General features: G+C 40.7%; 1 long non-coding RNA gene across 1 annotated transcript; it reads left to right on the top strand.

Moving 5' to 3' along the window:
* Positions 1 to 13,448: 13,448 nt before the first annotated feature.
* Positions 13,449 to 39,405, top strand: LOC130930606 (uncharacterized). Its single transcript, XR_009067083.1, has 4 exons — positions 13,449 to 13,645; positions 22,487 to 22,627; positions 36,563 to 36,591; positions 36,667 to 39,405. It is a non-coding gene; the product is annotated as an uncharacterized LOC130930606 (long non-coding RNA).
* Positions 39,406 to 72,089: the final 32,684 nt, after the last annotated feature.

Here is a 72,089-nt window from a genome sequence, read left to right as displayed (position 1 = left end):
AAGGTAAAAGTTATGTGGCCCTCACAGGAAAAAGTTTGGGGACCCCTGCTTAACACATATTGCCAAAGGTAGAACAACGACCTATATGCCAATATATACCAATATTTTTGATTTCTATTAGAAGAATGTTTCAGTAAAATGTTACACATCCTTGTGTATTTGCCACTTATTGCCACAGTGAACTATGAGGCTTTGGGCCTCTTTTGACCTCGTTGTGAGTTTGTACGGTTGTGACTCCTGATTAAACAAACTCGATGCCAATCAAAACGTTTGTTCTTCTTTTTCCCCAAATTAGAATCGATAAGAGAATCGATAAAGAATCGAATCGTTAAGCAATATCGATAATGGAATCGGAATCGTAAAAATCCTATCAATTCCCATCCCTAGGTTTACCTGTATTACTTTGTACCTAAAGTGTATAAAGTTGTAAATATAAAACAAAGTTCTTCCTGCAAAAATTTGTGGGCACCCTTTGTATGTTTGTACAGAACCATCAGTTCTGTTAGTTTCTCATACTGTATTGCCGAGGAGACTTTGAATGTCTTTCTCCAGTGTCTTTCACTGATCCATCCCTAAGGGGCTCACTTTAGAGACACAGATGCTCACAAAAGCCACATGGATGGAGGAAAAAGGCAACCAAGACCAGGACTCATGTTCAACCTGCCAGCCTTTAATGGGGGACAAAACTGAAGCGCTGCAATGTTTACATCAACCTCTTGTGCAGAAATTGGGCTGAGTAATCTTCTGCCTATTTATGTGATGCACTCAAACATTTATTCTGCAGCCGTGTACACTTAAAACTATTATTAACCTGACGTTTTCTGCCTCTGACAATGCGCTGTTGGAGCACTCATTAGTGGTGCACGCCGAGCTGCCTTTTCATGTAAACCTTTATCTTTTTAACTCAGCCATGCTGGGATAAGGATTTGCCAATGACAAGCGATCACAATGCAACTCTGTTCAATCAGTCTTTGCCCATTAAAAAAAAAACAAAAAAAAAACATCCCAACGGAGTGAGATAGTTTCATTGGCTATTTATGCTGCCGTCCTATGGCTGGATTCACATTATATTTTTCACTCCCAAGTTGGCAATATTGATACAGTGGGGCAAATAAGTGTTTAGTCAACCATTAATTGAGCAAGTTGTCCCACTTGAAAATATTAGAGAGGCCTGTAATTATCAACATGGGTAAAACTCAACCATGAGAGACAGAATGTGGGGGAAAAAAAAAAAATCACATTGTTTGATTTTTAAAGAATTTATTTGCAAACCATGGTGGAAAATAAGTATTTGGTCTATACCAAAAGTTCATCTCAGTACTTTGTTATGTGCCCTTTGTTGGCAATAACGGAGGCCAAACGTTTTCTGTAACTCTTCACAAGCTTTTCACACACTGTTGCTGGTATTTTGGCCCATTCCTCCATGCAAATCTCCTCTAGAGCAGTGATGTTTTGGGGCTGTCGTTGGGCAACATGGACTTTCAACTCCCTCTGCAGATTTTCTATGGGTTTGAGACCTGGAGACTGGCTGGGCCACTCCAGGACCTTGAAATGCTTCTTACGAAGCCACTCCTTTGTTGCCCTAGCTGTGTGTTTGGGATCATTGTCATGATGAATCACGCCAGCCGGACCCGGCGAGATCCGGCCAGAAGGCCAAACTCCATGCGTTCGCCTTAGTCTTAACCCTTTGTACTAACTCCATTTTTAAAGGCTTAAAGAAGGCTCACTGAAAACAAGTTGACAATTTATTCAGGTCGAAAGCGATCAAAATGACAAGGCGAAACAGAAACACTGAGGTGGGGAGGCAAGCTCGTTCCAAGGTCACCATATCAGAAGATAGTTAAACGATTAGTTAAACATTCAGTTGATTGACTTTGTGGATTCAGTAGTTACTATTGTCAGTGCAACGAGGGTTGTGAATTTTGCCACCTAACCGTCAAAGGGGTTCCTGGAGTTCCTGGAGTCTTGTCAGTAATGTTATCAGTTGGATATGGGGCGTTCTCCGGTGTTCCTTGTGTTGGGACAGGGCATCCCGCCAGCTGTTCTGGACTGTCTGGATGAACTGATTGTGGGAGTTGGTGCGTGAATCTTGCTTAGTCAGTTGAATGACACACGGGCAGGATTTCTGTGATAAGAAGGCGTTGTTTATCTCTTATGCCCTATATTCTGCTTGTTTTTCTTCAACTATGGTATAAGTGCTATGTATTACTCTAAAACACCCAATATAAAATACAAACAGTCGATTGGTAAATACGAGAAAAGCTACTATTACCTTATTGATTATATTAAGTGTGTTAGAATAATGCACACAGTCAGTACCTTTTTTTTCGTAGGCACCGTCTATCTCCTTCACAGTAAACTACCGTCAGCTGTGGTTACCACTTGTTTACCGTAGATTTCACAGTGTAGATGTAAAATTCATTACGGTACTGGTAAAATACTGGCAGCAGTTTTGTTTCCCATTACCATGATGGCTTCAACCTTGCCGGTAGCGACAGTTGAAGGAGTTTTCCCGTAAATTTTACGGAATATATTTACATTATCGTAATGATTTTTACATTGTCACCGTACTTTTTATGGTGCAGATTACCAGAGCTCCTGGTATATTTTTTTGGGGTGTACCGTGATATCTTTTACATTGACACCGTATGTTTAACGGCGAACTACTGGCAACCACAGCTATTTTAACATACATTTTGGAAATTTGTTTTAGCAGTGTACATCATCGCCATCTTTGGTAGTCGTTTGGTCGTGCGCCCCCAACTCCCCTCACTAACGGCTAGGCTTCACTCCAGGCTTGCATTTTATGAAATATAATGTAGGTTTTGCTTTATTTTCTTGGTAAGATAAGTATTGCAATGTTGCTTTAGCCTTTGAAGGTCTGTGTTGATGTGTTGAGTGATCGTCAAACACTAATTGTAACTTGTAGCGTTAGCATAACTTTTGCACTCACTTCAGAATTAGCATTAGCTTCAGCGTGGTCAGCATTCTCTTAAAGTTTACTGTCCGTGACGTCCAGGTGGTTATAATAAATTGAAATAATGGACTATTTTGCTGCTCAATATGTCCAATGCAGATTCTTGACTCTTGAAAAGGTGATGATGCTGGAACTTTTGTTAGGTGCTGTTCCAGTGAGATTTACAAAGATGACTGCCTGAAGAAAATACCAAAATGCCCTCAGTCCTTGATGATATGTCAGGCAAAGGGACTGGGGAGATGGCTGTGGTTAAATCTTCAATAAATGCACAAGTTTACATTGAAATTTTAAACATATTTTCAGTTGAAGGGATGTCATTTTCCAAGATGACAATGCATCATGCCACAGAGCTAAAACGGTTAAAGCATTCCTTGGAGAAAAACTCATCCAGTCAATGTCATGGCCTGCAAATAGCCCAGATCTCAACCCTATTGAAAACCTGTGGTGGAAATTGAAAAAAAAAAGGTCCACAGCAAGGCTCCGACCTGCAAGGATGATCTGGCAACTGCAATCAATGAGAGTTGATGAAGAATACTCATCAAGTCCATGCCTCAGAGACTGCAAGCTGTCACAAAAGCCAGAGGTGGTGCTACTAAATACTAGAGATGTGTTTTGATTGGTATTTCTTTATTTGTTTCTCATGATTCCATATTTTTTTCCCACAGAATGGAGTGATTCCATATATATTTCCCTGCAGTTGCTCTTTAAAAGTAACATTTACTGACCACCACAATGTATTTATTCATTTATTTTAGTGTTTCTGAATGCCAATGAGTTGCACTTTTGAACTAATTATTTTTTTCAAGCTTTTTATCTGAGTTTGTTCTACATGATAAAATGTCTGAGTGAATGCCTGTGCGAGACTGGTGATTCCATACTTTTGCTAGGGGTTGTATTAGAGATTGTTGCAAAATGTGTTTTTTATGTTGTTTATTAAGAATTATTAGAATTGGTGTTTTTTGTTTTGGTTTTTTTTTTCGACTAAAATCTTTGAATTTATGCAAATTAAAATGTTTTGTGTTTTGATCGGCTAAAACTACACATAGACAAACACATTTTGAAATGAATAGAAATGACTAAGATTAATAAGTATTTTCGTCCAAATATCAAGACAATAATTATAAGGCCTGCCAAAATCAACACTGCATTGGACCCAGAGGTTTTAGCTCAGATTTTCTTCTTCTTTTAAGTTATTAAAAAAAAACCAACATTTGTTTTTTTTTCCTTCTCCTCTTATATTTTCCTTTATGTCCTTGAATAACCCCTTCCTGCTTGTTGCTTTCTCCGATTAAATGAAACACAATGAATAACCACAATTGGAGTATACTCCAATGTGATACATTAAAACTGATCAGATCATAAGGGCGCCCAGATCCCCAACAGGATCATTCAGGACCGGTTTGAAAAGACTTTTTTTCTAAAAAAAAAAAAATGGGTAGGACATTTGGTGCCGTCAATGGCAACCACTGAGTTAACTAATTTGGCCAAAAATAAACTACTAGTCCGGCCCACATGAAATCTAATTACCATAAATGTTGCCCGCGAACCAAAATGAGTTTGACACCCCTGCTGTATAGTAATTTAATAAAATGTTTAGGAATAGAAAGTGTCTATGTGCTGTCATGACCAGTAATGCTCAGGCAAAATTTACCTGCTAAATACATCTGATTAATCACGTTTTCCTTTTGGGGATGGGGTTAAAGGAGGGAAGATTAAGGGTTGGGGGCGTGGGTGTTGTAGGAAATCTCCTGGTGTCCAATGATGATGGAGGCTGCATTAATGAGCTTGAAGAGTGAGACCCAGGCCTTCTCTTTAAATGGTGTCCTTCTGGAATAGACATTTGTGGATGTGTTGATAAGAGATGGTGGGGTAGAGGGTAGAGAAAGAATGCATGAGTTGTTTTTGTCAGAGGTGAAACAGGACACCTCTGATCTCTCATGCACACGAGACAGAAAAGATCACTAGCTTCCACTGCCATCGCCAGCGCTGTGAATCTGCGATGTCCTACTGGGCTACAATTGCAGTCTATGAAGTTGGCTAGACACCAGCTAGGAAGCTGTGCGTTATTTTCTGTTTCCGAATTTGGAATTGTCAGCTGTGTAACATACACAGAGACGACTGCGAATAAAAACTTTATGGTAGCTGATAATTGCAGTCACCCAAGACACTCGTCATCGCCACATCATCATCATCATGAGAAATAGGTTCGTCAACGAAATGTTTTGTTCTGGTCATCGTTGAAGAAAACGATGATGAGGTGAGCTTCGTATCCCTCAAGGTCCTTTTCCTCAAAGCTAAATCCCAATATAACATACGCAAGAAATTTCATTGTACACAAGATGCACTACCCGGGCTGAACACATGACGACCTCTATTGAATTGCTGGGAAAGGACAACTGTCAAATTAAATGACATGAGGTATATTTTATTTCTCTGTGTGCTATGAATTTTCGTCTGGGGCTCCAGTGCAGGTAATTGAAAAGCATTGCTCAGCGTAGCGTATGCACTCAGACACGCGATGAGGCCACCATTATGGTTCAGCGTGGCCTGCAGGGATGAGGGGATGGAGGGGCTGCATGCCTTGATATAAATTCAGATTAACTGGGACCCTCGCACTTGGCTCAATGTCAACGCAGGGAATGGAAAATGACGTGATCAAAATTCGCGTACAAACAAGCTAACAAAAATCATTGCCATTATTAGTAGCTGTGTTTCTGCTCTTGAAAATGTATTTCAAAAATAACCACAACAGTTGTTTTTGTTCTTGAGAACATACAACCTACGACCGTAAATGAGCAGGGTGTGTGAATGCTCAGTTCCTCGTGTAATGAGCGAATAATTAAACCCCTCTGACAATTACATCATGCATTATCAGCCTGAGGCAGATCCATTACTTCTGTCCGATCAATGGGTCAGCCGCAATAGGCCTCCTACATTGACCACACCAGGGACCGGCAGCCAGGCAGTTGCAGGCATCTCGGCTGTATTGAAGCCCCAGTAAGTGCTGTTAGTGACATCCAACACCGAGTATACTTAGCACTAGGTATAGAAGGAAGGAGGAAGTGGGAATTGCGAGGTCCCGATGAGCAGAGAGAGGAGGCGTCAGAGAGTGCAATGGTGAGTCATGCTTGGGAGCCTGCAACGTCATCTATCTCCATTAATAAAATCTTCAAATTACTCCGCTCTTGCTCATGATGCACCTTTCTCAAAGTATTGGCCATCATTAAAAAACTAAGCTTGAGAACGATAAACCGATACGACCGGATATCCGGTTTTACAGGTGAGAGATACAGATGTATCGATAGTAAAGTTACCATTCGACAGTAATTAGCCATTAAATATTCAATGAACCGATAGTAGAGATAGAATTCGGCTATCGCAAGCACAAGAGTCGGCTTCTAATGTCTAGTTCAATGCATTGCGTAATATGATAATAATTTAACTTTTACTTCACATGCTGCGCTTGTGTCATTAACCACACAGGGCACTTAGATCAAGACCGCACGCATGATATAATATGGACAAGCACTACTCACAGTCGTGGTTGCCTTAACTTCCCATGCATTTCGGCAGAACAGCTACTAGTCGCCGTCATTACCCGATCGTCACGGGTGTGTTATAACAACGCGAGAGCTAACGAAACCACTGCAACGCACGCTCCGTAGCGTTTTCTTCACAGCCCAAAACAAAACTAGTAGTGGCAACGAAGCAACATGCTAAAACAATGGACAGTGTGATCACCGACGCCAGCGACGTGCAGCGATTGATTTTCAACGCACCCAGGAAAACAAAAGTCGGACTTTGAAGTGATGAAGGCAGCCAGATCTGTTTGCATGGGACAGAGTTTGTGTGAAGTGTGGAGCGGTACGGAGATCGTGAGTTTTTAACCCTGAAAAATAACCCATTACAATGGTGGAAAGGGCGGCATATTGTTTCCACGAAACGCAGTCTACTTAAACAAGAACATGGGGATTAATTGATCTTCCTCAAGAAAAATCTGCCCTTCAAAAAAGATATGGACAGTGATGAGGAATAAAAAATTTGGAAGCACAGGCATAGGTGAATGAATTTGCTGTGTATTAAGTTAAAGTAATGATTATTGAGCTGTCTGTCTAAAATGCCATGTTTGATTCCCCCCAATCATACCAGTCGTAAAGCATAATTTATTATTTATTTATGATAACATTGCAGGTTTAATTCTTGTTTTCTAGAGCTGCTGCATATAATTAATATTTTTTGTTTGTAAGATGTTTACGTTGAAAGTTTGCACTTCAATTACTTACCTCTTGTGTTAAGAACACCAGGAAATACAGTAATTGAATTACTGCACTTTATTGTTGTCTGTCACTGGAGTTTTATTTTATGATCAATCCCATCCAACAAAATGACGGTCATATAGTAAGCCTTTTTTTTTTTTTTTTTCCATAAAAAAATAAAAAATAACATTGGTATGAAATTTTGTTGTTTTAATTTTGCTATATTAGAAATGTGATCTTTTTATATGTTTAAAATACTGTACAAACACACACAACAAATATTTACTATCGTATCATTTTCACTCTATCGAACCGTATCGTTCTTACACTGTATCGAATCGCATCAAATCGCTCGGCCTTAAAAATGTATCGTTTTTTAATCGAATCGTAACCTGTGTATCTAGATACATATCGAATCGGCTTCATGCCAGAGATTCCCAACCCTATAAAAAACACACTAGGTAACTTTTCAGTTTTAGTCGATTTTAGCGACCCCAGTGGACAAAAGCGGTAGTGTTTTTCCTTAAGGAAGACTGCATTTCCCATATGGACCAGCACACAGCAGGGGTTAATTTGTGCCGGATCCTGCCGGAACAAGATCCGGCACCTCTTGATTTTGGCCTTCCTGTGTTTTGGGACTTATTTGGGCAGATCTGGCACCTCTCGTGTATAGAAAATAATAACATAAAAATGTTTTTTAAAAATGTATTGTAATGGCCCCGAATGGGGGGAAAGAAGGAGAGGAGTCGTTGATGGCTTTCTCCACTTTATTGTGGCAGCAATAAGAAAACAATAAACAAAACTAGGCCTGCAAGCAGGACTGATCGGGCCCTCGCACTTTGGCGCAACTCGGACGGCACGCAGGTCAGGGTGGTGGCAGATCGTCTCCCTATCATCATCTCCTGAAAACCTAACTTTCACAGAACTCGCCTCTTTTTTTTAGGATTACAAATACATTCACAGACCTGGGTGAAAAAGCCCCTATTGAAGACAGTCCTACAGAAAAGGAGGCGCTACTGAGCTGTGCAGCCATGCCCATGATCAAAACCAAAATAAAATTGTCTAATTGGGCCGATTTGACCAAGTGTGCCAAATTTTGTGGGTCTAAAAGGTGCCAAAGTCCCTGAAAAACTCTACTCCCTTTTAATGGCAAGCCAAGGGTTGTCACAGCAACAAACAGAGACGGGTGGACATGGGCCTTAAATTGTAGTCTTACAAAAGGTCTTGAAACTACAGTGACCAACCTGAAAAGAACTGGACATGTATAAGTAAAATGAGTGACTTTCTGTTGCCACTAGTTGGCGCTACAGAGTTGATGCAAATGACCCCTACAGGACCCTTCAGGGTACGACTCTCACCAAGCACGTAAAGTTGTATGTCTGCCAAGTTATGACTGTTCAAAACTTTTGTTGAGCCGAAATGGCGACGGTCATTCTCACTTTCCTGTTTGGACCCCTCCGCTTCAACGAAAACCTCACTATTTTTCATTAGGCACCTGGACACATGCCTTAAGGCTTCCCTGAAACAGGTTTGAGATCAATAGATTTTTTGGGAGCATTTCCTGCTCCCACTCGGGGGCGCCAGGCCTAATGGGTAATATTTCAATGCAGTCGTGTTCAGGCTGGGATACCACACATACATGCCAGGTAGGAAAAAGCTATAACGTTGTATGAGGGCATTATTAGTCATTTTCTGAATTTGGCATTTTGCCCCAAAAAAATGGCCGACTTTAGCACCCCGCCCAGGTCAGGCCCGTGAATGAAAGCTCACACTTTTGAGAACCTAAGATCTCATATGTCTCATGAAGATTCTCACCAATTTTGAGGAGGATCCAACTAACACTCTAGGCACCAATGTCTCATATGTGCACCCTGTTAATCGTTAAAAATTTCACATTTGGTCCAAAAAACCCGATTTCCTGTTGGGTTGGGAATATGGGTGTATAAACCTTAATAAAGCAGTTATGCACAATGTATCGACTCCCCAAATTTCATTGCTCTATGTTGAAATAACCAAAATGGAGAGGTCTTTTTCAAAAATTCAAGGAGGCACCACTGAGCCATTTTGTTACAACATCACAAAATTTAAGCAAAGCCGCATGTATGTGCAAATTTTGGTGCGTTTTCGAGCATGTTCAGGCCTCCAAATTGGCCATTTTCATTTGCCGAGGAAAGAAGTAATAATCCTTTGCATTACAATAGGGCTCTCGCACACTTAGTGCTCGGCAACAGCGGATTGCTGCGACATTTGACCGCAAACTTTTGCTTCTCGCCCGTCTCCCCCTCGCTTCCTACTATCTCACAGCTCTCCAGTCTCTTACAAGGACCGTGTATGGTTATGGACGGCCAGCCAAGCTGGGGCAGGAGGCCGCTACCGTGGCAGCAGCTGGTTAGGTTCAGCACCACCCGGAGTGGGGGCCAGCTACAGTGCCAGCAGTCAGCCAGGTGGACCACCAACAGCCGCAGCAATAGGCCAGTACCATTATAGGAAATTCGGGTTTGGGCTGCACAATTTAAGGTGGTGGGAACTTTGGGCCAGAGAAGACGGAGGGATGAAACTCACAAAAGAATGGGTTTGTGTTATTTATTGGAATCTCTGAGTTTTTTTTTTTTTAAGTTAGACTGTACGTTACTGTAAGTCCCACCTGTGGTTATGTGAGCAATCACCCGTGCTGTGCAGAGTATAGCCTAAATAATTGTAAACTGTTGTCATAACATTTATCCCATGGATATTTATCTGAAATTGAGGCTTGGAAGTCCCACAGCATGGCAAGTTTGCATTTGTGTGTTGTTTTCAGAACCATTTTCTGCGTATGTTCCGGGACCGGTGCCCGTCTCGTCATCCTTGCGCTGTCATATGTAGTTTGCTTTCCGGCACCTTATGATTTACAGATTAAGCACTGGCGCACAGTGTTGTAAAATCCTCATCTTCCCGTCACATGCAGATATATTGAATGAAATTTCTGTTCCCAGCAGTTGTGTGAAGGATAAATAGTAATGAGGTAATGAATCCAGTTGTGGCTAAAAATTAGCTTATGACTATTGTCTGGGATAAAAGAAAAAGTTAGTTTATAGGTGTAGACAAAATGAACTCAAATCAACTAATAGTATATGACGGTTAGCAACTGTGTGGCTACCCTCCACCCCCACTTGAACTCATCAGCGCTGACGAGTTCAGTTGAAAAGTGGGTGGGGGGTGTTACGCCAGTGAGTGAAATGTTTATTCTTAAATTTATAAAAATATTTTATAAAAGGTTGAATAGTTACCTAGTGTTGCTTTAACAGTAACTCATTTGCCAGAATTCAGTGATTTCCTCAATTACACGTTATGATGACATTAGCTTCAGAATGTGGTGTGATGCATAAAATGCTTGCTTTCAGCACATTTTTGTGTGAAAAGGTAAGTGTCAAATGTCACACCTGCAGTGCAAGATGACTGACGCAGCCGTAATCTGACACGTCAGTCGATGCGTAGCCAGTTTGGAATGATGTCAACTTGGTAGCCATGTGATAACCGTTTCTAGTCGCTCAGTCAAAAGTCCAGTTTTTTTCAAAACATATTTATGAATATTTATTTTGTGTTTTGGATGAAAACAGTGTAGTTCAAATTACTTTTGAAAAGTAAAAAGTTATGGTCACCTCTATAAAACGTAACTACTGGAATTACTTTACTTGTTATTCAATTATGGGAGTAACTACTTTGTTACTTCACCTTAAAAAAAATAATAAAAATCAATGTCACGGAACTAGGGCGGATAAGCGGTGTGGACCCAAAAGCATGGAAACAAATGCGAAACAAGGCAGGGAGGCAAGGACGGGTGGCAATGAACTCAAAAATGGTTTAATGATAATTAACAAAAACACAAAGTACCAACAAAAGGACAGTGGGTAAAATAAAAGGCATCAAAACTTCCTTAAACAGGGAATGCAGGAACACAAGGGCTTAAGCGTAGATATCGACCACTCTGCCTAGACATCGACAATGACGCAACAAGAAGTGGACGGAAACTGGAAGCTTAAATACACACACGCGGGGTAACGAGACAACGAGGAACAGGTGGATGACAAAGGAGGATGCCGATTGGAGGGAACACTAGGAGTAGTCACGACAGGTGAAATCAATGGGCAATCACAGGGACAAGACACTAGGAGGAAAAAAATAAAAAACCTAACAATAAAAAAACTTTTATAAAGTGTTTTTGTGATCTGTCGTACGGTAATGTTCTATGTTGTAGGTACGATTTAAACCATTTTAGAGCGTTACCACGGATGCCTATGACATTTTCTAAACGAGATACAAGGACTGTATGCTGCACAGAGATATTGGACTGTGCCAGTGATTTCTGTTAGTCTTTAGGTTTTCCTGCAAAACTTTTGAATTGATTCTTCCATTAAAGATTGCAAGTGGTCCAGGCCCTGAGATAGCAAAACAGCCCCAAATCATGATGCTCCGTCCACCATGCTTCACGTTTGGGATGAGGTGTTGATGTTGGTGAGTTGTTCCATTTTTCTTCAACACATGACGTATTGTTACTCCCATCAGTCCGCAAAATATTTTGCCAAAACTTCTGTGCCTTTTTGCGAACATTAAACGAGCAACAATATATATTTTTTTAAGACAACAGTCCTCCCATGAACACCATTCTGAGCCATAGTTTTACATAAAGTTGATGTGTGGAGAGATATTGGACTGTGCCAGTGATTTCTGTAAGTTTTTAGCAGGCACTCAAGGGTTCTTTTTTTTACCTCTCTGAGTATTCTGCGCTGAAATCTTGGCGTCATCTTAAGTGGACGGCCACTCCTTGGGAGAGAAGCAACAGTGTCAAACTCTCTCCATTTGTACACAACTTTTCTGAATGTCGACTGATGAACATCCAGACTTTTAGAGTTGGTTTTGCATCCTTACCCAGCTTTATACAAATCAACAATCCTTGATCGCAGGTCTTAAGACAGCTCTTTTGACCGAGCCATGATGCACATCAGACAATGCTTCGCATCAAGATATTTCTTACCAGGTGTGTGTTTTATAGTGGGCAGGGCCGCTTTAAACCACTAATCAGTGATATGGCACACACTTGACTTAAATTGATTTCACTTGTTCTTGAAGACTCCTTAGGCAGAGGGTTCACGTACTTATTTTTTTAATCTTTTATTTTTATAAACGTGCCTTCAATGAATAGAATAATACAAGTAGTCCCCGGGTTACGATGTATTCGACTTAGGCAATTTTTACTTCACGACGCAGGAGTCTCGTCAGCTATTTTGTCTCTAATCATTTTTTGTTTTGTCCCACAAAGAATACCTTATTGTACCTCATAGTATTTGATTTTTTTTACTTTATTAATATGAAGTGTCCTGTCCTCGCTAAACGTGAAGCTGTTCAGCTTACAGACAGCAAAGAAAGCAATTTTTGAAGCTTTTGACTTCATTCACTTTTGACAATTTGTAAAGCTGCAGCACACATATTTAAAGTTATGTTCAAAATGAAACACATTTTATCAATAAAATAAATAAAATAAAATGCATGAACACTTTGAATTCAAAATAAGGGTTTTTCATTCCACAGTGCACAGATGCAGTTTCCTTTTCTAAGAGTTGAACAGCTTTGTTGTCCCTTGGTTCGTTTGCCTTGAACAATTATTTTACAGAACATGCTTCAATATTAACAACCTGGCAACACAGACAGCCCCTGATGGGATTTGAAATCGGCCCAGAATCAAAAGTGAGTCAAACCATCTCCGAATCGGCCTGGAAACAGACGTCGTACGAATGCCCAGTTTTAGTGTAAGCGGAGGGAATTAAGTTGTTTCTGCGAAAATGCGGGCCGAGTGATCACCTTCAAAAAAATCATTAACAACTATCTCAGAGTATAAGGTTTTATTGGCAGGAAGAAGCATATGCATGCCATCTGCCAATGTAGTGTGAGAAGCGAATAAGATTATCATTTTTTCTGCCAAATCCCCTACTGCCTGTCAGAAAGGTCTGAGCGGAGCGACCACAGGCCCTGCAAATAGATTAAATCAGCCCAACCTCTTTCTGGCTCCATCTGCTTTCCCCTCGTTCTCTCTGGCCGCCTCTCACCCTGCCCTCTATTCATCTATTCCCCTACTCATCCATCCATTTCATCTTTTTTCACCCCCCTCCCGCATGCCCTTCTGCTTGGGCTCCTGCTCCTTTTCACCAAAATTATTACATTACACATCCAGGGAACATCCATTAGTTGGGAACATATTCGCCACCCGCCCTTCCTTCTCCACCGCCTCTTCTTTTCTCTCTTTGCAAGAATTGGCTGAAGCAATGTTATTTCAGATTATACAGCTGTTGAAGCTCATTCGGAGCGAACAACGGGAGATCGGAAGCGGTGAACCCTTCGCGGAGGGAGAGGAGTAGGTGTTGATGGAGTTTCTGGACAGGTGAGAATTGGGGAGAAGCTGTGAAGTATAGATTTGATGAAATGGAAGGGCAGAGATTAGTGAGGGAACCGTTAATGGGAGGCGAGGGGACCCCCCTTTTGAAGAAAAAGATTTGTTGAGAAGGTGAAGAGGAAAGGAAGAAGACGCACAGTTTTATGCTTTCTTTGAGAAAAAAAAAGTACATGAGAACATATGAGTGTGTTTTGTACAAATGCTAATGGTAGTCATCTCTAGCGCCCTCCCTGGCCATGCTATGGAATAACCGCTGTGTACTCACACTTCTGTCCACTTTCACGCCTCCCAGGTAGAACAGGGGCGCATTGCTTTTTTCTTTCTTCATTTTCCTTTCAGGCATGAAAAATCCAAACAAACATGAGGGCTTGGAGGGACGTCATCACTTGAAATTAATATCTCAAGCACCCCAATCTACAGCAAAATGGACTCGAATTTGTTTGTGCCACATTCTAGCTAGGAGTTAGGACACCCCTCTGTTATTGAGAAAGTTGGTACATTCCATTAGCAGCGGGAGTGAAGCTAAGGAAAAGCTACAAGTGACATCACCACTCAAAATTAATATTACTTTTAGGGCTGTCAAACGATTAAAATTTTTAATCGAGTTAATTACATCTTAAAAATTAATTAATCGCAATTAATTGCAATTCAAACCATCTATAAAATATGCCATATTTTTCTGTAAATTATTGTTGGAATGGAAAGATAAAGACACAAGATGGATATATACATTCAACTTACGGTACATAAGGACTGTATTTGTTTATTATAACAATAAATCAACAAGATGGCATTAACATTATTAACATTCTGTTAAAGCGATCCAAGGATAGAAAGACTTGTAGTTCTTAAAAGAAAAATGTTAGTACAAGTTATAGAAATTTTATATTAAAACCCCTCTTAATGTTTTCGTTTTAATAAAATTTGTAAAATGTTCAGTCAAAAAATAAACTAGTAGCGCGCCATTGTTGATGTCAATAATTACTTACACAATGCTCATGGGTGCTGAAGCCTATAAAATCAGTCGCACCCAAGCGCCAGCAGAGGGCGGCAAAACTCCATAAAACACAACAAGTGAGCGTTTCACTGTACTATCATTTAAATGTGTCTGAGTGGGGCATCTGTGTTAATTGTGTCAAATATTTTAACGTGATTAATTCAAAAAATTAATTAAAGCCCGTTAACGCGATAATTTTGACAGCCCTAATTACTTTACAATACAACATTATGGAGGTCCGTAGAGGTGGTCACAAAGCTCATACAGCAATATACAAAGTGTCCTCCTTTTTTTTTTTTTTTTTTAAATTTTTATCTTTTTTATTTTTATATTTTTTTACTTCTGGGTCATGGTTTTACGAGCCTTTTGCTGTCGTGTTGTGGCAATTGGGGTTCGTGAATTTGCAATCACGCTTTAGGAATTGGGGATCGAGTTGTGGCAGTTTGCATTCGTGTTTTTTTCTTTTGCAAAGTGTTTGCAATTGGGGTTCGTGCTTTTTTTCTATTTGTAAAGTGTTTGGACTCTCGCCTGACACCTCTGGGCCACCGTACTTTTCCCCGTAAAAAATAACTGTCCAAAGACGTCTGTTATTCCGTCATCTTTGCGGGCATCTATCTTTGCTCCGATGCGCCCTACGGCATTATTGAGGACAAGCGCACGTAGATAGAAAAATTAGATGCTAGATGCTTGCTCCAATGGATTTCCATGACGACATCCTATCCAGTTTTATATCTATAGAGAGGATAGGCATTTGTGTATCAAGAGGCAAAGGCCAGAATGCGGGCTTGAAAATAATGTATTATTTCTCTACGGCCGGTAACAAATGTGACATGGACCGGTACCGGTACCGGTCCCCAGCCTGGCGGTCGGGGATCCCTGCTCTACAACATATTGGGTGTTCCAAAATGTTTGACCCCATTTCGTAGGCCAATAATTTAGACAATTTTTGTTGGAATGACCTAAAATTTTCACAGCTTGTGTAGAAACATTTCAAGTTTTTGTGTGTAACGTTTGGCATTTCTATCTTTTCAGGTTAAGAAATGCCGTTCACTTCAAAAGAAAAGGCATTTTGCGTGTTAGAGTATGCTCGGGCAGTCACTGAAGACACAAATTTTGCAAAGAAGGCACCAACTACAAAACGAATTAGGACTTGGCACCAAAAATTTCATGAAATTTCAGCAAGTTTGGCACGAGCTCCAATACTGACTCGATGTGTGCAGAGTCACAGGCGGCGCTCATATTGCACATTTATGAAAATCTGTCATAGAATCAACAACTATTTGTACATTTCTTTGTAAATTTAACCAATAAAACTTATGACCTTCAACATAAAGTGTATTTAGTTTCATTATGATCCATCAAGTAGTTTCCGGGATATGGACATTTAGAATGGGGCCAACCATTTTGGAACACCGTGTACAATTAACTGAACCTGTTCTGAACTGTTTTTAGTAAACAGGCTCTGCTCAAAACTGTCACTGCACCATTGACTAACACCTCCACACGAGGCCCACCAACCAAAACGCCGGTGACTCATGCTGCATGTCAAGCAATGCCAGGACAGAGCATGACCACATTGAACTAAAACGTAGCAGAATGGCGAGTCAAGTGTTGACACTCTTTAATCAATATGACCTCTAGAAGAAATGCAATGAGAGAATCCAACTTATTTTAAAATTCTGTCTTCCAGAAGTAGTTGACTGCATTGATAACCATTAACAGCACTCATTCAGAGTAGGGCTGTCAAAATTATCGCGTTAACGGGCGGTAATTAATTTTTAAAATTAATCACGTTAAAATATTTGACGCAATTAACGCGCATGCCCCGCTCAAACAGATCAAAATGACCGCACAGTGCAAGCTCCACTTGTTACTTGTGTTTTTGGGAGTTTTGTCGCCCTCTGCTGGCAGTTGGGTGCGACTGATTTTATGGGCTTAAGCACCCATGAGCATTGTGTAATTATTGACATCAACAATGGCGGGCTACTAGTTTATTTTTTGATTGAAAATTTTACAAATTTTATTAAAACGAAAACATTAGGAGGGGTTTTAATATAAAATTTCTATAACTTGTACTAACATTTATCTTTTAAGAACTACAAGTCTTTCTATCCATGGATCGCTTTAAAGTGATCCTCTAATTTAAATACATGTAGGCTCTAATAACCACAATTGTTCTTTTGTACTAAAATATGTTGTTAGAAACACATAAAATGTTAAATCAATGGCAATATTTTATAATATTAAGTCCATATTTTGACCGTTAGTTGGCGCCATGGTTTGCGGCCTCGCAGTGATGATCTTTCCAAATGTGTAGCGTGTTCAACAATTGCTTATTGCTGCCTAAACTCGCGAAGTAAAATGCCACGATGTGCTGCTTTTGGATGCAATTTCCAGTCAAATGGAAACAAGGGGAGTGAAGTGAGTGGTCAAGGTGGAATTATTATTTTTAGTGAATAAATGTGCATAAGTGGAAGCTTCTCCCCTTTTTGGTCCCTGTATGCGCGTATCCTACCCACCACGCGTTACAACTGGTGCCCGAACATTTTTCCTGGATTCTCAGTCAAGTAAGGGATAGGTCTATATTCTGGATCCGACGGTCCCACCGCGTCTGCAATATTGGTTTCGGATCCTTTTTTTTTTTTTTATTCGTCGGTCCCACAGCGGCTTTTCGGATCAGTCTATTTTGTGGAATCGACGGCCTGATCGCGGCTGCGACATTGCAATGGGATCGGTCTAATTCCTGGATCTTCGAGTGAGTAAAAAACGCGGATTTGGATTACTATTGCTATCTTTTACGTTGACTATTCTTTGTGGGAGTTTTTCCCAAATCATACGCCACAGTGACGACAGTGACTCTGACTTGGACCTTACAACAATGTTGGAGTTCATCAGGGAACTCGTGTTTGCGTACTGCTGAGCTGCCGAGTGAAGAGTGGTCAAGGTGGAAATATTGTTTTTTTGTGAATAAATGTGCATAAGTGGAAGCTTCTCCCCTTTTTGGTACTTTTATACACATATCCTAGCTACCACGCGTTACAATGTACAAGACATGGACTACACAAGGTGTGCTCTTTGGCCTGTACTGTATGTAAAGCACACGACAGCTCTGGATGCTAACAATCTACATAATTATATTGGGATAAGTTTGATAACGCAATATGCTCACCTTGAATATCTGCTGATAAAACCGGAGTTCCAAACAGCATACAGTCTCGCTCCCAACCGGAGTTCCCAACAGCACTCTCTCGCATCACCAGTTTTGCCCAACTTTTGTCTTATCAGGTATTTGCTGCACGCATTTTTCCCTGAAGCTCGTCTTGTGAACGACCGACAGTGCTGTCCTGCTCTTCACTTTTCAGATCTGGTTCAAATAGGAAGGGTAGAACTGACGACATGTTGGGAAAGCTAACGAGTGACACGCTGGAATTTCGGCAGCGGGACCGGTGACGTCACGCACTGCGACGTAACAAGAATGGCGACATATCACTTAAAATAATTTTACAAACTTTATTAAAACAAAAACATTAAAAGGGGTTTTAATATCAAATTATAACTCATACTAACATTTATCTTTTAAGAATTACTTGTCTTAAAAATAGAGGATCCCTTTAATAATGTTAATGCCATCTTGTTGATTTATTGTTATGATAAACAAATACAGTACTTATGTACCGTATGTCGAATGTATATATCCATCTTGTGTCTTATCTTTCCATTCCAACAATAATTTACAGAAAAATATGGCATATTTTATAGATGGTTTGAATTGCAATTAATTACGATTAATTCATTTTTAAGCTGTAATGAACTCGATTAAAAAATGTAATCATTTGACAGCCCTAATTCAGAGACATGCACATTTCAACAACTTTTGATGTTTGATGACAAATAGAAAGAGGAGAGCAGACACTATGCTCGTCGAGCACTTTTTCTGATGAATCACTGTTATGTCGGCAGCGATGTCTCTTGCGCGGGAGTCGGCGGTTCGATATTTTCACTCTGTCTCCTCTAAAACAATTGACAGCTGTCTGTTCCCGCAAATCGACTTCAAGAGGGGGACGAGCAGCCGACGTGATGAAAGCATATGGGGTTTTTGTGAAGATCTGTCCTAACATGAAGGTCATATGCAGAAATTGCATAACTCGCACAGTCAATGAATGAGTTTTTTTGTTGTTGTTGTTATTTTGAGTGACCTGTGCTGAAAACGTGTCAAAATGGCATTTTAATGCTTTTACAAATATTAATGCTTGTTTTTAGTGGTGTGTTTTGATTGTTGGCAGCTGAGAGGAATTTTGATTGATTGAGGGACCACACTCCAAGGCAGGGCCGGCCCAGCCTATACGCAGACTATGCAGCTGCTTAGGGCCCCTGACCACTAAGGGGCCGAGATAGGGGGCAATCTGGCAATTGTTTAATTTATATTCTATTTTGTTTACTACAGTTTGCTTTATTTGACTTTTGTGAATTTTGATACTTGATTACAAGCTTAAAAAAATATTTTTTTTCCTTAATTTCTTTCTTTCCTCTTTTAGAAAAGGTTTGGCATTATCTACTGTAAATACTGACAATCATTTGGGGATAGAAGTTTGAAGAATGCAGTACAACAAAATCTGATTAATATACGAAATATGGACATATAGGTTTGATGGGTTTCACAGTACACTGTGACGAAATGGTGGGCCAAAAATATGGGCCCCTTGGCATTATTTTGCTTAGGGCCCCCAAATGGCCTGGGCCGGCCCTGCTCCAAGGAGATGATTGGCTGTGACTGTTTTTTTCAAGACAGGGTACACGACCGAAAAGGGGACGTGACAGAGAAACAGGTAGCACGAGGAAGAGATGGAGGCAGGAGGCGCACTTGTGCGCCTCCTGCAACTGGATCGGACATTGACGACAACATGGCGAGGAACGCTCCGGGGGACGGTGCCACGGACAGGAGTGGCCCGGAGGAAAATGCGACGGAGCGGTGCGACCTGGAGGACACAACCACGGCAATGAGCCAAACGGACGCCAGCAACAGCACATACGTTTCTCGGCGGGCCAGTGGGGTACCGAGGCCGCAAGCCTGGAAGCACACAGATGGGTTGGCTCCGGGCCGACAGACCTCTGAACAGTTTTAACTTTTTCTAATTTTAACGTGTTTTAAAATGTTTTTTTTTTTTTAAATAGTTTTTATTCTCTTTAAAATAAATGTGTTTTAAAGTCAAGAGTTTTTGGAGTCCTCTTTCTGGCTGTGGAACCAGGTTGATGTATAAAAGAACCTCCGCACCCTACCGCCGGGTGTGACACATACACACAAGCTTAGACCAACATTCTTGAAAAATGTGGCCCAGATTAGATTTGAACCACATATGAAATGGTCCACTTCTATGCGACCTGTCCTGTTCAGACTGTCAATTGAATGCCTCACTCGAGTCGGGAAAAACACGAAAAAAATCAGATTCGTGCATCAAGACCTGCGGTATGAACCTAGCCTTAGAGGTGCTGATCTTCATACCGACTGCTTCACACTCAGCTGCGAATCCTTCTAGTGAAAGTTGAAGGTCACGGCTTGATAAAGCCAACTGCAACACATCATCTACAAAAAGCAGAGTTGCAATGCTAAGGCCACCAAACCGGACTCCCTCAATGCTTCGGCTGCGACTAGAAATTCTGTCCACAAAAGTTAGGAAGAGAATCGGAGACAAAGGGCAATCCAACCCTCACTGGGAATGAATCCGACTTCCAGCCAACAATGTGGACCAAACTCTGGCACTGGTCATACAGGGACCAAACAACTTTTAACGGTTTACTTTTCATTACAAAATGTGGAGGTTAAAGAGCATACGACAGGGGAAAAAAAGACTTAAATAGCATTATTATGTGAATTACAATCATATTTTGAGACGTTTCGACCTTATACAACAATTTAGCAAAGCGCAGATGACGAGAAATTAGTCTTTTAATCTGCCGGTTAGCCACACCTACCATTATAGGGCTCTAGCGTCCCCAACAGGTGGATGACGTCAGCGGGTGACTGGGATCATCGGTTTTACTATTCAGCCCATTGAGGGGGAATTATTCAGAACGAGGAAAACACGATGAAGAGAGCCGCAAAATGTCATTGTTTCAGTCACTCTACTCCAATTTTTACAGGATATTCTTTTTATCCAAGTATTTTTCTACAATAGATAAATAAATGGCTTGAGAAGGACCAGTCACCCCGTCGAGGGGGAACTATTCACAACGAGTAAAACGCGACGTACAGAGCTGCAAAATGTCATTGTTTCTGTATCTTTACTTAAATATTTTTACAGGATATTCTTTTTATCCAAGTATTTTCCCCAATTGCTAAATAAATGGCATGGTCATGACAAATAACAGTCTTGTGCTAAATGGAATAGGAAATAATAAAAATGCACTTATTCAGGACGACATGGCAAAATTGCTCCATAATGGTCAAAACTGTTGACTTCACCTTTACTGTCGCACCTCCCGAACGATATTTTATGACACCTAAATCGGACACATGTCATTTCCTTCCCCGGCTTCAGAGAATGTAAACAAACCAAGAGGCGTGACAGCTAGCTGACAGGCTAACCCGAACCGAGTGATGTTTCAAAGTCTTCGAAGCAGAAAATCACACATAACTAGCCCGGATTATTTGACATGACGACTGGGTTGTCGATTGGCAAACCGCGCGGCGGAGAGCAATTTACAGTTCGTTCCCCGGAGGAGGGCGGCTGCAGTTGTTGTGCAGCTAATGTGCAGCTAATGTGCACGAGGAGAGCTTTTTATATGCCTATCAATGATCAAACGTAAGTAGTCCTTTATTTAAAGAAAGTTTGTAGTGTTTACTTTGTAATCGCTGTATTCGTATTTGACATAATACAAAACAAGATGTCTACTCACTTCCTCATAAGTCCAGTGGTCCCACAGTAGTAGGGCTTGTTTTGGCCAATATCCACGGTAAATGGGAACCTTTTGAAACTCCAAAAAGGCGCACACGCCTTTCCCTCATAAAGCAAGATTTTTCTGCAGCCGTTTGGCTGGCGCGATGCGAAAAATAAACGCAATAATCCGCAAAATCAGCTGAATCCTTCGTCTTCATACACAACAGTACGGCTGTTTAGTGAAGAGGACGCCTTCACCCATACACGTCACAGCGCCTTCCTCCTCAATGCAAGACCGAAGCCGGAAGTCACTCATTTTCATGGCGCGGGATTCAAAAAACTAAATAAATATAGCGATCGCTTCTACACACATCCAAGCGGTCCATATCATTCAGGAGCATAAAACACCACGTGTATTATGAAATAAACATGCTTTTTCGTGTCGCATGCACTTTAAGCTGCACGTTCCACAGAAGCTGTTCCACAGCAAACAAACAGCTTGTGAAGACAGTAAACAACTTGAAATTCCAAACCTGCACAAGAGTAATTTTCTAGATGAAACGCCCACTCCTCCATTATGCATTGGTCTCCTCCTGGTTCGGCTACAATTGCTCATGTACATATCGACCTAATACCATTCTAATAGATAGCAATGAATGAGAATGAGCTTCCTGGCAGCCGAATGCGTGAGATGGATCCGCCAAGGGAACTAATGTGGTGACATACAGCAGTATGACCACGTTGCTCTTGCTCTACAGGCAAACACACTCTGTCACAAGTTTTGAAATCAATCAGGCTGTGTGAGTTATTCACCCAGACCAATATCAAAAAGGCATTACTTATCTAAGGCCCCTTAATTTCCAATCCATCTGTCAAGTGAGTTGAAATATGGAATCCCATTACTTTGAACAAGTTGGGAGGGGGTACAACATAAATCATTTTATTTTCATTTTACAGTGGCAGAGTCTGTTTGGACGCGGAGGGACACAAAAGAAAAGTGCAAGTTGAAGTGTGAAAGTGACAGCTGGAAAAAGATGGAGAGATCTGGAGTGACATCTGCAAGGATGAAGACAGAGCAACCAATGAATCACCTTCAAAGTGAGATGAGTAGAAAGACTCAAAACTGGAATAGATTCTCACTTTTACTTTCATTAAAGCGGAAGTTCATAATTTTTGACATTAGGCTTAAAGCGGAAATGTGAAGTAAAGTTGGCCAACCATGTTTTTGAATAATATCAATGGCTAAACAATTATAAGCATATTTTCGTTATTTTTTTAACGCAACCCTTCCAGATTCTTTGTTTGACCCATTTGACCCTTGACAACGAAAATGCTTTACTTCGGCAATCTTTGGAAATCTTTGGAAATGACGTCACACTGAGAAGTGCAAGGGAAGTCCGCCTTAGAACAGCATTGTTTATTGCATTGCTTCTCGGTAAGATGCCACGGCGGTGTGCGGCGATGTTTTGTTCTCACTAGGCATGTGCCGGTATGAGATTTTGACGGTATGATAACCGTGGGCAAAAATACCGCGGTTTCACAGTATCACGGTATTGCAATTACAGCTCCAAAATGTGTTATTCTGAGATGTATGGGTTAATCTCCCCCCCATTGAACAAGTTTTTTTTTTTCAGAACATGGTTGCAAAATGGAACATGAATATATTGTTGAAATAAATTATCAATAAAAAAAAACAAATATTTTAAATAAAATTAAAATCTATATAATTTATAGATTATAGCCACAGCCACAGCTCAAGTTGCTCAAGATTAGAGCAAGAACAAAATCATTTCTATAAAAAAGTAAAAACACTTCTGAATAAAACTTTTAAAAAATTCTACTGCATGATTTTTTTTTTGAGGGTGGAAAAGCTCAAGTGAAGTTTTGCCATTTTTAGCCACTGTGTCAGCTCTAGTCTACATGATGTCATGCCTATGTGTTAAAAAACAAAGAATTCATAAGTTAATAAGTTAGTTAAAAATGCATAAGTTAGTTTAAAGTGTAAATATTGTTGTGGAAAGGTTTCATCCAAACAAACAAAAAAATAAAACATTGGGAGTGAGACCCTCTCCTTGATCCAGCGAACGTGGATTTGTGCTTAGGGCAAGAGCATCTTTCGCAATTAGCGATCTTTGATGCTATTCCCCTATTCCCCTTCATTCAAGCGAATCGAGCTTGTTTTCTCACTCTGCGGCTGTAACACTCGACGAAGTTGCTCTCCCAGCTAAGCCCAGGCTAACATTCATCTTTGTAAGCTTTTAGTTAGTTTGTATATTGAATTTGAAAGGAAAATGTGTGTTTTCGAACTTTTCATGGTGCTAATCTGTTGAAGCTACTCACACATGGAAAAATACAATTGTACAACATTTTAAATGTATTCATTTTGTATATTCCACTTACCACGATTTGAGAGCTTAATAAATTGAAGAAAAGTACGCCTTATGTTTGGAGTATTTGTTTTTGGGTTCACTGGCTGTCTAGCCGATAGCGTCACTTTCACACACAGCAACAAATGGGAGGGGGTGAGCGCTGCCGCGCCAAGCCACTTCTGACTGCATTTTTGACACATGAAAAATAGTGAATACCGTACTACGGTCTGACGGAAAATTTTAGTGGTTTTGAAACAGCAACGTTTTCACACCACGGTAAACCGTGAAACCGGTAACCGGCACATGCCTCGTTCTCACTCAAACAAAAAGTTGTATGAGTGGCCAAAAGATAGCAGGGCACGTCAATGGACATCTTTCGTTCGCACGAAGCGAATGAATTTCACGCCATCATCGAGTCGTGTTCTCTGCTACAAACACTTCGAAGATGCCTGCTTCCTTAACCGGTCTGCTTATGATCAAGGATTTGTCAAAAAGTAAGTGTGATTTTTGGATAGATGACTGATGACTTTGTCAAAGCAGAGCTGCCAACTGTTGTGGAATGAACTAGCTAGCGGCGTTAGCCAAAAGCTAACTCGTGGCAATCCCCGATCATAGCTGTTGTTGCGTTCGCCAGGTTAAGTGTATTTAAATTGTGCTTCATCTACGATCTTGTCCGAAAGGGTTAATCCACTGTCAATCGGGAAAGGGGTGTGGATGTGCATATAAGCGGGTCGGCGTCACGGTAATTCACGGTCACGTTGCTGTAAGAGACACACACCGCCGGTGAGTTTGTGCACATTTATTTGTATTGTGTATTTCCACCTTCATGTTTCAAGCATTGCATTGCATTTGTACGGTTCGGCGTGTCTTTCACGGTGATCACTTGATAGCCTTCTAGTTTCTAGTTTCTAACCCTTTCCCCCCAACGTTTTTATGTTATTATTTTGTATGCACGAGCAGGGCCGGCCCAGGCCATTTGGGGGCCCTAAACAAAATAATGCAAAGGGGCCCATATTTTTGGACCACCGTTTCATCACGGTGTACTGTGAAACCCATACATGCAATCCAACCCATACGTCCATATTTTGTAAATTAATCAGATTTTGTTGCACTGCATACTTCAAACTTCTCACCCCAAATGATTGTCACTACTTACAGTAGATAACGCCAAACCTTTTTATAAAAGAGGAAAGAAAGAAGTTAAGGAAGAACTTTTATTTTTTTTAAGCTTGTAATCAAGTCTCAAAACTCACAAAAGTCAAATAAAGCAAACTGTAGTAAACAAAATAGAACACAAATTAAACAATTGCCAGATTGGGGGCCCCTTGGTGGGCCCTAAGCAGCTGCATAGTCTGCGTATAGGCTGGGCCGGCCCTGTGCACGACAGCATGAAGTCATGTGAACATGAAGTCTGATTATTATTTTTTTACACAATGTCATCAGATAGACAAAAACATAAAATTATGTGCAAATGCCTGCATCTTCAAATCATGAAAATAATAACAGCTTATATCTTACCAATCTTGTAATCTCGATGGGTCTTGTCTTCATTCCATGTCAGGTAGTCTAGGCACATTGTTTGCATCCTGGTTAGCGTCTGGCTAATACATGTTAGGTCCAACATGAAATTCCAACCTCCTCTTCTTCCTCCAACGCTTCAAAAACTTGGATCTCCTCCCTTGCGCTCGATCTATCGCTTATATCGCTGTTTGAAGGGATTTGTATGGCGGCCGTATGTAAAGAGCGCTGCCATCGCTGTTCTCGGTGTGACGTATCGTCCCCTTTCAGGCTCGAACTTCGGAAACGCGATTATTTTGTTAAATATACAACATATAATTTTTTTTTTTTCATGCTTTAAAATATACAACATATAATTTTTTTTTTCATGCTTTATTTGTTGGACAATGTTTAATTACTTTAATTGTGACCCTATTTGGCATGTTATGAAATTACTTCACATTTCTGCTTTAACATGCCTATGACAGGATAAAAAAAGTCTTAAATAGCATTATTATGTGATTTAGAATCATATTTTGAGACAATTTGACTATATACAACAATTTGGCAAACGAGAAATTAGTCTTTTAATTTGCTGTTTCACCCCGCCTGCCATTATAGTGCTCTAGCATCCCCAAATGGAGGATGATGTTGGCAGGGTCATGAGTTCATCTGATTTAAGAATTCAGCCCATTGAGGGGAAAGATTCAGAACGAGGAAAATACAACACAGAGCAGCAAAATGTCATCATTGTTTCAATCTCTCTACTCCAATAATTTTACAGGATATATTTTTTTTATCTCACTATTTTTCCCCAATTGCTAAAGAAATGGTATGGTGATGACAGATGACAAATGACAGTATTTTGCTAAATGGAATATTCATTTTCCATGCCTCTTTTCCTCACGAGGGTCACGGAGGTGCTGAAGCCTATTCCAGCTAACTACAGGCAGTAGGCAGGGTACACCTTGAACTGGTTGCCAGCCAATTGCAGGGCACAAGGAGACATACAACCATTCACACACATACTCATACCTATGGACAATTTAGAGTGTTCAATCAGTCTACCATGCATGTTTTTGGGATGTGGGAGGACCAGAGTTCCCAGAGAAAACCCACGCAGGCACAAGGAGAACATGCAAACTCCACACAGGCAGGCCGAAGCCTGGGACTGAACCCTTGATCTCCGAACTGTGAGGCGGACGTGCTAACCACTCAGCCACCGTGCCGCCTAAATGGAATAGTGTCAGGAATACGCGGGCATACAGGTTGTGTGGACCCAAATGCAGGGAAAAGTAAGCAGGGAGGCAGACCGGCAGTGCAAAATGATTTATTTAAGGCTAACAAAAAACAAAGTATCAACCAATATTGTGGGGATCCAAAAAACACAGAAACAAACAAAACTCAGGTCACTAACAAAAGGCTCGATATCAAAAACTTACATCGAGGAACACAAGGACTTGGACGGAGATAACTTAAGAATACTGACGAGCACATGGGCATTGACATAGACTTTGACGGAGACTCTGACATTGACAATGACGCAACAAGGGGTGAAAAGAAACTGGAAGCTTATATACACACACAGACAAGGGTTAACAACACAATGAGGAACAAGTGAGCACAGAAGGATGCAGGATAGAGGATACACTAGGAGTAGTCACAACAGGTGAAATCAATGGGCAATCACAGGGACAAGTCACACTAGTAGAAAACCAACACAAAACCTAACAAATAGGAAATATTAAAAATGATTTTATTCAGTACGACATGGCAAAATTACTCCATAATGGTCAAAACTGTCAGAACACCGGACACACGAAAACCTGGGTGTGCGACAAGCTGCCGGTCGTCGGCCGAGTGGCATTCTCAGTGGATAAGGAGTGTTGTCAGCCACTAAATGCAAGCCACCTCCGTATTAAAACGTGTGCCATGATCCCAGTATTTGATGTTTACTCACTTCCTCGTAAGTCCAGTGGTCCCACAGTTGTTTTTTTGGCCGATCTCGGGGTGAACAGAAACTTTTTGAAACCCCAAAAGGCTCCCACGCCTCTCCCTGGTACAGCAACAAAACCCTGCAGCACATTTGGCTGCCGTGATGTGATGAATTAATCATCTGAATCCGCAATCCATCTGCATGTTATAAAGCAATGCTGTATTGAGAGATGCTGACCCGGGTGACATCCAGGGGTGAAAGTGGTTAGAATTTCTTGCCGGAACTCTCTGACGTGAAGGTCGCCACAGAGCAAGAAATTTTATTTATTTATTTGGGGTTGGGGGGGGGGGGGGGGTCAAAAATACTGAAATGCAAAGAAAACTGTTTTGGTAAGTTATTTCTATAACACATACAAAAACTGATTTTCTTTCAAAATTGTATTTTTTTCAATGATTTGCAAAATTATAGCTATAACACCAACATCCATCTCCTAATTTCTATTTCCCCTCATACTAAATGCCAAATCTCAATTTTAACTACTTAAGAACATGGGATGTATATTAAAATTGAAGATAATGTAAACATTTACCTTTTGTTGTTTTTTAATAATAAAGATATAAGTAACATACATTCAGAAAAATAAGTACTAAAGACTGAGTGAAAGAGTGAAATGGAATACGTTTTGAAGATCACGCAAACATTGACTTTTTTAAATGATAAGGAAATGAATAAGTAGCCCAACATAAATAAACAAATATAAGTCCAAAGTGCACATTGACAGCTAAGATGTTCTGAGCCTCCCCATCAGAGCAAATAAAACTAAATGTGATAAATAAGCCTTCTTAACTCTTTGCTTGCTCTTAAAGATTTGATCCATTTTCTGTTGCATTGCCCTTTTATTATTTTTTTTTTTTTGCTGTTTCAGAAAACATGCACATTTGAGCCAATCAGAGCTAATTATCTCTGGTGATCACATGTCAGTATTTCAGCCAATTAAACGGATAAATGAGTCCAGGCGTTTTGCTTTGCTGCGTGCATTCGCACATTGACGTGACTCATCATCGTCAGACTCGGAGAACTGCAGCAGCTGGGGAAACCTCCATGCCGTCCGTGGAATAAAATCAATAATAAATATTGGTGAAAACGGATTATGCTACACAAGCACTTTATTATGCTTGTTGTTAACACTTGTGTATGTAAATCTGATGTTGGTAGATTGTTTTCTTCTTGGAGATGAATCTTGTACCGGAACTGCGTTCCGGCTCTGAATCTTATACAGGAACTGCGTTCCTGACCGTTCTGGCCCACTTTCACCCCTGGTGACGTCACATTCGCATTTGTCCTCAATCATTTTCATGGCGCGGGATTCATAAACTGAATAAATAAAATGACTGCTTCCACACACATCCAAGCAGTCCATTTTATTCAGGAGCATAAAATACCGTGTGAAATATGAAATAAACATGCTTTTCGGTGTGATCCACATTTTAATCTTCGAGTTAGCAGGGGTTTAATTAGTCGATGGAGTCGATTTCAACAAATTCCGTGCAGTTTGTCAGTTATTAGTTAATTTCAGGGTTCCGGAGTGGCTAAGCTAGCGCGAGTCAATGGTCCCTTTCTACTATGCAATTAAAATAAACGATATTAACCTATGTAACATTGTCAAATCAATTCAAAATGCAGATCGTTGTTGGAAATACCCATGCGGCCAAAACAATGTCATACCAAACTGCCTTAATTCATGTCATTCCATTTCAGTTTTCTATGCTTCAGTTTGCATATATACAGAAAGCTGACATGAAAGTTTAAACAAAATACATTTAAATATTGCCTATCAAATGTTGAATAAGCTACCCAGTAGGGGTCATATGTTTGTAAATCTGACTGCTCATCAGACGTGAACCTCACCGCACGTCACTGTGACAGTCATAAAATGGATAAACTGTCCCTCATGTTCTATTGGTGATATCTGCATGACTGTAAAAAGCAACACTTCACTGTAATTATTTTACTTTTGCAGCTATCAAGGTGCTGGTCATTTGACTTTGCAACATTTACTTTCATAGACCTGTAAAAAAGACTAATTGGAGGGCTTCTTTTCTACTAATTATTCATGTCACCTTGGGAGGGATTGAGGCACAAATTGAGTGTAGGGCCTGTTTAAATCCATCATTGTACCAGAGACTAATAATTCATGTCGATTACGAAGCCTCTAAATTATTCATTTACCAGGATAATGAAAATATGTTAATTAGAGAATTGTATTGCGGGGCAAAGAATGCATTACCTTCCTCAGCCATCAAAATGGGGATTACCAATTATTTAAGGATTTATTTGGGAAGATGACGTATTAGGCCCTATGACGGAGAATTAGGGCCAAATAAAGACGAAAAAAAGATTAAGGTTGTACTTTTACTACGGGAAAAAAATTATAGTATTATTAGGTAGGGGAAATGTAGCTGAATAAGTAAATGTACCTTAGCTGGGAGCTACAACGAAGCCTGTATGCTTGACGGGTATGACATATCCCACTTTCGAATACAAGTGTAGTATTCATTCTTTGCTTTCAATAAACTACTTTACATTGACGTTGCATAAGAATCAAAGGCATGTGGTCATATCTCAACTCCAAAATATATAATGGTCGCTTAAGCAGGCCAATAACTGCCACTAACTATGAGTTATCAGCCGATCAGCACACTTCTCCCTGGCCGGAAACAGAGAAAGCGATGTAGTCTGATAGCAAGGATAGTGCTGACTAATGTCTCTCTGTGTGCCTTGCTGGTGCCAGAGCTGATGTAACTCTGCCAGGAAGCAGTCTGTTAACAGATATTTGAGTCACTGGCGCTGCCAAGACTGAATCATTCAATTCTTCAATGAGCATTTTTTTCATGCCTGCTTTGTGGAGATTGATCAGATTTCCTGAAAGAATCCAATGAATGACCATTTGCTTTAGGCCTAGCAAAGTGAAAACTGGGCACCACCAGGGTCCTCTTATTTGCCCCGCAAACTTTGTTGTAAACTAAATAAGCAGTGTGTGTTAAATATTTAAGCAGATTTAGCCGTTTAAATCTTGAATCTAACTGGCTGGTTTGGATTCATCAATAATTATAACAAAATACTATAAAGCAGGGGTCCCCATCTGCCGGGCCGCGGACCGGTACCGGTCTGTACCAATTGTGCAAGTTCTCCCACTTGAAAATATTAGAGAGGCCTGTAATTGTCAACATGGGTAAACCTCAACCATGAGAGGCAGAATGGGGGGAAAAAAAACAGAAAATCACATTGTTTGATTTTTAAAGAATTTATTTGCAAATCATGGTGGAAAATAAGTATTTGGTCAATACCAAAAGTTCATCTCAATACTTTGTTATGTACACTTTTTTGGCAATAACACAGGCCAAACGTTTTCTGTAACACAAGCTTTTCACACACTGTTGCTGGTATTTTGGCCCATTCCTCCATGCAGATGTCCTCTAGAGCAGTGATGTTTTGGGCTGTCATTGGGCAACACGGACGTTCAACTTCCTCCACAGATTTTCTATAGGGTTGAGATCTGGAGACTGGCTAGGCCACTCCAGGACCTTGAAATGCTTCTTACCAAGCCACTCCTTTGTTGCCCTGGCTGTGTGTTTGGGATCATTGTCATGCTGAAAGACCCAGCCACGTCTCATCTTCAATGCCCTTGCTGATGAAAGGAGATTTTCACTCAAAATATCTCGATACATGGCCCCATTCATTCTTTCCTTTACACAAATCAGTCATCCTTGTCCCTTTGCAGAAAAATAGCCCCAAAGCATGATGTTACCACCCCCATGCTTCACAGTGGTGTTCTTCGGATGATATTCAGTATTCTTTCTACTCCAAACACGAGAACCTGTGTTTCCACCAAAAAGTTCTATTTTGGTTTCATCTGACCATAACACATTCTCCCAGTCCTCTTCTAGATCATCCAAATGCTCTCTAGCGAACCGCAGACGGGCCTGGACGTGTACTTTTTTCAGCAGGGGGACACGTCTGGCAGTGCAGGATTTGAGTCCCTGGCGGCGCATTGTGTTACTGATAGTAGCCTTTGTTACTGTGGTCTCAGCTCTCTGTAGGTCATTCACTAGGTCCCCCCGTGTGGTTCTGGGATTTTTGCTCACCGTTCTTGTCGTCATTTTGACGCCACGGGGTAAGATCTTGCATGGAGCCCCAGATCGAGGTAGATTATCAGTGGTCTTGTACGTCTTCCATTTTCTAATAATTTCTCCCACAGTTGATTTCTTTACACCAAGCATTTTACCTATTGCAGATTCAGTCTTTCCAGCCTGGTGCAGGTCTACAATTTTGTCTCTGGTGTCCTTCGACAGCTCTTTGGTCTTGGCCATAGTGGAGTTTGGAGTGTGACTGACTGAGATCGTGGACAGGTGTCTTTTATACCGATAATGAGTTAAAACAGGTGCCATTAATACAGGTAACGAGTGGAGACTCGTTAGAAGAAGTTAGACCTCTTTGACAGCCAGAAATCTTGCTTGTTTGTAGGTGACCAAATACTTATTTTCCACTCTAATTTGGAAATTAGTTCTTTAAAAATCAAACAATGTGATTTTCTGTTTTTTTTTCCCCACATTCCGTCTCTCATGGTTGAGGTTTACCCATGTTGACAATTAAAGGCCTCTCTAATCTTTTCAAGTAGGAGAACTTGCACAATTGGTGGTTGACTAAATACTTATTTGCCCCACTGTATTCATTTATTTTTTTAATTCAGGCAAATTGATGTTCTTCAAGTCTTTTCTGTTACAAACAAAATAATGTAAATAAAGTTATACTTTATTATAAGTTGATCCATGTTACTTTTTTTCTTTAAAAGGACAAAATGTTAGGCAGAGGTGTACTTATAATAGTAATTTTATCTGTTAGATTTTGTGTTGGTTTTTTCCTAGTGTGACTTGTCCCTGTGATTACCCATTGATTTCACCTGGGTTGCCTGCTCCTAGGGCATCCTCCTGTATTACTCAGCTGTTCCTCATTGTCTCGTTACCCCTTGTCTGCGTGTGTGTGTATATAAGCTCCCAGTTTCTTTTCACTCCTTGTTGCGTTATTGTCAATGTCTTTGTTCATGCCAGCGTCAATTTTTGCCTGTTCCTACATCACAGCCCTCATCTTCCTCTGCCTAGTACATTTTTGAGAACAGTCTTTTGCCAATACCCTGGGTTTTGTTTGCAACTGTGTTTTTTGGGATCACCTCAGTTTTGGTTTGTACTTTGTTTTTCTGTCGGCTTTAATTAAATTACTTTTTTATATCAAGCCTTTTGTTAGTGACCTGAGTTTTGTTTGTTTCTGTGTTTTTTGGATCCCCACAATATTGGTTGATATTTTGTTTTTTGTTAGCCTTAATTAAATCATTTTGCACTGCCGGTCTGCCTCCCTGCTTACTTTTCCCTACATTTGGGTCCACACAACCTGCCTGCCCCGAATTCCTGACATTATCGATAAATGATGTTATTTACAGTGGCGGCAGAGAGTCTGGGGCGGCACGAAACATTTACGTCTTCCGGGGGGGCATAAGAGAAAATAATTGAGAAGCACTGCTATAGTGGAACAATGTACTCTCAACTCTGACGATGCAGCGCAGTTCGCACTGTTTAAAGTGTGAAGTTGCACAAATGAATGAAACTCGCTGTTTTTTCTAAAATTTCTAAACTCGCTCCCCCCCCCCCCCCAAAAAAAAAAAAAAACCCTTGTGACTCTTGTTCCGTTCATTTCATTTTAATACAAACACTTCCTCCTGCCGATGTTTAACAATGATGACCCTGAATGACCCTGATGCAAACTCACTGTCTTACTGTGAGTAGATAATAACCAGAGGGTCTCATTTCTCTATTGACCCCTTGCCCATACCGGGTTGAATTATGGCACCTGAGCAGCTCTCTAATGCGGCAGGTCCTGACACTGAGACATCAGTCAAGAAGGGCTAGTCCAGGCAGACTAATGATCAAGACGTCGGTAAATGGTAGCCAATGTTAGAGCAAGACAGGCAGAGAGCGTTAGAGAGAAATAGAGCTTATTAGGTTTGATTGCCTCATCATAGTACTGGATGGGCAAGTTAGAAAAATACTATGGAGTTCATTTCCCGTGGGTTTCTGCTTGACTTCTTTCCAGGCTCGGATCAATGCATTGATTAGGGACGTGATGTGGCAGATACAAAACGCCACTGCACTACTGTGAGTCAGACTTTGACATAATGTCTCACCTTGTTATTGCTTTTCTTTTTTACCCCAGCCACATCCCCAAAAAGGTGTCTGTTCTTATTTTTATTAGAAGTAGATTCAATTTTGCACCAGCTTGACCATGTTTGGTGATGATGTCACCCGTTTCTTTACTCGAACGGAACACAAACACATTCTGCCTCCAACTGGTAGTGTGGAGAAGGCCCACTTTTTCAATTTCCTACCTCCCAAACTGTGTCAAAGTCATTTGGGTTCGCAGACCGCATTTATGGTTATTAGGTCTCATGTAGGCCGGACTAGTTTACAGTGGTATCAAAAAGTATCTGAACGTTTTGAAAATTCTCACATTTCTGCATAAAATCACCGTGTGATCTGATCCTTGTTAAAACCACACAGATGAAAAAACAGTGTCTGCTTTAACTAAAACTACCCAAATATTTATAGGCTTTAATATTTTAATGAGAATAGTATGCAAAAAAGGACAAAAGGGGCAAAAATAAGTAAGTGAACTATTACATTTAATATTTTGTGCCCCCGCCCCCCTTTGGCAGCAATAACTTCAACCATACGCTTCCTGTAGCTGCAGATCAGTCTGGCTAATCAATCAGGACTAATCTTGGCCCATTCTTCTCTACAAAACCGCTGTAGTTCAGTCAGATTCCTGGGATGTCTGGCATGAATCACCGTCTTTCCGTCATGCCACAGCATCACAATGGGGTTCAAGTCTGGACTTTGACTTGTCCACTCCAGAATGTGTATTATGTTCTTCTGAAACCATTCTGAAGTTCATTTACTTCAGTGTTTTGGATCATTGTCTTGTTCCAGCATCCATCCTCTTTTTAGCTTCTGTCTGACTAACAGATGGCCTCAGGTTTTCCTGCAAAGCTTTTGAATTCATTCTTCCATTAATGATTGGAAGTTGTCCCGGCCCTGAGACAGCAAAACAGCCCCAAATCATAATGCTCCGTCCACCATGCTTCACGGTGGGGATGAGGTGTTGATGTTGGTGAGTTGTTACATTTTTCGTTAACACATGACGTTGTGTGTTAGTCCCATCAGTCCACAAAATATTTTGCCAAAACTTCTGTGCCTTTTTGCGAACATTAAACGAGCAACAGTATATTGTTTTTGACAGTAGTCCTCCCATGAACACCATTCTGAGCCATAGTTTTACATAAAGTTGATGTGTGCAGAGATATCGGACTGTGCCAGTGATTTCTGTATGTCTTTAGCAGACACTCTTGGGTTCTTTTTTTTTTTACCTTTCTGATTATTCTGCGCTAAACTCTTGGCCTCATCTTTGGGAGACGGCCACTTCTTGGGAGAGAAGCAACAATGCCAAACTCTCTCCATTTATAGATAACATGCATGTCTGGAATCTGAACCACTGTATTTTTGGCCAAATAAATGAACTCACTTGCTGTGCCTGACAAGAAGGACTAAGGACTAAGGACTAAGGATTTAGCTGATTAATTCGTTTATTTTTCGCATCACGCCAGCCAAACGGAGGCAGAAAAACTTGCTGCACGAGGGAGCGGTGTGTGAGCCTTTTTGGGGTTTCAAAAGGTTCCCATTCACCGGTGGACATTGGCCAAAACAAGCCCTACTACTGTGGGACCATGGGACTTACGAGGAAGTGAGTAAACATCGTGTTTTGTATTATGTCAAATACTGGGATCATTGCAGTATGTAGCTGGCTTGCATTTTGTGGCTGACACCCTCCTCGTCCCCTCGGCTGACGACTGGTGGCTTGTCGAACACCCCCCCCCCCCCCCCCCCCCCCCGCCGGGAGAGCACTATACTCGGATTATTGCCCTCTCCATGTGCCCGGTGTTCAGTCAAATTTTCCAACCGATCAGAAATTAAAACTTTTTGTTAAAAATAGCCGCGAATATAGCGATTACAAAGTAAACACTACAAACTTTCTTTAAATAAAGGACTACTTACGTTTGATCATGGATGGACATGTGAAAAGCTCTCCTCATACAGATTAGCTGCACATGTTAGCTGCACAACAACTGCAGCCGCCCTCCTTTGAGTCTCTCGCTGTTTATTACTTTGCCGTGTAGTAAAGCGTTATTTTGCCAGATTCGTGTTAAGCATTTGGAAGCTACACACTCTTCCGATGTCGGCCGGTTTTTCCGGCGGTCATTGTCCAGCCACTTCCCCAATAAACGAGCTCTCTGCCCTCAGCAGGGGAACGACGAGCTCTAACTCGTTCGCTGCCGGGCAGGTTGCCGATCGGCGAAGACAATCGACAACCCGGTCATCATGTGAAATGCTACCGGGCTAGTTATGTGTGATTTTCCGCATCACTCAGTTTGGGTTAGTATGTCGGCTAGCTGTCACACCTCTTGGTTTGTTTACATTCTCCGAAGCCGGGGAAGGGAAATGAAGGGAAATGCCCAACTTAGGTGGCATAAAATATCATTCGGGAGGTGCGGCAGTCAAGGTGAAGTCGACAGTTCTGACCATTATGGAGTAATTTTGCCATGTTGTCCTGAGTTAATGCATTTTTATTATTTCATATTCCATTTAGCAAAAGACTTATTTGTCATGACCATGCCATTTATTTAGCTATTGGGGAAAAATACGTGGATAAAAAGAATATCCTGTAAAAATATTGGAGTAGAGAGACTGAAACAATGACATTTTGCAGCTCTCTTCATCGCGTTTTCCTCGTTCTGAATAATTCCCCCTCAATGGGTTGAATAGTAAAAACGATGAGCCCATTCTCCCGCTGAAGTCATCCACCTGTTGGGGACGCTAGAGCCCTATAATAGTAGGCGTGGCTAACTGGCAGATTAAAAGACAAATTTGTCATCATCTGCGCTTTGCTAAATTGTTGTATATAGTCGAATCATCTCAAAATATGATTCTAATTCACATAAAACTGCTATTTAAGACTTTTTTTTCTCCTGTCATACGCACTCTAATCTCCACCCATGGAACAACTCCAAAAACCGGATTGCCCGTGGGCTGTATGTTTGATACCCCTGCCTTGACTCACTGGATAAAGGGATTATGATGACATAGCCATGTACACAGGTAACAACAACCCTTCCCTGACTTTGGTTCCCAATGGACCCAACAAATTCCTGTGTATTTACTCTGCACTTTCAGGAGAGGCACATTCCAGCCCATCAAGAACCTAACAGGGGTCTGGTTACAGTGCACCTCAAGTTGGGAATGAAAAAAAAAACTGTGGGAACATTCGGAAATCTTCTCATCATTCAGTCCTACAGCAATGGGCACTCCTGATATTTTCAAATTTTCTTGTCAGTGTTCAGCATGGCTGTCAAAACCATGATGTTATCAGCAAATTAGCAGTGATATGTCACTGGAGTAGGCAATCAATGAGCATTCTGTTACATTTTCCACACAGTAGCGTTGTTATGCGTTATAGCTTTTTAACAAATGATCTTTTTTTTTTGCTGAATATCCCTGAGAGTAGAGTAGATGTTGTGGTTTTTGATGATGTGCAGACGCTAACCGATACATGCTAATAGTTTGTGTGGATTGTTATTTCTGTATCAACAGATAGTTAGAAGTGCAAATTTGAGCTGCTGTTAATGAAGATGAAACTGATTTAATTTCATTTGCATTTTAGTTTCATTCTGCAAGTGAGTCATGTCATGAGTAGGGATGAGAATTGATAGGATTTTTACGATTCCATTATCGACATTGCTTAACAATTCGATTCTCTTATCGATTCTAATTTGGGGAAAAAGAAGAACAAACGTTTTCATTGGCATCGAATTTGTTTAAACAGAAGTCACAACCTTACAAACTCACAACGAGGTCAAAAGAGGCCTAAAGCCTGAATATTAACTGTGGCAATAAGTGGCAAATGCACAAGAATGTGTAACATTTTAGTGAAACATTTTTCTAATAGAAATAAAAAAATATTGGTATATATTGGCATGTATGTTGTTAGTCTGCCGTTGGCAATATGTGTTAAACTTGCAGGGGTCCCCAAACTTTTTCCTGTGAGGGCCACATAACTTTTCCCTTCTCTGATGAGGGGCCGGGGTCAGTTTGTAACAGAAAAAGTGTGACGATTGCAGGAGTGCCTAAATGTAAAAAAAAAAAAAAAAATTTTCAGAAAGCCACAATCAAATAAAAATAATATAATATAATAATAATAATAGATGATAATAACACTATTAATCAAACAGATAATAACCAAATAACCCTCTCTGAGTTCTTCACAGAAAAAGGCCAGAAAATAAATAACACTAATGAGAAAAAAAAAAAAATTCAAAATGTTTTCTGGTATTGTTCAGGGGGCCGGACCAAATGTCGGGGCGGGCCGTATCCGGCCCGCGAGCCATAGTTTGGGGACCCCTGTTAAAGTGTATTATTTACCAGTATATTGAAATGCATGCCTTTTAGTTTTTATGGTGCTTTCACACTCAAGTGGGGGCGCCCTTGCACTTCCTCACGCGAAGAAGAACGCGCTCACGTGAAGAAGAGCAGGCTTACACGCGAAGAAGAAGAAATGGCGCATCCAAGCGAGTGAGCGAGTTAGTGAGAGAGGAAAGCACTGCTACGACCCTACGTTCTTTGTTAATGTTTGTAGAATATCTACAGAGGCAACGCCTGTACGTATCAGCTTTTGTGTTGTTGTTGTGTGTTTTCACTCGCGGTCGGACACTTAAATCCAGTTGTGTAGTGGTTTGAACGATGTGCTAATGCTAGCGAACGCATGCTAACCGTCTTGTTATTACTGTATTAGCAGCTAATCATCGCTGATTTGCGTTGATGCAAACCTGTTTGTTATTGGGGACGTAATTGATTTGTTTCATTTCTATTTTTAGTTTCACTCTTCAATTGATGGTTGAATAAAGTCAGCAAATTATTCCAACGTCTTCTGTATCGTCATTTCGGAGTTTAGCTAGCTGTATAGCTGTCTCGGTGAGGACAGTGCAGTCTATTCCCTCCCGATGCAGTTATCTCCACCTTGCAATGACCGCAAGTCGTTTTGTTGTAATTTTTCCTCGTGAAGTGAAGACAAACTTTCGAGCGTTTCAACCTACGTGCTGTCATTGTTTATGGCTGCAATGCTCGCGCTAAACCATCGTAACCTTTCATTTTCACCCTAATTCCTGGTGAAGTGTAGCCAAACTTTGGAGCGGGTGGTTCTTGGCGCCATGCTAGCTTGATGCGTCTGGACAACAAGACAGTCACGACGCAATATGCGTCTTTAGGAATCGTTAAGGCTTTTTCATTGTGATGTCGAGGCCTTGAAACAATAGGAACCGGTTCGGAATTGGAATCGGATTTCGATTCCCATCCCTAGTCATGAGCAGCTGAATAAAGGCAGCAAACCACACGGACGTCTGATATCGCCCGTGTAATAGGATCGGATATAATAGGATCGAAATTATCCTATTGTTACTGTCGTGTCGACAGCGATGAGCTCTCTTGGATTTCCGACCTACATTCTCACTTTCATTTTACCGTATCAATCCATGGAGGAAACGCTTATTCATCATGATGAAACGAGCAAATTATACAGCAGCCTTTAAAAGGAAAGTCACATCTGTTTTGTTTTCTCCTGGATTCTGGTAAGTTCAAAAAGTTATCAGATCATATTTTTACCGTACATATGGTCAGTTTACGGTAATGTTTTGAACTACCAATGTGCTATGCTTGTGCTGTGTTTCACCTGTCAGTAAAATGACATTTCTGTATCTGTACATGAGTTCTGTTTTCTTGTATTCTTCTATTTAGTGGTGCTAAAATTAGGGTGCACGTTATACACTGGTACAATAATTTTCCCTAGATTTCATAAGTAAATCTGGGGTTATAAATGGGTGCTCCTTATATTCAGGAAATTACAGTACATGTTTTTGAATAGTTATTTTGAGATTCAGTGGGTATTTAGGGGTACTTAAAGGGTTAATTCCGACTTGCGCGGAAATTCGGGTTACGCCGCCAGGAATGAACGGAACTCAATAGTAACCCAGGGACTATGATGTCAATGTCAATAGATTTTACTGTCAGAAAATGCAAACCTCAGTGTTTTGTATGGATACTTAAATCTAAGTCCAGGTGCTGTTTTCAGGTCCCAGAAAGAGGACATACTATGTTTATGTTTTGTAACAACAGGTGTTATGGAAACATTCTACCCATTAAAATGTGTTCCTGCGTTTGTATAATGTCGCTTTATTGACAAAGCAAAAGTGATGTCATTGTGGAAGTTCGTATAGCAGAAATTTTACACACACAGAGCGTTCGTGTATGCTGCTGTCCAGAAGATTTACTCAACTTGCATTCCCTTCCGACATCACTCTTTTCCAATATTGCAGAATTCACCTATATTCCATCAGCCTCGAGCTATATTAGTGACATAGTGACAGGTGGTATTAAACTCCAACTCTATAATCAGATTCCATCTTCCCCATCTTTGTTCACTTTACTAAAGTTCTCATTATCGAGGCAGAGGCAGGAGCACTATAAGTCTAATTTTAGTGAGCGTTGGAGGAAAGCTGCCCATAGATTACAGCTTTATAGTCAGTGTTTTAGATGCAATCTTTTCCACTCAGACACCATTTTATCCTGTCTGCGTTATGAAGTAAACCCGGCCAAATATGTTGCACCTCTCCCTTGGCTAATCTCACATCATCACATCAGGCCTGCTGTATTGATTTCCAGGGGAAAGTAGTCCGAAATTGCTCTTCCTTTGACAACCTGGTCCTTGTTACCAGGCAACAGGATGACCCAACTCTCTTCAGTTGCCCCCAACACACACACAATCTGGATAAAATTCCAAAAAATGCAATCTATATGTGTAACTTCCCACCCTCTTATGTACTCTGACACAATGGCATGCGCATGATTTTCTGCTCAAGCTAAATCAATGTTTCCGTTCAAAGCATTTACTGAACGCATACAATTTTACCCTGACCAGTGGTAAGCTGTTGTGGAGAGTTATTGTTTCTGTAGCATAGATTAATACATGGTTTTTCAACCACTGTGCTGTCATAGGTGGATTTGGAGGGGGGGCCAGGGGAGCCAGGCCCCCCCAGTGGCCGAAAAGTGTCATTGCATGGAATTGACTTTCCTGTCTAAATAAAAGTTATAAAGCAATAAAACTGCTACAAAAATTAATGAAATGAACAAAAAAAAAAAAAAAATTGAATAATAATAATTAATAATAATAATAATAATTATAATGGGTCAAAATTATTTTTCAAACAGATCATGTGACTAGCACCTTAGACGGTCATTTGCTTTGCATATAATTAAAAAAAAAAAAAAAAATATATATATATATATATATATATATATATATATATATATCAGAGGTTGCGCTAGACATTTTCGTTGTCTGTCATTTTGACTGACAGGAAGTTTGGGGGACACGTCCTATTGATATCTGGTCATTTCCTGTTGATTTTTTTTTTGCCATTGAAAATGAACGGGAAAAAATTTGGACGTCCATGGCCGTCAATGGCATCCAAGTACATTGGTATCAACAAAATGACAAACATGCCCTTCAATGTCATTACACAAAGTAAATGCCATTCAAAATGAATGGGAAATTTGGACGTCCATGGCCGTCAATGGCAGCACCCTCCATTAGCATCAATGGAATCGGGGAAATTTGGTGGAACTCAATTACTTTTTGGGAGAAGTAATTTGCAATATTAAAATAAAAAATACAGCAGTTTATTTTAAAGAGGGGTGCAAGAGCAGAAACTGCTTTTTCAGTCTTGTCTGTGTTTTCCGCCATATGTTTCATAAATAAGGAAATCCTTTATCTTTTGGCTCATCTACATGAAATTATAACCAATAGGTGGCTTTATATTGATGCTTCGTTGTAGCTTCCAGCTAAGGTACATGTACTAAAAGTGCGTAGTGGTTTACCCTATGTACTAATATGACTTTTATTCTCGTAGTAACAGTACAACATTAATCTCATAGTCCTTTTTTTCCCTTCTCCTTTATTTGGCCCTAATCCTCTGTTGTAAAACAAAATAAAAAGGGTTAGAAATGTGTTTTTGCCAAGTGGAGACTAGGCGGAGGTGATTTTATCCAGGAAAAAAAAAAAAAAAAAAAAAATATATATATATATATATATATATATATATATCATCTGGCCAGCACTTTCTTTGAACCAAAGACATCCAAATGATGTCTTTTTTCTCATTTTTTTGGAATGAATTAACAAGTGGATGATGACTGATGAATGATTGACTGAACACACCTGTCCAGTTTATGACGACTGCAGTGTACAGTTGACTGACCAATTTAAAATAAGGGATGACAATGGCTATTCACCGTCTTTGCTTGTCGTGATGGACATGGATAGAGATCAATGACCAGTGAGTGATGAAACCCGCTAATGATATTGCGCTGTATGAGATGACTGATGTGCAGACTCAATGACGTGTGAGTTACAAAATCAGCCAATCAATGCTGTTATGTTTGTTATTACTGATGCATACACTGGCCAATAAGAATGAGTGACGAAGACGGTAAATCATTCGTGCATCACATAATGATTTTCATGTAGCCCGCATGGTAAAGAGTGAGTGACAAAATTGGACAATCACTGTTGCTGCATGTTGAACAGTGTCTTTTGAGTATGTGATGAGCAGAGAGAATTGTGGCTGACATTTGAGAGGAATTTACAAATTAGTTAAACAATGTAATATGTTTGTCAGACAGACTATAGAAACTGGAGGCGAGAAAATCAAACCAGCAGCATTTTTATTACATAACAATAGTTACAACTTGGAGTGACTATATGATGCATGCTTTTAGCTATGATATTCTCCAAAAGTACTGACATTAAAACAAATGATAATGTCTTTATTATCCAATTTACGATTAAAGAAGGACTGAAAAATCATACGCCTGAATCTTATGGTTTTTGGATTTGAACACTATAATAATTGCCATTCAAGGAATTTCATTCAACACAGTGCAGTCTCTCTTATAGCTGCTTATATGCTTATAGCTGCTTTTTTGTAATTTAACTTCTCTAAGTAGTGTACAGTATATTGGAATTTGTTATGACTGCGAAGAGGAAGGAGTGCACTATTGAGAAATGGTGTGCTCTTGTAAGACCCTTTACAACAGGAGAGGTATTGTCTGCCTCACCTCAAGCTCTTTATCAATTTAATGTAATTTGCAAAAGTGAATACGCAACACAAACATTAAATCATTAGCCTGACGATGGATGATTAAAGTTTGATGCGTTGTTAGAGCAATTTTACTACAGCCACAGCTATACTAAGCAAATAAATAAACCGATATTGGAAAAACAACTATACATTGGTACCTCTACATTAGGGCTGTCAAACGATTAAAATTTCTAATCGAGTTAATTACATCTTAAAAATTAATTAATCGTAATTAATCACATTTCAAACCATTTATAAAATATGCCATATTTTTCTGTAAATTACTGTTGGAATGGAAAGATAAGACACAAGACGGATGTATACATTCAACATACGGTATATAAGTACTGTGTTTGTTTATTATAACAATAAATCAACAAGATGGCATTAAAATAATAACATTCTCTTAAAGCAATCCATGGATAGAAAGATTTGTAGTTCTTAAAAGATAAATGTTAGTACAAGTTATAGAAATGTTATATTAATATTATATATTAATTAATATTATATTATATTAATATTATATATATTAATATATAATATTTTAATACTTTTAATGTTTTCGTTTGATTAAAATTTGTAAAATTTTCAGTCAAAAAAATAAACTAGTAGCTCGTCATTGTTGATGTCAATAATTACACCATGCTCACTCATGGTACTAACCCATAAAATCAGTTGGACCCAAGCGACAGCAGAGGGAGCCAAACAACAAAAAAGAACTAACAAGCCGACATTACACTGTACTGTCATTTTAGTCTGTTTGAGCGGGGCATGTGTGTTAATTGCGTCAAATATTTTAACGTGATTAATTGAAAAAATTAATTACCACACATTAAACGCGATAATTTTGACAGCCCTACTCTACATACAAATCTAATTCCTCCCAAGACCTGGTTTTTTATGTCAAAATGGTCGTTATGTCAAGCGGGATTTCCCAGAAGAATACATTATAATTCCATTAATTTGTTCCACAGCCCAAAAACCTACGCCTAATCCTTAAAATTGCAGGAACAATTACATATAGCAATTACACATAGCAAAACACATACATTATGAATACAAATTGGAATAATAATAATGTAACAAATTGAGTTCTAATGTAGCGGTTATGTTTTGCACGCTGGTCCTGAATGCAGCGTGTGACTGACGAGAGAGTGACGCTCATATTTGTCCATCATTCTTTCTTAATTTCAATGGTGAGTAACTTTTTTCACCACCTGCATTAGACCCATGTTGATTTCTCTTTGACGTGGGTCCGTCTTGGGGAAAAACATTGAAATTGCACGTTGTAATAAATCGTTGTATTTCGAACGTGTCGTCATATGACAAATGACGAGTCAAACTTTACGCCGGATGTCGAAAGGATCGAATGTCGAGGTACCACTGTAATTGCAAAATCTAATGTGAAGGACATCATGTGACGCGTCTCATTCATGTATTTGTACAGGAAACATGTAAATCCATTCATGTTGATATTAAATCATGGACATTATTTGGGATTCAAACAGAAAATTACCATGTAGTAATTCAAAGACCCCAGAATAAAAATGAAAGATTTGAGTTAATTATTATTTTGTTCATTTTTAATCTCCATCATAAAAGTGAGACTCTACAGTAGTATGAAAAAGTATCTGAACCTTTTGGAATTTGTGCATAGTCACCATCAAATGTTATCTGATCTTCGTCAAAATCCTACAGATGAAAAATCAGTCACTGCTTTAACTAAAATCACCCAAACACTAATAGGTTTTCATATTTTAATGAGGACAGTAAGCAAACAATGACAGAAGAGAGAAAAATAAGTAAGTGAACCATCACATTTAATATTTTTTGCGCCCCCTTTACACAAATCAACAATCCTTAATTGGTGGTGTTCAGACAGCTCTTTTGACGGAGCCATGATGCACATCAGACAATGCTTCTCATCAAGACATTTCTTACGAGTTGAGTGTTTTATAGTGGACAATGCAGCTTTAAACGACTGACTTAAGTTGTTTGGTGAAAAATGGTTTCAATTGCTGTTTAAGTCTCCTTAGGCCGAGGGTTCACTTATTTCTCCCCCTTCTGTCATTGTTTGCATGCTATCCTCATTAAAATATGAAAACCTATATATGTTTGGGTGGTTTTAGTTAAAGCAGACACTGTAGTTTCATCGGTGTGATTTTGACAAAGATCAGATCACATTTGATGTGAGAAATTCCAAAAGGTTCAGATACTTTTTCATACCACTGTCCCTGCTGCCTCAGATATATCACAAAAGGGTGGGACCGTCAATCATAACACAGAATCAGAATGCAAGTCGACTCAAAAAGAGGCTACCTTAATTTTACATTCGTAAACATGTCTTATAACACTGAGCTACATTTTAGGTTATAAAGGTTATGACCTAAAATATAAAATGACTTTGGATTAGACCAATGGGACCTGCATCCCCAAGTGGACCCAAACGGTGGGGGTGGGGGGGGGGGGTTGCTAGTGGACTACCAGACTACCGGCCAAGGAGCTGAAAGAGATATTTTAAAGTGATCCTCTAACTTAAATACATATAGACAACTACACAATTGTTCTCTTGTACTAAAATATGTTGTTAGAAACACATCAAATGTTAAATCAATGGCAATATTTTATAGTATTTAGTACATATTTTGACCCTTAGTTGGCGCCATGGTTTGCGGGCTCGCAGTGTTTGGTCATTGGGATCTTTCCAAATGTGTAGCATGTTCAACAATTGCTTATTGCTGCCTAAACTCGCGAAGTAAAATGCCACGATGTGCTGCTTTTGGGTGCAATTTCCAGTCAAATGGAAACAAGGGGAGTGAAGTGAGTGGTCAAGGTGGAAATATTATTTTTAGTGAATAAATGTGCATAAGTGGAAGCTACTCCCCCTTTTTGGTCCCTGTATGCACGTATCCTACCCACCACGTGTTACAACTGGCGCCCAAACATTTTTCCTGGATCCTCAGTCAAGTAAGGGATCCGTCTATTTTCTGGATCCGACGGTCCCACCGCGTCTGCAATATTGGTTTCGTATCTGTCCATTTTTTTGATTCGTCGGTCCCACAGCAGCTTTTCGGATCAGTCTATTTCGTGGAATCGACGGCCTGATCGCCGCTGCAAAATTACCATGGGATCGGTCTAATTCCTGGATCTTCGGGTGAGTAAAAAACGCGGATTTGGATTACTATTGCTATCTTTTATGTTGACTATTCTTCGTGGGAGTTTTCCCCAAATCATACTAAATAATTAAAGCACTATGGCAAGCTACAGTGACGACAGTGACTCTGACGTGGACGTTACAACAATGTTGGAGTTCGTCAGGGAACGCGTGTTTACGTACTGCTGAGCTCCGAGTGAAGAGTGGTCAAGGTGGAAATATTATTTTTTGTGAATAAATGTGCATAAGTGGAAGCTTCTCCCCTTTTTGGTACTTTTATACATGTATCTTACCTACCATGCATTACAATGTACAAGACATGGATTACACAAGGTGTGCTCTTTGGCCTGTACTGTATGTAAAGCACACGACAGCTCTGGATGCTAACAATCTACATAATTATATTGGGATAAGTTTGAAAACGCAATATGCTTACCTTGAATATCTGCTAATAAAACCGGACAGCATACACTCTCGCTCCCAACCGGACTTCCCAACAGGACTCTCTGGCATCACCAGTTTTGCCCAACTTTTGTCTTATCAGGTATTTGCTGCACGCATTTTTCCCTGAAGCTCGTCTTGTGAACGACCGACAGTGCTGTCCTGCTCTTCACTTTTTAGATCTGGTTCAAATAGGAAGGGTAGAACCGACGACATGTTGGGAAAGCTAATGAGTGTCACGCTGGAATTTCAGCAACGGGCCCGGTGACGTCACGCACTGCAACGTAACAAAAATGGCGAACTATCACTTAAAATAATTTTACAAACTTTATTAAAACAAAAACCATAAGAGGGGTTTTAATATCAAATTATTATAACTCATACTAGCATTTATCGTTTAAGAATTGCTTGTTTTAAAATTAGAGGATCCCTTTAAGATTTAAACATTATGTCACAGCGCTGCACATTTCTGTTTGACCCTCCGCTCGCTCGACCACGCCCACTTTACACCCATAAACCGGGTCCCTTTGAGGACCTTCCTGATCCTACGTACAGTACGAATAGGTGTCGTAACTTGGTTTCATTTTAATGGATTTAAAAAAATAATAAGCTTTTTCCTTCCTTCTGTGTGAAGTGTATGATGCATAATATATAATATATTATCATTTGGGCTTCAGGCCCTTTCGTTAAAGACGGTGTTTGAAGTCAAAGTGATGGCTGTCAGGCCAAATTCCAGTAACGGAGCAAAGCTCAAGATAAATTGTCACTGGCTTTTTGAAAGATCAAATATAATTATTCAAACAAAATCCATCATATTAATCACATTTGGACAATGCACTTCTCGCCTCTCAACTCATATCCCATTTGTCACACCTCCCCACCACCCAAAATTCTACACAGGGAAGGAAGCCATTTGAGTAATTTTTCTCTAATTAAAATACTGAATCTCAAAGGCGGCAAATAGACGGACACGCTGGAGTGGACACACACACGTCCTCAAATTCCCGGCCTCCCGAGTCTGTGGGGGGGGGGGGGGGGGGGGGGGTTTAATTGTGGACCACCTGCTTGTGTCACCTGGGACACATTTCACATGATTGAGCCAAATGCGTGTGATTGGACACACATGACAACATCCAGAAACCGGGTTGGATGAGAATGTACGTTTTTGGCAAGGAAAAAAACATACATGTGTTCGGCTGAAAATAGAACCCGCTAACCTCGGCTTTTCCTCTTTCCCTAGTGTCTATTATTCCAGTAAGTTATTCCAAACAAGTGATGGATAGGGACGGTGGTTTTAATGAGAAAAAGACAGACAGAACAGGAAATGAAACAGTGGTCGCCCATACAAATTGCCATAATAAGCACATCCACATTAAAGCAGTGTAATAACTTACATTGCGTTTCTTTATTAGGATGAGGAGCTGAAAAACAAAATGCCTATGTGAAGCTTTTCAGGATGAATATATATAGAAAAATATATATATATATATTTTTGTGTCACTGTAAAAGATTCAGTGGATTACATACTGATTAGCAAAGGCAAAGAGCGCTTTTGAACTCGCACAGGGACATTTCATTGACAGGGGAAATTATTTCAGATGTAACTAATGGGTAATAAAACCAAGAAATATCACTTGATGCTAATCCAGATATTGTAACGGTTCAATTCAAACCAGCATCTCTAAAAAAGAAGAGATAATGTACGAGATGAGTCAATGTGTACCTCCACTTTTGTTTGAATTGCTTGTATATTAGCTGTAGAGCTGAACCGATAACTCAAATAATTCGAGTAACTCGGTTTTAAAAAATTGATCTAGGAATTTTCCCTGCCTCGAGGAATCGTTTAAAGTGCCCATGACACCAAAATGCATGTTTATTTCATATTTCACGCGGTATTTTATGCTCCTGAATGAAATGGACCGCTTGGATGTGTGCGGAAGCGATTGTTTTACTTTAGAGCTGAAACGAATACTCGAGCAACTCGAGTAACTCGAGTTTAAAAACTGATCCAAGTAATTTTATTCACCTCGAGTAATCGTTTATTTTGACAGCTCTAAGCATCACGTTTTGCTCGGACTACTTTTAATGCGGGACAACGCGCTGATGTCACGTGCGTAGAGGAAGAAGCAAAAAAAAAAAAAAAACTTACTGCAACCGACAGCCGCTACAGACGCTGCCGACGTTGCTAAATACTAGCCCGCACGATGCTACGTTGGTAGGTAGCGTCTGATGAGTCTCATAGAGATCACATGTATGTTGAACTAGATGCGAAATGACAGACTCGGCCGCGTCTGGGCAGCGTTAATAAACAGCCGCCATCTTAAAGCAGTAGAGCGCTAAGCGCTAATAAAGAGCGCTAAGCGCTAATAAATAAAGATTAACATTACTGTCACTAACTCAAGTAACGCTAGCCCTGCGGAGGGCTAGGTTTCTATTAACTATGACCACTGTCGATGCGTAGCTAACGTGTCTTACATACAGGCTTTAACATAACATAGCGTTGTGGAGTGATGAGGGTGTAAAATAAAAACTCAATAATGCTAACTATCAATTTTAGCTTAGTAGTCATTGCTGGATAAAACACCAAGTAGCAGTAGTACTGGTCCCCAATGTGCTCCAATTAGGGTTGCCACCTGTCCCTTAAAATAAGGAACAATCAGAAATTGGGAATTAAATGTTGCGGTCTGTATTGAACTAATACGGAATATAAATGAATAGATACATTTCCATGCATTTTAAGAGTTTTGGAGATGTCCCTTTTCTTCTCTGCCTGTACAGCTTTGGGCGCGAGGGGGGCGTCCCGTATTTCTGATTTCTGAAAGGTGGCAACCCTAGCTCCAATACAGCCTGTATCATACATTTATTTTGAACACTGCAAAAACTCAAAATCCTATCAGGACTTACAGTTTAGACTAACTTAAAACTTAACTAGAACTTAAAAATGGCTTGACACAAATAGAATTTCAATTGAAACACGTGGGAAAAAATCCTAACTTTTAAGTGATGTGTGTTATCAAGCGTAACAGCATTTTTAGGTATATATACAGTATATATATATTTTTTTATAAGATATAAAGTTTTTTTTTGAGTGAAAGCAGTGAATTAGTCTTTTTTTTTAAAATTGTAGTTACATCTGAGATGCAATTGTTGGCTGTTTTCAACAATATACATCGAAAATAAAGACATTGATTGACTGAAAATGGTTCAAGATTAGATGAAATGTCTTGTTTTCTCATGTATATTTATAATTGCTCTTCACCTAAAAATATATTTGTTTTATCCGATTACTCGATTAATCGATAGAATTTTCAGTCGATTACTCGATTACTAAAATATTCGATCAGCATCGGGTCAGCATCTCACAATACGGCATTGCTTTATAGCATGCAGAGCTGCAGGGTTTTGTTGCTGCACCAGGGGGATGCGTGTGAGCCTTTTTGAGTTTCACATAGATCCCATTCACCACGGATAATGGCCAAAACAAGTCCGACAACTGTGGGACCATTGGACCGACAGGAAAGTGAGTAAGCTACGTGTTATGTAATATATTACATACTGGGATCATGGCACATGTTTTGATACGGCGGTGGTTTGCATTTTGTGGTTGACAATGCTCCTTGCCCCAGTTGCTTCCCCGGCAAATGAGCTCTTCAGCCTGCAGCAGGGGAACGACCAGCTGTAACTTGCTCGCCGCCGGGCAGGTTGCCGATCCACTAAGACAATCGACAACCCCACTGCCGTGTGATATGTTCCGGGCTTGTTTTGTGCGATTTTTCCATTCGTAAGGCGAGAATAAGACTTGGAAACGCCACTTGGTTTGGGTTAGCATGTCGGCTAGCTGTCACGCCTCCTGGTTTGTTTACGCTCTCCGAAGCCGGGGGCAGGATAATGAAAAAAAGCCGGACTAATTCCGGTGGCATAAAATATAGTTCGGGTGGTGTAAGAAGTCGATAGTTTTGACCATTATGGAGTAATTTTGCCATGTCGTACTGAATAATGCATTTTTAATATTTCATATTCCATTTAGCACAAGAGTGTTATTTGTCATGACCATACAATTTATTTAGCAATTGGTAAAAAACACTTCGATAAAAAGAATATCCTGTAAAAATATTGGAGTAGAGAGATTGAAACAATGACATTTTGCTGCTCTCCGTCACATTTTCCTCATCCTGAATAATTCCCCTCAATGGGCTGAATTCTAAATCAGATGAAATCATGACCCTGCCGACGTCATCCTCCAGCCGGGAACGCTAGAGCGCTCTCATGACAGGCGGTGCTAAATGGCAGATCAAAAGACTAATTTCTCGTCATCTGCGCTTTGCCAATGACGGGAATAATTACCTTTCTCGCAGACACCATATAATTGTTTGCATTAATCTAACACATACATTATAGTAAAGCATTTAACCATAGTTTAAGGGACGTCACTCCATGCCCTTTGACACAGTAAAGTGGATCACCTTATCAGCGCTTGCCTGATAAGGGAAGGAAAGGACGTCGACGGCTCTTCGGTGGGTCAGGGCACTCTCGCCCTACCGAGGCAACAAATTGATAGCGCGGCGCCTTCGACGTCAACACATGCGTCAGTTGCCGTGGCACCACGACCCAGCCATGAAACATGACACATTAACTTGACTGCCCAAACTTGACACAGAAGGATCATCCCAAGACAACACCAAGGCACGCCTTCCGCCCGCCCCACTCCACCACAGCTTTCAAAAGACTGAACATTTAGATAACAACCGTCGCTTCTCTGGGACATTTCGATGTATCCGTTGTTTTGCTGACCCTGGATCCAGCATTGCCTCTCCGTCATCTGTTTTGCATTGTTTTTTGACCACTGTCAACGAATAAATTGTCAACCTGTTTTCGGTGAGCCTTCTTTAAAATTTTGGGACATGGAGTCAGTGCAAAGGGTTAACACTGGAGTGAAGGTGCGGAGTATGGCCGCTGGGGCGGCACCGGCGGAACCCCATCGTGTTCGGCTGTCGCTGTTCCTTCACCAAATTGTTGTATATTGTCGAATCGTCTCGAAATATGATTCTAATTCACATAATAATGCTGTTTAACATTTTTTTTTTATAATATCACAGGAACTTTAAACATCATCTCTTTTTTGTATGGTGCATGTGGCCCATTTTTTTTCTCACATTTTGGATTTCAATCTAAAATGATTAGGCTGCAGCACCAAGGCCTTGCGGTTACTTTTAAAATGCTGTTTTTAGCTATGGTCATTATTAACACCACCACCTTCTCTTGAAAGTATTCTTTTTGTTTCACTACTGTTATTAAATCACGGTGAGGTGGGGTACTTTCCTACTGCGGGCTTGTACTCAAAACACAGAGCAGAGAAAAAGAAATCCCTCACCACCACGTCCTACCGCTGATGAAATTGGCTCCCTTTGGAAAGTAATCCAAATGTGACAGCGGACGTTCGCGTGCGAATATGTGTGTGTGCGAGCGGCAGCCGTAGCCCGAGGCGGCGCTCTTTTCTATGTATCTGATCCAGGCCTAATGAAGCTGAAAGGCTGGCAGTTGTGAGGAGCATCTGCAGAGCCGCAGAGTGATGGGCATCTCATTCCACCGCCGGCTCCCGGGGGGAGTCTGTACACATCTGAGGGCTCTGCCTGCTGTATGCAAGAGGACTGTGCCCCTGTGTGCCCGCGTTGCAGAAGGTCACGCCACATATGCTACGGTGCCATCTGGAAGGGCTTCTTGACAGCCACAGCACCTTCTCATGCGGTCCTGTACCCGTGATGTAACCAGATCAAAGCAAGAACACATTTTCATTGTGCTGAAACCAATTTGTATTCTTTTTTTAAGCATACCTTGAACTTGCCAACAATATTCCACAGTTATATCTACCTGTTGTCAACATTGATGACAGGTTGAAAATTCCTTATATACAGTCCCTGACAAAAGTCTTGTCGCGTATCGATTTTGTAGAAACAATTGCTAATAACCTGACTTGTAATGATTCAATTGGTTTCAAAAATGGCTCATATGAAAGCTAAGACCCTCCCAAATGATGTGTCCAAAAACATACTTGTTTCACTGAAAAAAGATTTATCATTTAATGAAGACATCAAGGTCAAATTTTGGCAAGACAAAAGTTTTGTCGCCTACAGAAATTAGTGTGAAAATTGAACAAAAAATGCACTTCAAATACAAAAATATGTTACGTAACATGAGTGAATTACCATAATTTCCCGAATATAACGCGCACTTTTTTCCCCAAAATCAACTTGTAAAATCATGGTGCGCATTATAAACGGGTACATGGATGGAGATATATATATATATATATATAAACCGATTTTTTTTCTTTATTGACACGGCCACGTTGTGTTGAAGAAACGTATGCGGCGACCCGTTGCCGACCATTACGGTACTTGACGTCACCATTTTGTTGCAATACAAAATACAAAGTACAATATTTTTCCCTAGATTTTACAAGTAAATTTGGGGTGCGCATTATACACGGGTGCGCCTTATATTCGGGAAATTAAGTTGTGGTGCTGTGAGATCCAATTTTAATATTTTGTATGACTTCCATGGGCTTGAAGGACTGCATCCATGCGGTTCGGCAAGGATTCATACAATTTGTTGATGAAGTAACCAGGAACATCAAAGAAAGCAGTCTTGCATGCCTCCCAGAGTTCATCAACATTCTTCGGTTTCGTCTTCCATGCTTCCTCTTTCATCATATTCATGTCTGGTGACTGGGCTGGACAGTCCTGGATGATCTTGATCTTCTTTGCCTTGCGGAACTTTGAGGTAGAGATTGAAGTGGATGCACAATGGAGCACCATCCTGCTGCAGAATTTGTCCTTTTTTATGGTTAGGAATGTAAGAGGCAGCTAAGATTTGTTGATACTTCACCCTGCAGATCTCTCAGGGCCCACATCCTGTCAAAAGGATGGACGCTGGAAAAGTGGCAAAAGGTGGATTTTTCAGGTGACTTTTCCATTGAATTACACCACAGTCGCCGCAAATATTGCAGGAGACCTACTGGAGCTTGCATGGATCAGAGATTCACTCAGAAAACAGTGAAGTTTGGTGGTGGCAAAATCATGGTCTGGGGTTACATCCAGTATGGGGGTGTGCGAGAGATCTGCAACATAAATAGTCTGAATTATCAACAAATCTTAGCTGCCTCTTACATTCCTAACCATAAAAAGGGTCAAATTCTGCAGCAGGATGTTGCTCCATCGCATACATCAATCTCTACCTTAAAGTTCCTCAAGGCAAAGAAGATCAAGATCCTCCAGGACTGGCCAGCCCAGTCACCAGACATGAACATCATTGAGCATGTATGGGATAGGATGAAATAGGAAGCATGGAAGACGAAACCCAAGAATGTTGATGAACTCTGGGAGGCATGGTTCCTGATGACTTCATCAATAAATTGTATGAATCCTTGCCGAACCGCATGGAAGTCATGCAAAATATTACATTTGGATCTCACAGCACTACTACTGTATTTGCTTATGTTATATAACATATTTTTGTATTTGAAGTACATTTTTTGTTCAATTTTCAAACTACTTTCTGTAGGCGACAAAACTTTTGTCTTGCCAAAATTTGACCTTTATGTCTTCATTAAATGATCAATCTTTTTTCAGTGAAACAAGTATATTTTTGTCCATTCAACATCATTTGGGAGGGTCTTAGCTTTCATATGAGCCATGTCTGAAACCAATTGAATCCTTAAAAGTCAGGTTATTAGCAAATGTTTCTACAAAATGGATACGCGACAAGACTTTTATATGGGACTGTACTATAAATGTATAAATACAAATCTATAGCCTACATTTTGACACAAAAAAGTCATGCCTTTCATGAAAAGAATATCTACTGTTTAAATAGGACAGCACTGGGTGACCAGTTCTTGAAAATTTTGTAAATACAGGTAGTCTCTGGGTTACAAATTCTGGCGACATAGTTAACCCTTTAAGTACTCCAAAACAACTACCAAAAAGTTCCAAAGTATTGTGTTTTGTTTAATTTTGGTGGATACACTGCCCTCTGGTGGCAGCGTTGGGTCTAGCTGGACGGTCGCCCTGTATGACTGAGAAGCAGACTCAGACGTCTGACATAATAAAGGACAGCTGCGCTCTGGTTTGGCCCACATAAGGCTGTAAGTTGTTTCATCTAATATATGTTTGTGCATGTATTTGTAAATAAGTTTACAGCTACAGTTTGTGGAGTTACGTGTAAACGATTTGCTATGAGAATTGTAAATACATTAGCATTCATAGCATTTAAGTTAGCATACTTTGTTAGGCCTGTGAAAGAATATTTTATTCATGCTTATAAAACGCATAACTGCCTTGAAACTATTCATTTCTTAGACTATTCATCTATGTTCTTGTGCTGCACATGTATTTCTTTGTGCATAATACTTGAGTGCCGTATCTGATTTTACTCCCTCTCGTACCAGCTAGTTCCCAAGGTCATAACTCATTATGTTTGTTTCTGTTCAATGCGGGTTTGACTTGTGCAAATAAATTGTGCCACTTGTGAATTTTTGAGGCTCATTTTATGTTACGCCCTTAGCGAGCCGTCCGTGGGACGTAACAGTAGCCTATTGAACTGAGCTTCATATGTTAGAAAACGTTTGGGACGCATAGCATGAGAATTTTTTCTAGGCGCCCCTTCACTACATGGCGCCCTAGGCAACCGCCTAGCTCGACTATGCACTGGACAGCACATTGAAAAACTGGTTAGCACATCTGCCTCGCAGTTGTGAGGTTCTGGGTTTGAATCTCAGCTATGGCCGTCTTGTGTGAGTTTTGCATGGCAAATCCAGGCACTCACATACATGTGTCATAGAGCCATTAAATGCTCTTTCCATAATTAGTATGTGCGCTACACATTCAAACAAACCAATATTTTGGGCAAATTAACAGAATGGCAACACTTCCTGAGATGATTTGTACCTTTTTCAGTTCAGTTGAGCTCAGCCAGAAGCGCGCCGACCGGGAGTGCACCTGCCATGTTCTGTCACTCACTTATGAGTCTTTAGCATATGACCCGATCAGCATGAAGACATGCGGGGAACTGTACTGAAAGTGACTCATGATTTTTTTTTTCACTGCAAATGAACAACATTTATCATTCAGGGCAAGACCACACCCCCAGATTCTGGATGAATGATTCATTCCAGGCGTTTGAAAGTACCACTCAATGAACCATTCTGCACTAAGTGATTCAAACCATTTCTACCGTGTCATAAAGCGGGCAATTCCCTATCAGAAGGCTTAGTAGATGCGACAGGGCATTCAAAGTTATTCATCTATTCTGATCTTGTAAAAAAAAATTTGGAAAAATTGATTGTTACGAAATAAAAGGTTTCAAAAAATCTGTTAGATAATATTCTGGAGCGCCACTGTACGGAAGAAAAAAAAAAAAATGGGCAGAATTCTCGTTTCAAGTCCAAATTCTGACTTTATTCTCTTTAAAGTGCCTGACGGGATAAAAAAAAATAGTATAAATAGCATTTATATGTGAATTAAAATCATATTTTGAGACGATTCGTCTATATACAACAATTTGGCAAAGCGCATATGATGAGAAATTGGTCTTTTAATCTGCCAGCTGGATGAAGACATCGGCAGGGGAACAATTTCAGCTGATTTAGAATTCAGCCCATTGTGTAATTATTGACATCAACAATGGCGGGCTACTAGTTTATTTTTTGATTGAAAATTTTACAAATTTTATTAAAACGAAAATATTAAGAGGGGTTTTAATATAAAATTTCTATAACTTGTACTAACATTTTTCTTTTAAGAACTACAAGTCTTTCTATCCATGGATCGCTTTAACAGAATATTAATAATGTTAATGCCATCTTGTTGATTTATTGTTATAGAAAACAAATACAGTACTTATGTACCGTATGTTGAATGTATATATCCATCTTGTGTCTTATCTTTCCATTCCAACAATAATTTACAGTAAAATATGGCATATTTTATAAATGGTTTGAATTACGATTAATTACGATTAAATAATTTTTAAGCTGTAATTAACTCGATTAAAATGTTAATCGTTTGACAGCCCCAGTTTTTGTACAACAGAACAGTTGTGGTTTATTAGACCCTACATGTATTTAAGGTCGAGGAACCCTTTAACATAATTCATGTTCAAATATTGCAATTTAAATTAGTGAATTAAGTAGGTTCATATTCGTGAGAAATGTAGCCCTAAACCCCGTTCAATTATCTGTTTGGTCTTTTCAATGTGCCGTTCCCAGCAAAAAGTGTCAATGCAGGTTATGCTGTTATATCGTCCCTATCAATGTTGAAACCAAACCTACGCCCTTGCCTCTGTTTACACGATATATTTAAAGACAAAAAAAAATATTGAAATTGGTGGTGATGGGCACTATTTGTGTGCTCCATCTCTGGAGGATTACGCAAAAATTAGCTGGCTCCAAATGGAACTCCCCGGGGAGGCCAATGGGCAAAAAGCAGTCACGGAACCTTCAGTTATTCAAAACAACACTTTCTGGGTTACTTGGCGTACGACCAAGCATGCAAGCATCGTATACAGTAGATCCCAAAAGAGGGAAAGCTCCAGGTGTGATCTTATGCCATGACACAAATACACATACAAACACACACACGGACACAATGAATTAATTGCGAGGGAAAAAAACATTCTGCCATTGTCAAGAATGTGAAAGCCATCAGAAATGTTGAACTTACCAAAAAAATGTTGATACACAATACTAGTTCTTTAAATTACTATACCATATCGGTGCCATCTATCAACAGTGTTAATAAACATGCAGTGTGGGTTTGGTATACACTTGATACTCCCAACATTCCCACGTCAATACAATTGAATTTGTCTACAGGGCAGACCAACCTCATGTATACTATCAATGATTCCAGTCAATTAGATACTGTTATGGTAACTTATGCGAGGTGGCGGAATCGATATTGTACACATCATCAACATCCCTATCGTTGCTGTCATTTATCCATGTTGCTAGCGAATTCACTATCAAGAGCAACAATGGTGGTAAAAAGATTTGATGGTTGCCCCAAAAGGCATAATGTATTGTCAAAATTGACGACAAAGTGGCAAAACTTTTAATCCGTCTGTTTAAATCTTTAATACTAATTTTTTTTTTATTGGCAGGCGACGCATGATGATGATGACTAAGATGTCATGTCAACATTAGATTGTCTGTTTACTACAAATAGTGTTGCACTGATGCCATTTTTGGCCCCGATACCATACTGATACCACTTTCTTTGAAGTTTATACATATATATGTGTATATATATATATATATATATATATATATATATATATATATATATATATATATATATACATATATATGTGTATATATATATATACATATATATATATATATATGGCAGAAAACACTCAGGTGACTTGAAGTTCCACTCTGAGACCCCCAATTTGGCCAAATTTCCAAATTGTCCTATATGCATGTGTGATACATCATTGGAAAGCTTAAAATCCCAATTTTCTTGGGGAAGGAAAGATTTTGAACAGGGGGTCATTTAAAGAAAAAAACAAAAACAGCAAAACCCTATCTGGAGGTGAGAGCACGTGAGAGCAGAATTACAGACGCCATGACCAGGGCCGGCCCAGCCTATAGGCAGACTATGCAGCTGTTTAGGGCCCCTGACCACTAGGGGGGCCCCAAATTGGCAATTGTTTAATTTATATTCTATTTTGTTTACTACAGTTTGCTTTATTTGACTTTTGTGAGTTTTGATACTTGATTACAAGCTTAAAAAAATAAAAGTCCTTCCTTAACTTCTTTATTTCCTCTTTTAGAAAAAGGTTTGGCGCTATCTACTGTAAGTTCTGACAATCATTTGGGGTGAGAAGTTTGAAGTATGCAATACAACAAAATCTGTTTAATATACAAAATATGGACGTAAGGGTTGGATTGCATGTATGGGTTTCACAGTACACTGTGACGAAATGGTGGGCCAAAAATATGGGCCCCTTTGCATTATTTTGCTTAGGGCCTCCAAATAGCCTGGGCCGGCCCTGGCCATGACTTTAACGAGATATTATCGCTTACTTACCTTGTTTCGATCCAAAAACTCCTTGTAGCATGTATCACTGAGTGTCAAGACACAGCTGTGAATGGCCACAGCTGGATTTTTGGGGGAATTTATGGGTGAAACATGGTAATATACCAAGGGTCGCGATGCAGAAATCGCAGACATCAAGGAGTGGTGGAGATTTTCTTTTTCATATATTTACAATTTTAAACGTTTTTTTTTTTTTTTTTTTTCTTTGTTTGGATCCATTATTTCTAACATATTGGAGAAAATGCGACAGAAACAAAAATACAATTAAGCGATAGTTATGAGGTACCTATCCGTGAATTATTTACAGACACCATTTTTTTTTCATTATGACGTAATTTTTTAAAAAGTTTAAAATATGCGAGTGAATAATTTTTTTAAGTCATTTTTTTTGTTTGTTTTCAAATGAAATATTAGACATCAATTAATGATTCTAAGCTAAAAATGACAGAAATTTTGAATATATAATTAATTACCTTCATTTTATGGCTGGGTTGAAACAAAACGGGGGGTTTCCGGGGTAAAACGGACAAATTAAAAATAGTTTGGGGGCTTAATTCGCCATGAATCTGCTCTGGCAGCATATAGACATATTGTTCTGTCAAACACACCAGTCCTTTTGGCTTAAAATACAGCAGTTTATTGTAAAGAGGAGTGCAAGGGCAGAAACTGTGTTTTCAGTCTTGTCTGTATTTACAGTGCTAGCCAAAAGTATTGGCACCCCTGCAATTCTGTCAGATAATGCTCAATTTCTCCCAGAAAATGATTGCAATTACAAACGCTTTGGTAGTAATATCTTCATTTATTTTGCTTGCAATGAAAAAAACACAAAAAAGAATTAATTCATTATCATTTTACACAAAACTCCAAAAATGGGCCAGAAAAAAATATTAGCAACCTTTGAAATATCATGTGATTCTTTTCTAATTTGTGTAATTAACAGCACCTGTTACTTACCTGTGGCATATAACCGGAGGTGGCAATTACTAAATCACACTTGCAGCCAGTTAAAATGGATTAAAGTTGACTCAACCTCTGTCCTGTGTCCTTGTTTGTACCGCATTGAGCATGGAGAAAAGAAAGAAGACCAAAGAACTGTCTGAGGAAGAAAAATTGTGAGGAAGCATGGGCAATCTCAAGACTATAAGTCAATCTCCAAAGACCTGAATGTTCCTGTGTCTACAGTGTGCAGTGTCATCAATAAGTGTAAAGCCCATGGCACTGTGGCTAACCTCCTTAGATGTGGAAGAAAAATTGATGAGAGATTTTAACGAAAGATTTTGCGGATGGTGGATAAAGAACCACGACTAACATCCAAACAAGTTCAAGCTGTCCTGCAGTCCTAGGGTACCACAGTGTCAACCCGTACTATCCGTCGGTGTCTGAATGAAAAGGGACTTTATGGTAAGACACCCAGGAAGACCCCACCTCTGACCCAGAGACATAAAAAAGCCAGGCTGGAGTTTGCCAAAACTTACCTGAGAAAGCCAAAAACATTTTGGGAGAATGTTCTCCGGTCAGATGAGACAAAAGTAGAGCTTTTTGGGAACAGGCATCAACACAGAGTTTACAGAGGAAAAAACAAGGCCTTCAAAGAAAATTAAAGGGTCCCTACAGTCAAACATGGTGGAGGTTCCATGATGTTTTGGGGTTGCTTTGCTGCCTCTGGCACTGGACTGCTTGACCGTGTGCATGGCATTATGAAGTCTGAAGACTACCAACAAATTTTGGAGCATAAAGTAAGGCCCAGTGTCAGAAAGCTGGGTCTCCCTTAGAGGTCATGGTTCTTCCAGCAGGACAATGACGCAAAAAACACTTCAAAAAGCACTAGAAAATCGTTTGAGAGAAAGCACTGGGGACTTCTAAAGTGGCCAGACCTGAATCCCATAGAACACCTGTAGAGAGTTAAGAGAAGGCACCCTTCAAATCTCAGAGACCTGGAGCAGTTGGCCAAAGAAGAATGGTCTAAAATTCCAGCAGAGCATTTTAAGAATCTCACTGATGTATACCGGAAGCGGTTGTTCGCACTTATTTTGTCTAAAGGTTGTGCTACCAAGTATTAGGCTAAGGGTGCTAATACTTTTTTCTGGCCCATTTTGGGAGTTTTGTGTAAAATGATAATGATTTCCTTTTTTTTCCCTTTCTTTTGTGTTTTTTCATTGCAAGCAAAACAAATGAATTTATTACTAAAAAAGCATTTGTAACATCAATCATTTTCTGGGAGAAATGGAGCATTATCTGACAGAATTGCAGGAGTGCCAATACTTTTGGCCAGCAGTGTATGTCATTGGATGCCATTGACGGCGCGAGACATCAATTCCATTTTGACAGGAAGGGGGTGAACGAACAAATGTGACTAGAGACACAAAAGTGATCAGAGGGCAGTCATGTACAAATCAGTTTTTTTTTTTTTTTTTTTTTTTGTAGTGTCAAAAGCACGTGATTCCGTATGTAGAGTATGACTGAGCTACAACGTTCCTGTCAGGAATAACAACCCCGCGGGCCGAATCGGACCCCCTGTTGGGCCTCTTCTGGCCCGCGGGCGGCACGTTTCACACCTCTGCCCTATGCGATTTTGTCGATACAACACACACAAATACCAACACTATCAATTGCAAATGATTACAGTGCAATCAAAACACACATCATCAAATCTCAGAGGTTCAAGCACCAGTAAATAGATTAAATTGTCACGTACATAAGCAATAACAACCAAGGGCAGCTGTGCATCAAATTGTTTCCTATCCTCAATTTATGCAAGTTTTGTCCGCAAATCCTTGTAAATTGGCTCTGCGGCGTTTATGAGACGATCAAACCTGCATGGTTGAACCTTTCACATGGAACATGAATTCCCAAAGTATGTGCATCTAGTCGCTATGTGTTCGTCCTTCCACTCCTCGCCGTCCCTAATACGTTTATCTGTTTTGGATGCATAATGCAATTCGCTGTCACTGTTCAAATATAAATAAATAAATTGTGATTTTTGCCGTCAGAGCAAAAAGTATGCCTAATGTTTGTTTGTTTTGTCTCTTGACCCAGAAGTAGTGGGTATTCCCTTTTCTTTTCAATGGGGTTTCTTCCCAGCCACCGATGTGAGCTCTTTTTTGTTAGACACCCCAGAAATGACCGTACGCCCAAAAATGTGTGTTGTTTTTTTAAGTGAAATTTTAAAACGCTACTTCTCCTACAATTTTTGTCCAAATCCCATGATTTATAGATCAGAATTTCAGGGGGCTGAGGAGCATAAAAGCTAGATACAGTTTTTGCTAAAAATGTATGGTGCAGCCAAAATTTGCCAGAACATGCCCATTCATTTCTAATGGCCCAAATTTCCAATTGATTTCCAATGGCCCTATTCGCCATTCATTTCTATGGCACGGAAACGTCCATTCATTTCTAATGTTTTGTGACTCAAGTGATCGACGTTAACACAAAGTCACCCAATATGAACAGGAAGTGACCATGAACTACTCCAAAATCAACAGGAAGTGACCCGGTATCTAGAGAAGGTGATCCTGCAATGCCTCAAAATCAACAGGAATTGACCCCGAAATGCCCCCAAATCAACAGGAAGTGACCCGATATCTACAGGAAGTGATCCTGCAAAGCCTCAAAATCAACAGGAAGTGACCCCGAAATGCCCCCAAATCAACAGGAAGCAACCAGATCTCTACAGGAGGGGACCCTGGAATGCCTCAAAATCAACAGGAAGTGACCCAATTCATCCCGTTCATTTCTAATGGCACAAATTTCCCATTGATTTCCAATGGCCCTATTAGCCATTCATTTCAATGGCACAAAAACATGCATACATTCCGAATAATTCCTGACTCAAGTGGCCGATATCAACGGGAAGTGACCACTCAAATGAACGGAAAGTGATCCAATTTAAACAGGAAGTGACCATGATATGCCCCAAAATCAACAGGAAGTGATCCAATATCTATAGGAAGTGACCTGGGAATGCCTTAAAATCAATAGGATGTGATCTTAAAATGCTCCAAAATCAACAGGAAGTGACCCTGGAATGCCTCAAAATCAACAGGTAGTGACTTTGAAATGCCCCAAAATAAACAGGAAATGACCCGATATCTACAGTCCACGAAATATCACCAAATCAACAGGAAGCGACAAGGTATCTATAGGAAGTGACCGTGGAATGGCTCAAAATCAACAGAAAGTGACCCAATATGCACAGGAAGTGACCTTGAAATGCGCCCAAATCAACAGTGAGGGACCCCAAAATCCCCCCATATCAACAGGAAGTGACCCAGTATGAACCGGAATTGCCCTCAAAATCAACAGGAAGCGACTCAATATTTATTCAAGGTACTATTCAAATTTACAAGAAACCCTAAAACATCCATTTTGATTTGCGAATCAAGTGACCGATTTCAACCGGAAGTAACCCTCCAAATCAACAGTAAGTGACCCAATAAAAACAGGAAGTGACGATGAAATTCCCCAAAATCAACAGGAAGTGACCTGATATCTGCAGGAAGTGACCCCTAATCAACAGCATTTTTTGGCATGTGGGAAAATAGATTTTGCTGTGTGGCATTTTTTGCCACAAGGCAAAATGGATTTTGCCACGTGGCATTTTTTTTTTTTTTTTGCAATGTGGCAAAATGGATTTTGCCAGGTGGCATTTTTTGGCCATGTGGCAATGGATTTTGCCATGTGACATTTTTTATTTGCCATGTGGCATTTTCTTTGCCATGTGGCTAAATGTATTTTGCCACATGGCATTTTTTGTGGTATGTGTCAAAATGGATGTTGGTTACAAATGAATGGAAAATTTGGACGTTCATGGCCGTCAATGGCATAGCCCTCACTTGGTTGCCAGTTGAATGTCAATGCGCTCTATTGGTAAGTGTATAATCAAAAATCACAGCCACACATGTTTTTCTGCTATTTAACATGAATGGAAAATTTGGACGTGCATAGCCGTCAATGGCATGGACGTGCTTGGCCTGCAAAAATGCCATATACCCCCCAAAAATGCCGCAAACCAAAATCCATTTTGCCTCATACAGTATATATCAGTCTATTTGCTTTCTATTCTTCTTGTGCTTTATCTCCATTGCTGATTTCAATGATTATTACTAGTATTTATGTATATATATTTTTTTATTAGTTTTTTTATTCTATTCGTGATTAAAAGCAATTTTTATGTAAAATTTTATTTCCTGTTTCGATTGTCTTTGTTTTTACGTTTTATTGATTTAATGTGATTTTCATGATCTTCATGTGATGTAAAGCACTTTGAATTGCCTTGTGTTGAATTGTGCTGTATAAATATATTTGCCTTGCCTTTCAAAATGGTGTCAGCACAATGGGTTAAGACTAAGGTGAACGCGCGGACTTTGGCCTTTTGGCCGGGTTGTCGGTGTTTCGCCGGCCCAGGTCGTTGGGGCTGCGCCAGCGCGGGTCCGGCTGGCGTGATTCCGGCAATCTGGCTAAAAGGTCATATTCCTTCAACATCCAAATTTCCCATTCATTTTCAATGGCAGAAAAACCTGTGTGGTTGCGATTTTTGACCAAAAACTATACATTACATTACATTACTTTACATTGCATTACAGCCCACTGAAATTCAACTAGAGCCCAAGTAAGTCGATCAACAGGGGATGACCTAATATCAACAGGACGTGTCCCCCAAATGTCCCCAAATCAAGAGGAAGTGACCTGATCGATCCGTCACTTCCAAAGCAAAGCCCCATCGTAATTTCTCCACATATTGCCTTTTCTATGTATGTTTTTTTTTTTTTTTTTTTTTAACAACCACACAGCAAGTCGAACTACTGTATATATTTTTAATGTCAAGCATTTCATTAGATGTTGTGCATCAACTTGGCAGCACTAAGCTCTTGATGCATGTCATAAAACATGAACTCTGTCTGCTGATAATGAAGCAGGTGACTGTGTACGGCTTCCCAATGGTCTCCGATGCACAGATTAATGACTCGGTGTGTGTGTGCCAGCGAGTAGGCGAATGCGTGCCATCTTAGTGTGGCTCTTCCACGGTGCTCCTGTCAGGTCCGTAATTGACAGTCTAAGTGGGGCAGCCGAGAGGCCAGGCCCTGTTAATTTATTTTCTCAGACTCCCTATCCATATTTATGAGCCCCTGCTGTTTTGTCTATCAGCGCCGATCAAACTTTGTGTGTAATTGTACTCGCTAAAGCAAGGGAGTCACGTGTGAGTGGTAACTCGGACCGAAACATTTGTCTTTATTTTTACTTCTTTCATGAGGGTAGATTTGTGGCTATGAAAGAGGGGAGGGATTAAAGAAAAATAAATAAAAGAAACTTAACGACTTGGACAAGAATTTAAGAAATGGGTCATTATCAAAGCACTCTCTCATCTGGCGGCGTGTAAAATCTATGTTTTAGCCCTTATTAACCATAGTGCGACCCCAAACTGTAGGCGTAATTATGATGTGTTGCAACCCACTCAATAATCCAAACCAGCCACCACAACCCCCAAAATATCACAGTTATTTAAAATAATCATTAGGTTTTATAAACATGGCAGAATGGCAGATTTTTGCATTAGCAGTCAATAATAGTGGCATTGTTCTGACCACCTCCCCGTGCTAAGGATTGGTTTTGCCCACCACGGATCTGTGTGTCCCACTGTGTGCTACAAATCCACAGGGATACAAGTAACTATTTTAAATTGTTGGTTTGGGACAATTATGAAAACATAGGATACTGCTAGGGATCTAGTCCCATCACTCAGAAGGTAAATATTGAAAAAAACGACAACTTTCTGCTATGATGTGTCTCAGCTACAACGCGAACTAGCCAGCTAGCTAGATTCATCACATTCATCACTTTCAACATCCGACGTAAAATTTAACTCGCCATTTGTTTCTACATCCGACGACATGCTGACAGCTCGGCAGTGTCTTTGTTTTCCCACAAGACGACGCATGGTGGATTTTCTTGTGAGAGAAATCAACATGGGTTTCAACAATGTTAGTGCAGGTGGTGAAAAATAGACAAAAGGTGAGGCTTACAATTGAAATGAAGTTTGAAATGATAGGGAAATATGAGCGTGGTGTCCGCGTCCATAAAGTGGCTCGACAATACGGCCGTAGAATGGCTCCGAGCTCGGCGGTCCTCCTCTGTTTGCCAGTCTTTATAAGTTAAAGTGCCTATGACAGGATTTTAAAAAAGTCTTAAATAGCATTATTATGTGAATTAGAATCGTATTTTGAGAGGATTCGACTATATACAACAATTTGGAAAAGCGCAGATGACGAGAAATTAGTCTTTTAATCCACCGTTTAGCCACGCCTACCATTATAGGGCTATAAGTCCCCAAAAGGAGGATGACGTCATCAGGGTCATGGTTTCATCTGATTTAGAATTCAGCCCATTGAGGGGGGTTTATTCAGAACGAGGAAAATGCAACGAAGAGAGCCGCAAAGTGTCATTGTTTCAGTCTCTCTCCTCCAATATTTTTACAGGACCAATCAATCAATCAAATCAATCAAATTTATTTATATAGCCCTTTACAAAACCCGAAAGGCCCCCAAAGTGCTTTACAACAAAACATGGCTCAAGATAAATAAAAGGCAGGAAAATATTATACAATGACATTTTACAAAATAAAATAAAACAAAGAGCGCATCGCAATAAAATTCCAGCAAGTAAAACAATAAAACCGATAAAATCGAAAAGAAACATTAAAAAAGCCCTTAAGCTAATAAAACCAGGCTATCCTAATCTTTGTAAAAGGCGAGTCTAAAAAGGTGTGTTTTTAGCCGAGACTTAAAAAGACCTACATCCGTGGTGGTGCGTATTTCGGGGGGAAGGCTGTTCCACAGCCTGGGGGCAGCAACCGCAAAGGATCGGTCTCCCCACAGGACATTCTTTTTATCCAAGTACTTTTTTCCCCAACTGCTAAATAAATGGTGGTAATGGCAAATAACAGTCTTTTGCTAAATGGAATATGAAATAATAAAAATGCACTTATTCAGTACGACCTGGCAAAATTACTCCATAACGGTCAAATCTGTCGACTTCATCTTTACTGTCACACCTCCCGAACGATAATTTATGCCACCGTAGTTAGTCAGGCTTTTGTCATTTCCCTGCCCTAGCTTCGGAGAATGTAAACAAACCAAGAGGCGTGACTTAAATCTGTGTTATCAGGCTGTTACAGCGGACGGATATACGCAATCACGCGTATTCAAAATTCAAAAATCACGCGGAATTCAAAAATTAAATCCACACACATCCAAGCAGTCATTTTCATTCAGGAGCATAAAACACCACGCGAAATATGAAATAAACATGCATTTTGTTGTCATATGTGCTAAATGTAGTGTACTCAAATCTTGAGGAAACGACAACCCATAATTTAAACGTTATGATCAGCCTGTTTATGTGGCCTTAATGCGACGATTTTAACGTTCCATGAACTGTTGTCTAGTTATACAAAAGGAGAAGCCATTGCAAGCAACACGCAAGACATGGGGCTGTTTACAAGGAGTGTGGACCTATAATGAATTTAATTTGTTTACACGCCGACATCAAGGAAGTATTTGCTGGGGAGACCTTCATGTTTGTGGTGTTAGATGGGGGGCATACCTGTGTCGTCTGGGGTAATGTTATAATTACCTTCTATTTTAATCCCTCAAATATACATGCATTTCCATTCATTATGACTTATTATGTTTTCATCAAAACAACACTACGGCCTCATGTAGGCATGCATAATGGCGATTACCCTAAGTGGCCTGATGTTGGCCGTCTTTAGTTCCTCTTAGTAAACAGCTTGTTGATATCCATTTAATGCCGCCTTGTGCTCACTTTGTATAATATTTAGGATCGTCGGGTTTAATAGGACAGCGGAACGTATGTATTTATTTTATTATATTGTTTACATTCGGCCCTGTGTTGGTCTCAGAGAACATTTGTCTGAAGAATAAAAGAGTATATTGTATGGGTATATAATTGGGGAAACAAGCAGGAGTGTTGCAATCTCTTCTGCAGACTTTAGACTAGCCAATGAACTGAAACAAATTGATGGGAAGTCTTTGGAAATTAACCCTTTCTTTGAAGTCATTAGACCAGAAAAAATGGGAGGTAATGTCATTTTAGTTTTATAGTTTTAATCCGTTCATAAATAACCATTAAAACGCTGCATGGGAAATGTGTTCATGTCCATATTTCCATCATTTCTTGTCCTTTTTCAAAACAGAAAGCACCACGAAAAACTACTTCTCTCAGGAGCCATTGTGAGGTCACGAAGGACAGATGTAATGTGAACACAGGTTTTCCCCTACACACAAAATAGTGTGGTGCACCGCCACGCCTTGCAAACGAGATGTTTTTTTTTTTTTTTTAAGGCCGTTTCAAACTAGTGGCAAGCTGGTGTGAAGGTTTTCAGCGGCATCCTATTCGTTGGGTATTGTAAGGTCCGTAACTATGCGAAGTAACTTCCGGAATTCCGTACCCTCGCCGCTCCTGGAGAATCGCCTTTATGTTAAGGCAGAAAAATGTGCCTTCCACGTGTCCGAGACTGCCTTCCTTGGCTTCATAGTGGCCGACGGGGAACTCCGGATGGATCCTGCGAAGGTGTCCGCAGTCTCACAGTGGCCCAGGCCGGGCGATCGCAAACAGCTACAGCGCTTCCTGGGGTTTGCGAACTTTTATCGGCGGTTCATCCGCAATTATAGCCAGATTGCAGCCCCCCTCACGGCCCTCACGTCCACCAACACCCCGTTCCGGTGGTCGGATACTGCGACCTCAAGGCCCGCTTCACGTCAGCTCCTGTGCTCGCTCATCCCGACCCCGCATTGCAGTTCATTGTGGAGGTGGACGCTTTGGAGTTGGGGGTGGGCGCTGTTCTCTCACAGCGTGGGCTGGGGGATGGGAGGGTACACCCCTGTGCCTTCTTCTCCCATAGGCTCACTCCTGCGGAGCGCAACTATGGCATTGGGGATCGGGAGCTGCTAGCGGTGAAGTTGGCCCTGGAGGAGTGGCGGCACCTACTGGAGGGAGCACGCCATCCATTCGTGGTTTGGACAGACCACAAAAACTTGGAGTATATCAAGTCCGCCCGCAGACTGAATCCCCGTCAAGCCAGGTGGGCTTTGTTTTTTACTAGATTCAATTTCACCTTGTCCTATGTCCCAGGTTCAAAGAACGGGAAGGCTGATGCCCTGTCTCGCTTGTATCAACCCATCGACTCCGAAGAGGAGCCCGCACCAATTCTCCCACCTTCCTGTGTGGTGGCTGCCACCATGACGGACCTAGAGGCCGAAGTTTTGAGGGCTCAGGGTGGGCAACCGGACCCCCGACAGGGTACGCAGAGGGATCTGTTTGTCCCTGAATCAGTCCGTCCCAAGGTGCTGGAGTGGGCACACACGTCACGCCTGACTTGCCATCCTGGTATCACCCGCACCTTGGCAGTATTACGCCAGCGTTTCTGGTGGCCGACTATGAGAGAGGATTGCCGTTCCTTCGTGTCTGCCTGCCACGTGTGTGCCCGTAGCAAGTCGTCCACCAAGCCAAGTTCAGGCCTCCTCCTCCCGCTGCCTATTCCTAGCCGTCCGTGGTCTCACATCGCCATGGATTTCGTCACCGGTCTCCCGCCTTCTCTTGGTAATACCGTCATACTAACCATAGTCGACCGTTTCTCCAAGGCTGCTCACTTCGTCGCCCTCCACAAACTCCCCACTGCCAAGGAAACCACCGACATACTGGTCCAGCACGTGTTTCGCCTGCATGGGATTCCGGCCGACATCGTCTCAGACCGCGGCCCCCAGTTCACCTCTCACGTCTGGTCAGCCTTCTGTTCCGCTCTCGGTATTACTGTGAGCCTCTCCTCCGGTTATCACCCCCAGACCAATGGACAGTGTGAACATGCAAACCAGCAGTTGGAGGCGGCGCTCCGTTGCACCACGCAGGCCCGTCCCACCACCTGGAGTGATCACCTGCCCTGGGTTGAGTATGCTCACAATTCACTCCCTAATGCATCTACCAATTTATCCCCCTTTCAGTGCTCGCTTGGCTATCAGCCTCCCTTATTTCCATCTTTGGAGGCAGAGATAGCAGTCCCGTCAGTACAGGCGCACCTTTCCGAATGTGCCAAGGTCTGGGACCGCGCCCGTGCTGCGCTGGGTCGTTCTTCTGCGCGTACCCAGAAGCAGGCCAACCGCCGCCGTGCGCCAGCGCCTTCCTACAAGGTCGGCCAGAAGGTCTGGTTGTCCTCCAAGGACCTTCCCCTGAAGACTGAGTCCAGAAAGCTGTCACCGCGCTTCATCGGCCCCTACGAAATTGTGAGTGTGATCAATCCATGTGCCGTACGTCTCAGGCTCCCGGCAGCCCTCCGCATCCACCCAACGTTTCACATGTCCCAAATTAAGCCTGTCAAGGCAAGTCCGTTGTCTCCCCCTATTCCGTCTCCTCCACCGCCTCTGTCAATCGACAGGCATCCGGCCTTCAGGGTAGAGCGGCTCCTGGATGTGCGCTGCCGTGGCCGCGGCCTGCAATATTTGGTGGATTGGGAGGGTTATGGCCCGGAGGAGCGTAGTTGGGTCCCGGCACGCCAGATCCTTTGTCGTTCCCTTATCCGGGATTTCCATCGGGCCCACCCGGGTTCTCTGCGTCGCGCGCCTGGAGGCGCACGTGGGGGGGGGGTTCTGTCAGGCCCAGGGCCAGGCAAGTGTCTGTCAATCAATTAGGATCAGCACCTGACGGGTGGAGCGACGGCAGCTGCCTGCAATCATCATCAACAGCCTACATAAGCCAGCCAGAGCTCCACCACGTCGCTGGATCGTCTCTTTCAGTTTACTGTTAGTGCCCTCTCGCGTTTTTGCATCTCTCTGTGTGGACTCAACTGATCATCGACTTTTTGCTTTGTTCCAGGATCTTGCCTACGCCTCTCGTTATTGGTACCGTCGCCCGGAATCTTCACGCCAGACTCCACAGCCCTGTGAACGATAAACTGCTGCTACAATAAATTCATATCCTCATTGTCTCTCGTGCCTGTTTTGAGGGTTCTCAGCCCACGTTCATAACAGGTTTGAATTGCGATTAATTACGATTAATTGATTTTTAAGCTGTAATTAACTCAATTAAACATTTTAATCGTTTGACAGCCCTAGTACAAAATAAATGATGAAGTGCACCAACCAAAAATACGACATAAAGTGATAAAAAGCTGGCAGTTTTTGGCCGACTGGGTCAACACTTCGTGTGGCCATTCGATTCCGAACACACACGTCTCGGAGGTTTTTCCATTTTTTTTTTTTTTCTTTTCTTTAAATTCAACCGCTGGCTGTCCTTTAGCCCCGTATTTTCAGTAATCTCCCACGAACTGGTTGCCATTTGGCAATCATCATTATGTCTTGACGAGACATTGTAGAAGTTGTCGTACTTGCTCTTCGTTGATACTCTCGTCGGCTCGGTCCATTTTTGCGTGTAGCAAAATCATGTTTGACAATGGAGGTGATTTCGCGCTGAACCGGAAACAACATTCTGAGTGGACCAATCGCAATCTATTTCCACCACGTCACACGGGTTGACGCGACGCGAAGTCAGAAAATTGAGAAGGAGCAAGAGAGGCTACGGCGGAGGGTCATAAATCGGGTCTTCCTTGACGGCGCAGGTCTGACCCGGAAGCATAACTTGGCCTTTAAGAGACGATCGGACTGGGGAGTTGTGACGTAGGGGGAAGTGAAGGGGGAATAAATATAATTACTGAGCTTCTTTATATGGCTGGGTTGAAACAAAAGCGGTTGTGTGACGTCTGTAAACAGGGGTTTCCAGGGTAAAACGGACGTATTAGAAATAGTTCGGGTACTTAACGCGCCATGAATCTGCTATGGCAGCATATAGACATATTGTTCTATCAAACACAACAGTTCTTTTGCCTGTGTTTTCCGCCATACGTACAAATCTATATTCATTGTTTTACACTGTTGGTCTACTGTACATAACCTGTTTTGACCGTAGTATGTAGGAAAAAGAAAAACATCTACCACTACTGATCTACCACTGTCTAGTGTTCCTACAGTGTGTGAGTTAAGTAAAAAAAGTGCTGCCTCAGCTCCAAGCAACATGTCACCAAAGAAGTTTTTGAAGACTTTGGTTTTCATTCGAAGAGGAGTAAGGCTCAAAGAGCCCTCCATTTCATCTGATGTGTTAGTACACTCCTGCCTCATATTTCTCCAAAGTCGTGGGACGAAGAACATAATTGGGGCATCATAAGGATGCAGCACATTTGAAAGAGAGCAAAGGAGCTGAAGTGCACCGACAGTGTAACCTTTCAAACTTTCAAGCAGCACTGCAGCTCGTACGTACCTCTTGGCCTGTTAGCCTTTTGCTGTCATGGTATCCTCAGTTGAGTTTTGACGTGGACATCAACGAATGTTCCTCTTATTGCCCAATAAAAATTAAAACCGAGGTGTGACGTGTTGACTCTCCCCAGTGATAACAAAGTCCTTTAAGTGTCTATGACAGGATTATAAAAAAGTCTTAAATAGCATTATTATGTGAATTAGAATCATATTTTGAGACGATTCGACTATAAACAGCAATTTGGCAAAAGCGCAGATGACGAGAAATTAGTCTTTTAATCAGCTGTTTATCCCCTGCCTGTCATTATAGCGCTCCAGGATCCCCAACAGGAGGAAAACGTCAGCATGGTCATGCTTTCATCTGATTTAGAATGCAGCCCACTGAAGGGGAATTATTCAA

The sequence above is a fragment of the Corythoichthys intestinalis genome, chromosome 15 (assembly GCF_030265065.1).
Source record: "Corythoichthys intestinalis isolate RoL2023-P3 chromosome 15, ASM3026506v1, whole genome shotgun sequence".
Taxonomy (NCBI): Eukaryota; Metazoa; Chordata; class Actinopteri; order Syngnathiformes; family Syngnathidae; genus Corythoichthys; species Corythoichthys intestinalis.
The sequence above is the reverse complement of the archived record's forward strand: the minus strand, read 5'-3'. Positions and strand labels throughout refer to the sequence as shown.